The sequence below is a fragment of the Coregonus lavaretus genome (genome assembly GCF_964263955.1).
Source record: "Coregonus lavaretus genome assembly, contig: HAP1_SCAFFOLD_1513, whole genome shotgun sequence".
NCBI lineage: Eukaryota > Metazoa > Chordata > Actinopteri > Salmoniformes > Salmonidae > Coregonus > Coregonus lavaretus.
This window is the reverse complement of record NW_028160511.1, coordinates 8,973-81,061: the sequence shown is the minus strand read 5'-3', so window position 1 is coordinate 81,061 and position 72,089 is coordinate 8,973. Positions and strand designations below refer to the sequence as shown.

General features: G+C 40.3%; 1 protein-coding gene across 1 annotated transcript; it reads right to left on the bottom strand.

Annotated features, from left to right (window-relative positions):
* Positions 1-37,298: 37,298 nt before the first annotated feature.
* On the bottom strand, positions 37,299-42,041 carry LOC311121715 (protein LRATD1-like; the record flags this gene model as incomplete). The annotated part of the gene is made up of 2 exons (XM_084196177.1): positions 41,877-42,041; positions 37,299-37,949 (listed from the first exon to the last, which is right to left on the bottom strand). The coding sequence occupies exons 1-2, from the start codon at positions 42,003-42,005 to the stop codon at positions 37,299-37,301; spliced, it is 780 nt and encodes a 259-aa protein (XP_084052303.1). The 5' UTR covers positions 42,006-42,041.
* Positions 42,042-72,089: the final 30,048 nt, after the last annotated feature.

Here is a 72,089-nt window from a genome sequence, read left to right as displayed (position 1 = left end):
ACTACAGTACTGTCTAATATATATGAACTCCAGTACTGTCTAATATATATAAACTCCAGTACTGTCTATTATATATAAACTCCAGTACTGTCTAATATATATAAACCCCAGTACTGTCTAATATATATATATATATATATATATATATATATATATATATATATATATATATATATATATATATAACTCTAGTACTGTTTAATATATATAAACCCCAGTACTGTCTAATATATATAAACCCCAGTACTGTAAAACATATATAAACCCCAGTACTGTCTGTTACGGATACAGGTATCTTGTGAGACTATTACACAGCTTTCCATGTCTTTTTAATGATGTTCCTACATGCACAAATGTGTTAGAACATGACATTAATGTTGGAAACGCTGCACCTATCAAGCAACATGCTTATCGTGTCAACGTCTCTAAAAGAAAGATAATGAGGGATGAGGTCGGTTATTTGCTGGAGAATAACCTGGCTATGCCAAGTTCAAGTCCTTGGAGTTCTCCGTGCATTCTGTTCCTAAACCTGATGGGACATCCAGATTATGTACGGACTATCGGAAGGTCAATGCTGTCACAGTGCCCGACTCGTTCCCGTTACCCAGACTGGATGACTGTATTGATACTGTTGGTGCTGCTACTTATGTAACCAAACTAGATCTTCTAAAAGGTTACTGGCAGGTGCCGTTAACCTCACGTGCCTCCGACATCTCTGCCTTTGTGACCCCAGATCACTTCCTACAATATGCTGTCATGGCATTTGGGATGCGGAACGCACCAGCCACTTTCCAACGCCTGGTTAACACAGTATTGGCTGGAGTTCCTAATTGTAGTGCTTACCTTGATGATCTGGTAATTTATTCAACTGAGTGGTCTGATCATGTTAACACTCTAAGGGTAGTGTGTGAACGTCTAGCAGCTGCTTCTCTAACCCTGAACTTAGCAAAGTGCGAGTTTGGGAAGGCCACTGTTACTTATCTTGGTAAACAGGTCGGCCATGGTCAGGTGCGCCCTCTAGATGCCAAGGTCTCAGCTATAAATGCATTTCCCGCACCTACCACCAGAAGAGAGCTACGCCGCTTTTTAGGGATGGTTGGCTACTACCGTAGTTTCTGTAAAAATGTCTCTGCGATAGTTGCTCCATTAACGGATTTGCTCAGTCCGGCGAGAAAATGTGTATGGTCTGAAGATTGTCGTACTGCTTTCAACACTGCTAAAGCACTCTTATGTAGTACTCCTGTTCTTGCTGCGCCAGATTTTGAACGACCGTTTAAACTGGAGGTAGATGCAAGTGCCAGAGGTGCTGGTGCTGTTCTACTGCAGCAGGACCAGAGTGGAGTGGACCATCCTGTCTGTTATTTTTCACGGAAATTTAACAAATGTCAGACAAACTATTCCACCATTGAACAAGAAGCTCTAGCTTTGTTGTTAGCTCTGCAGTACTTTGAAGTTTATGTTGGTTCCAGTACATTACCAGTGATAGTATATACTGACCATAACCCCTTAGTTTTTCTCCACCGGATGTACAACCAGAACCAACGCCTTATGCGTTGGGCACTTGTAGTGCAAAATTATAATTTGGAGATCCGCCACAAAAAGGGGTCGGATAATGTGTTGGCAGATGCTTTGTCTTGTGTTTAAAGATCTAGTTTTTTTTTGTTGTTATCCCGTCAGGATGCTGTTGATCTTTGAATTTTGGGTGTTGTGATGGTACGTGTGTCGCAAACCATTGTGGTTTGCTCTTTTAAGGGTGGGAGTGTTACGGATACAGGTATCCTGTGTCTTTTTGTGTTTTTCCTCTCCTTCTGCCCTAATCACAGGTGTCCTGTATGTTCCTGATTGGTGGTCGTTGGGGTGTCTGCTGATTGCTGAGGTGGACCAATCAGTGGATATTCCTCTGCATTGCACCACTTGTTTCTGGTTTTTCAATCACACATCCCATTGTTTAAAAGCCGGTCAGTTGTGTTTGTTGTTAGAGACTATTTCCGTATGTGAGTATGGATACTGTGGTGTCCTGTGTTTTGTGTACTCACTCATTTGCTGGTTACTCTGTTTGGTAACTTTGTGTGTTTCTGGGAAAAGGGGAATTTAAGAAAGTTGCCCTTGGGCGTACATTACCCGTAGGAAGAAAACTGTCTAGAAACACTAGTAAGACCTGAGCGGAACACCCACTGTACTTTTGTATGATTAGCAGTAGCTTAGCGGTTCTTGAGGCAGGCAAGATCAGTTTAGTTTTTTTTTACACTATTGTTTCATTTCTTGGTGTCACGGTTTACTAAGCCAGAACCCAGAAGCAGACCAGGACAAGGTGAGTTGAAACGAAGGTGAGTATTTATTTAACAGATTCAAAAAAACGATGTAGAATAATCCAGGGGACAGAGCGGACGGCGGAGATGAGTTGGTGGAGGTGCAGTGGTAGATCCAAGAATGGCTCGGCAGCCGCCGACAACCAGGCAGGGGTTGGGTGAAGGTTCCGGGAGATTGACTGCAGATAGAAACAAAACGGAGGTAAGTACACGGCAAGCCAACAAGGTGCAAAGCAACAAAACTATCGCTAGAAACTCCAAGGCTGATACACTGACAAACATACTGTTCATGGCTAACGATCCGGCAGGGAATGGATGTCAGGTCAGGGCTTAAGAAGGGTGATGATCAGGACCAGGTGTGCAGACCGCTGATGAGATGCAGGTGCGGTTAATCGGGAGATCTCCCGCCTAGCAACGTCGCCCGGCAACCAGGCCGGGAGCGTTCACGAACCCTCAGGAAACTGGAGATTCCGAGCAGAAAAATGGCAACACAGGTAGGAACCGACTCAGGATGCAGGGTTCATGACACTTGGGTCCTGCTCAGCCCTTTTTCCCAAACCTTTACCGTGTGTTCAAAAATAAACTTCATGTTTGACGGTAGTTTATGGTTGTCGTGTAGTTTTTGTTCTCACTGTTCCATGTCACGCTTCTAATTCACATGAATTATGTTACGGGTCTCTTGTCCATCCACCCTAGACGTTTAAAGCCACGGGGTTCGTAACACTGTCTAATATATATCAACCCCAGTACTGTCTAATATATATAAACTCCAGTACTGTATAATATATAAATACTACAGTACTGAATAATATATAAACTCCAGTGCTGTCTAATATATAAACCCCAGTACTGTCTAATATATAAAAACCCCAGTACTTTCAAGTATGTATAAACCCCAGTACTGTCTAATATATATAAACTCCAGTACTGTCTAATATATATATATATATAAACTCCAGTACTGTCTAATATATATAAACTCCAGTAATGTCTAATATATATAAACTACAGTACTGTCTAATATATATATATAAACTCCAGTACTGTCTAATATATATAAACTACATTACTGTCTAATATATAAAATGCAGTACTGTCTAATATATATAAATCCCAATAATGTCTAATATATATAAACTCCAGTACTGTCTAATATATATAAACTCCAGTAATGTCTAATATATATAAACTACAGTACTGTCTAATATATATATATAAACTCCAGTACTGTCTAATATATATAAACTACATTACTGTCTAATATATAAACTACAGTACTGTCAAATATATATAAACCCCAGTACTGTCTAGTATATATAAACTCCAGTACTGTCTAATATATATAAACTACAGTACTGTCTAATATATATAAACCCCAATAATGTCTAATATATATCAACTCCAGTACTGTCTAATATATATAAACTACAGTACTGTCTAATATATATAAACTCCAGTACTGTCTAATATATATAAACTCCAGTACTGTCTAATATATATATATATATATATATATATATAAACTACAGTACTCTCTAATATATATAAACTCCCATACTGTCTAATATATATAAACTACAGTACTGTCTAATATATATAAACTACAGTACTGTCTAATATATATAAACTCCCGTACTGTCTAATATATTTAAACCCCAGTACTGTCTATTATATATAAACTACAGAAATGTCTAATATATATATAAACTCCAGTACTGTCTAATATATATAAACTACAGTACTGTCTAATATATATAAACCCCAATACTGTCTAATATATATAAACCCCAGTACTGTCTAATATATATATATATAAACTCCAGTACTGTTTAATATATATAAACTCCAGTACTGTCTAATATATATAAATTCCAGTACTGTCTAATATATATATATAAACTACAGTACTGTCTAATATATATAAACCCCAGTACTGTCTAATATATATAAACTCCAGTACTGTCTAATATATATATATAAACTACAGTACTGTCTAATATATATATAAACCCCAGTACTGTCTAATATATATATATAAACTCCAGTACTGTCTAATATATATAAACTACAGTACTGTCTAATATATATAAACTACAGTACTGTCTAATATATATAAACTCCCGTACTGTCTAATATATATAAACTACAGTACTGTCTAATATATATAAACTCCCGTACTGTCTAATATATTTAAACCCCAGTACTGTCTATTATATATAAACTACAGAAATGTCTAATATATATATAAACCCCAGTACTGTCTAATATATAAACTCCAGTACTGTCTAATATATATAAACCCCAGTACTGTCTATTATATATAAACTACAGTAATGTCTAATATATATATAAACTCCAGTACTGTCTAATATATATAAACCCCAGTACTGTCTAATATATATAAACTACAGTACTGTCTAATATATATAAACTACAGTACTGTCTAATATATATAAAAACTCCAGTACTGTCTAATATATATAAACTACAGTACTGTCTAATATATAAAATGCAGTACTGTCTAATATATATAAACCCCAGTACTGTCTAATATATATATCAACTCCAGTACTGTCTAATATATATAAACCCCAGTACTGTCTAATATATAGATATCAACTCCAGTACTGTCTAATATATATGAACTCCAGTACTGTCTAATATATATAAACTCCAGTACTGTCTATTATATATAAACTCCAGTACTGTCTAATATATATAAACTCCAGTACTGTCTAATATATATAAACCCCAGTACTGTTTAATATATAAAAACCCCAGTACTTTCAAATATGTATAAACCCCAGTACTGTAAAACATATATAAACCCCAGTACTGTCTAATATATATCAACCCCAGTACTGTCTAATATATATGAACTCCAGTACAGTCTAATATATATATAAACTCCAGTACTGTCTAATAAATATAAACTCCAGTACTGTCTAATATATATAATCTCCAGTACTGTCTAATATATATAAACTACAGTACTGTCTAATATATATAAACTCCAGTAATGTCTAATATATATATAAACTACAGTACTGTCTAATATATATAAACTCCCGTACTGTCTAATATATATAAACCCCAATACTGTCTAATATATATATAAACTACAGTACTGTCTAATATATTTAAACCCCAGTACTGTCTATTATATATAAACTACAGTAATGTCTAACATATATATAAACTCCAGTACTGTCTAATATATATAAACTACAGTACTGTCTAATATATATAAACCCCAATACTGTCTAATATATATATAAACTCCAGTACTGTCTAATATATATAAACTCCAGTACTGTCTAATATATATAAACCCCAATACTGTCTAATATATATATAAACTACAGTACTGTCTAATATATATATAAACTCCAGTACTGTCTAATATATATATAAACCCCAGTACTGTCTATTATATATAAACCCCAGTACTGTCTATTATATATAAACTACAGTAATTACTAATATATATATAAACTCCAGTACTGTCTAATATATATAAACTACAGTACTGTCTAATATATATAAAAACTCCAGTACTGTCTAATATATATAAACTACAGTACTGTCTAATATATATAAACCCCAATACTGTCTAATATATATATAAACTACAGTACTGTCTAATATATATATAAACTCCAGTACTGTCTAATATATATATAAACCCCAGTACTGTCTATTATATATAAACCCCAGTACTGTCTATTATATATAAACTACAGTAATTACTAATATATATATAAACTCCAGTACTGTCTAATATATATAAACTACAGTACTGTCTAATATATATAAAAACTCCAGTACTGTCTAATATATATAAACTACAGTACTGTCTAATATATAAAATGCAGTACTGTCTAATATATATAAACCCCAATACTGTCTAATATATATCAACTCCAGTACTGTCTAATATATATATATAAACTCCAGTACTGTCTAATATATATAAACTCCAGTACTGTCTAATATATAAACTCCAGTACTGTCTAATATATATAAACTACAGTACTGTCTAATATATAAAATGCAGTCCTGTCTAATATATATAAACCCCAATACTGTCTAATATATATAAACTCCAGTACTGTCTAATATATATATATAAACTCCAGTACTGTCTAATATATATAAACTCCAGTACTGTCTAATATATATATATAAACTCCAGTACTGTCTAATATATATAAACTCCAGTACTGTCTAATATATATAAACCCCAGTACTGTCTAATATATATAAACTCCAGTACTGTCTAATATATATAAACTCCAGTACTGTCTAATATATATAAACCCCAGTACTGTCTAATATATATAAACTCCAGTACTGTCTAATATATATAAACTCCAGTACTGTCTAATATATATAAACCCCAATACTGTCTAAAATATATAAACTCCAGTACTGTCTAATAATATATAAACTCCAGTACTGTCTAATATATATAAACTCCAGTACTGTCTAATATATATAAACTCCAGTACTGTCTAATATATATAAACCCCAGTACTGTCTAATATATATAAACTCCAGTACTGTCTAATATATATAAACTACAGTACTGTCTAATATATATATAAACTCCAGTACTGTCTAATATATATAAACTCCAGTACTGTCTAATATATATATATATATATATATATAAACTACAGTACTCTCTAATATATATAAACTCCCATACTGTCTAATATATATAAACTACAGTACTGTCTAATATATATAAACTACAGTACTGTCTAATATATATAAACTACAGTAATGTCTAATATATATAAACCCCAGTACTGTCTAATATATATATATCAACTCCAGTACTGTCTAATATATATAAACTACAGTACTGTCTAATATATATAAACTCCAGTACTGTCTAATATATATAAACTCCAGTACTGTCTAATATATATAAACCCCAATACTGTCTAAAATATATAAACTCCAGTACTGTCTAATAATATATAAACTCCAGTACTGTCTAATATATATAAACTCCAGTACTGTCTAATATATATAAACTCCAGTACTGTCTAATATATATAAACCCCAGTACTGTCTAATATATATATAAACTCCAGTACTGTCTAATATATATAAACTACAGTACTGTCTAATATATATATAAACTCCAGTACTGTCTAATATATATAAACTCCAGTACTGTCTAATATATATATATATATATATATATAAACTACAGTACTCTCTAATATATATAAACTCCCATACTGTCTAATATATATAAACTACAGTACTGTCTAATATATATAAACTCCAGTACTGTCTAATATATATATATATATATATATATAAACTACAGTACTCTCTAATATATATAAACTCCAGTACTGTCTAATATATATAAACTCCAGTACTGTCTAATATATATAAACTCCAGTACTGTCTAATATATATAAACCCCAGTACTGTCTAATATATATATATATATATATATATATATATATATATATATATATATATATATATATATATATATATATATATATATATATATATAACTCTAGTACTGTTTAATATATATAAACCCCAGTACTGTCTAATATATATAAACCCCAGTACTGTAAAACATATATAAACCCCAGTACTGTCTGTTACGGATACAGGTATCTTGTGAGACTATTACACAGCTTTCCATGTCTTTTTAATGATGTTCCTACATGCACAAATGTGTTAGAACATGACATTAATCTTGGAAACGCTGCACCTATCAAGCAACATGCTTATCGTGTCAACGTCTCTAAAAGAAAGATAATGAGGGATGAGGTCGGTTATTTGCTGGAGAATAACCTGGCTATGCCAAGTTCAAGTCCTTGGAGTTCTCCGTGCATTCTGTTCCTAAACCTGATGGGACATCCAGATTATGTACGGACTATCGGAAGGTCAATGCTGTCACAGTGCCCGACTCGTTCCCGTTACCCAGACTGGATGACTGTATTGATACTGTTGGTGCTGCTACTTATGTAACCAAACTAGATCTTCTAAAAGGTTACTGGCAGGTGCCGTTAACCTCACGTGCCTCCGACATCTCTGCCTTTGTGACCCCAGATCACTTCCTACAATATGCTGTCATGGCATTTGGGATGCGGAACGCACCAGCCACTTTCCAACGCCTGGTTAACACAGTATTGGCTGGAGTTCCTAATTGTAGTGCTTACCTTGATGATCTGGTAATTTATTCAACTGAGTGGTCTGATCATGTTAACACTCTAAGGGTAGTGTGTGAACGTCTAGCAGCTGCTTCTCTAACCCTGAACTTAGCAAAGTGCGAGTTTGGGAAGGCCACTGTTACTTATCTTGGTAAACAGGTCGGCCATGGTCAGGTGCGCCCTCTAGATGCCAAGGTCTCAGCTATAAATGCATTTCCCGCACCTACCACCAGAAGAGAGCTACGCCGCTTTTTAGGGATGGTTGGCTACTACCGTAGTTTCTGTAAAAATGTCTCTGCGATAGTTGCTCCATTAACGGATTTGCTCAGTCCGGCGAGAAAATGTGTATGGTCTGAAGATTGTCGTACTGCTTTCAACACTGCTAAAGCACTCTTATGTAGTACTCCTGTTCTTGCTGCGCCAGATTTTGAACGACCGTTTAAACTGGAGGTAGATGCAAGTGCCAGAGGTGCTGGTGCTGTTCTACTGCAGCAGGACCAGAGTGGAGTGGACCATCCTGTCTGTTATTTTTCACGGAAATTTAACAAATGTCAGACAAACTATTCCACCATTGAACAAGAAGCTCTAGCTTTGTTGTTAGCTCTGCAGTACTTTGAAGTTTATGTTGGTTCCAGTACATTACCAGTGATAGTATATACTGACCATAACCCCTTAGTTTTTCTCCACCGGATGTACAACCAGAACCAACGCCTTATGCGTTGGGCACTTGTAGTGCAAAATTATAATTTGGAGATCCGCCACAAAAAGGGGTCGGATAATGTGTTGGCAGATGCTTTGTCTTGTGTTTAAAGATCTAGTTTTTTTTTGTTGTTATCCCGTCAGGATGCTGTTGATCTTTGAATTTTGGGTGTTGTGATGGTACGTGTGTCGCAAACCATTGTGGTTTGCTCTTTTAAGGGTGGGAGTGTTACGGATACAGGTATCCTGTGTCTTTTTGTGTTTTTCCTCTCCTTCTGCCCTAATCACAGGTGTCCTGTATGTTCCTGATTGGTGGTCGTTGGGGTGTCTGCTGATTGCTGAGGTGGACCAATCAGTGGATATTCCTCTGCATTGCACCACTTGTTTCTGGTTTTTCAATCACACATCCCATTGTTTAAAAGCCGGTCAGTTGTGTTTGTTGTTAGAGACTATTTCCGTATGTGAGTATGGATACTGTGGTGTCCTGTGTTTTGTGTACTCACTCATTTGCTGGTTACTCTGTTTGGTAACTTTGTGTGTTTCTGGGAAAAGGGGAATTTAAGAAAGTTGCCCTTGGGCGTACATTACCCGTAGGAAGAAAACTGTCTAGAAACACTAGTAAGACCTGAGCGGAACACCCACTGTACTTTTGTATGATTAGCAGTAGCTTAGCGGTTCTTGAGGCAGGCAAGATCAGTTTAGTTTTTTTTTACACTATTGTTTCATTTCTTGGTGTCACGGTTTACTAAGCCAGAACCCAGAAGCAGACCAGGACAAGGTGAGTTGAAACGAAGGTGAGTATTTATTTAACAGATTCAAAAAAACGATGTAGAATAATCCAGGGGACAGAGCGGACGGCGGAGATGAGTTGGTGGAGGTGCAGTGGTAGATCCAAGAATGGCTCGGCAGCCGCCGACAACCAGGCAGGGGTTGGGTGAAGGTTCCGGGAGATTGACTGCAGATAGAAACAAAACGGAGGTAAGTACACGGCAAGCCAACAAGGTGCAAAGCAACAAAACTATCGCTAGAAACTCCAAGGCTGATACACTGACAAACATACTGTTCATGGCTAACGATCCGGCAGGGAATGGATGTCAGGTCAGGGCTTAAGAAGGGTGATGATCAGGACCAGGTGTGCAGACCGCTGATGAGATGCAGGTGCGGTTAATCGGGAGATCTCCCGCCTAGCAACGTCGCCCGGCAACCAGGCCGGGAGCGTTCACGAACCCTCAGGAAACTGGAGATTCCGAGCAGAAAAATGGCAACACAGGTAGGAACCGACTCAGGATGCAGGGTTCATGACACTTGGGTCCTGCTCAGCCCTTTTTCCCAAACCTTTACCGTGTGTTCAAAAATAAACTTCATGTTTGATGGTAGTTTATGGTTGTCGTGTAGTTTTTGTTCTCACTGTTCCATGTCACGCTTCTAATTCACATGAATTATGTTACGGGTCTCTTGTCCATCCACCCTAGACGTTTAAAGCCACGGGGTTCGTAACACTGTCTAATATATATCAACCCCAGTACTGTCTAATATATATAAACTCCAGTACTGTATAATATATAAATACTACAGTACTGAATAATATATAAACTCCAGTGCTGTCTAATATATAAACCCCAGTACTGTCTAATATATAAAAACCCCAGTACTTTCAAGTATGTATAAACCCCAGTACTGTCTAATATATATAAACTCCAGTACTGTCTAATATATATATATATAAACTCCAGTACTGTCTAATATATATAAACTCCAGTAATGTCTAATATATATAAACTACAGTACTGTCTAATATATATATATAAACTCCAGTACTGTCTAATATATATAAACTACATTACTGTCTAATATATAAAATGCAGTACTGTCTAATATATATAAATCCCAATAATGTCTAATATATATCAACTCCAGTACTGTATAATATATAAAATGCAGTACTGTCAAATATATATAAACCCCAGTACTGTCTAGTATATATAAACTCCAGTACTGTCTAATATATATAAACTACAGTACTGTCTAATATATATAAACCCCAATAATGTCTAATATATATCAACTCCAGTACTGTCTAATATATATAAACTACAGTACTGTCTAATATATATAAACCCCAGTACTGTCTAATATATATAAACTCCAGTACTGTCTAATATATATATATATAAACTCCAGTACTGTCTAATATATATAAACTCGAGTAATGTCTAATATATATAAACTACAGTACTGTCTAATATATATATATAAACTCCAGTACTGTCTAATATATATAAACTACATTACTGTCTAATATATAAAATGCAGTACTGTCTAATATATATAAATCCCAATAATGTCTAATATATATCAACTCCAGTACTGTCTAATATCTATAAACTACAGTACTGTCTAATATATATAAACCCCAATAATGTCTAATATATATCAACTCCAGTACTGTCTAATATATATAAACTACAGTACTGTCTAATATATACAAACTACAGTACTGTCTAATATATGTAAACTACAGTACTGTCTAATATATATAAACTCCAGTACTGTCTAATATATATAAACTCCAGTAATGTCTAATATATATAAACCCCAGGACTGTCTAATATATATATATATAAACTACAGTACTGTCTAATATATATAAACTACAGTACTGTCTAATATATATAAACTCCAGTTCTGTCTAATATATATATAACCACAGTACTGTCTTATATATATTAAACTACAATACTGTCTAATATATTAAATGCAGTACTGTCTAATATATATAAACCCCAATACTGTCTAATATATATCAACTCCAATACTGTCTAATACATAAAATGCAGAACTGTCTAATATATATAAACCCCAATACTGTCTAATATATATCAACTCCAGTACTGTCTAATATATATAAAATACAATACTGTCTAATATATAAAATTCAGTACTGTCTAATATATATAAACCTCAATAATGTCTATTATATATTACCTCCAGTACTGTCTAATATATATAAACTACAGTACTGTCTAATATATATAAACTACAGTACTGTCTAATATATATATAAACTCCAGTACTGTCTAATATATATAAACTCCAGTACTGTCTAATATATATAAACTCCAGTACTGTCTAATATATATATATATATATATATATATAAACTCCAGTACTGTCTTATATATATATATATATATATATATATATATATATATATATATATATATATATATAAACCCCAGTACTGTCTAATATATATAAACTCCAGTACTGTCTAATATATATATATATCAACTCCAGTACTGTCTAATATATATCAACTCCAGTACTGTCTAATATATATAAACCCCAGTACTGTCTAATATATATAAACTCCAGTACTGTCTAATATATATAAACTCCAGTAATGTCTAATATATATAAACTACAGTACTGTCTAATATATATAAACTCCAGTACTGTCTAATATATATATATAACCACAGTACTGTCTAATATATATATAACTACAGTACTGTCTAATATATATAAACCCCAGTACTGTCTAATATATATATAAACTACAGTACTGTCTAATATGTATAAACCCCAGTACTGTCTAATATATATAAACTCCAGTACTGTCTAATATATATAAACTACAGTACTGTCTAATATATATAAACTCCAGTACTGTCTAATATATATAAACTACAGTACTGTCTAATATATATAAACTCCAGTACTGTCTAATATATATATATCAACTCCAGTACTGTCTAATATATATCAACTCCAGTACTGTCTAATATATATATAAACCCCAGTACTGTCTAATATATATAAACTCCAGTACTGTCTAATATAAATAAACTCCAGTAATGTCTAATATATATAAACTACAGTACTGTCTAATATATATAAACTCCAGTAATGCATAATATATATAAAATACAGGACTATCTAATATATATATAACCACAGTACTGTCTAATATATATATATATATATATATATATATATATATATATATATATATATATATATATATATATATATATATATATATAAAAACTACAGTACTGTCTAATATATATATAAACTCCAGTACTGTCTAATATATATATAACCACAGTACTGTCTAATATATATATAAACTACAGTACTGTCTAATATGTATAAACCGCAGTACTGTCTAATATATATAAACTCCAGTACTGTCTAATATATATAAACTACAGTACTGTCTAATATATATAAACTCCAGTACTGTCTAATATATATAAACTACAGTACTGTCTAATATATATATATAAACTCCAGTACTGTATAATATATATAAACTACAGTACTGTCTAATATATATATATGAACTCCAGTACTGTCTAATATATATATATATATATATAAACCCCAGTACTGTCTAATATATATAAACTCCAGTACTGTCTAATATATATATATCAACTCCAGTACTGTCTAATATATATCAACTCCAGTACTGTCTAATATATATATAAACCCCAGTACTGTCTAATATATATAAACTCCAGTACTGTCTAATATATATAAACTCCAGTAATGTCTAATATATATAAACTACAGTACTGCCTAATATATATAAACTCCAGTAATGCATAATATAAATAAAATACAGGACTATCTAATATATATATAACCACAGTACTGTCTAATATATATATATATATATATATATATATATATATATATATATAAAAACTACAGTACTGTCTAATATATATATAAACTCCAGTACTGTCTAATATATATATAACCACAGTATTGTCTAATATATATATAAACTACAGTACTGTCTAATATGTATAAACCCCAGTACTGTCTAATATATATAAACTCCAGTACTGTCTAATATATATAAACTACAGTACTGTCTAATATATATAAACTCCAGTACTGTCTAATATATATAAACTACAGTACTGTCTAATATATATATATAAACTCCAGTACTGTCTAATATATATAAACTACAGTACTGTCTAATATATATATATGAACTCCAGTACTGTCTAATATATATATAAACTACAGTACTGTCTAATATATATAAACTACAGTACTGTCTAATATATATATATATATGAACTCCAGTACTGTCTAATATATATAAACCCCAATACTGTCTAATATATATCAACTCCAGTACTGTCTAATATATATAAACTCCAGTACTGTCTAATATATATATATATATAACCACAGTAGTGTCTAATATATATATAAACTCCAGTACTGTCTAATATATATAAACTCCAGTACTGTCTAATATATATTAACTCCAGTACTGTCTAATATATATAAACTACAGTACTGTCTAATATATATAAACTCCAGTACTGTCTAATATATATAAACTACAGTACTGTCTAATATATATATATAAACTCCAGTACTGTCTAATATATATAAACTACAGTACTGTCTAATATATATAAACTACAGTACTGTCTAATATATATATATGAACTCCAGTACTGTCTAATATATTTAAACTACAATACTGTCTAATATATAAAATGCAGTACTCTCTAATATATATAAACCCCAATACTGTCTAATATATATCAACTCCAGTACTGTCTAATATATAAAATGCAGTACTGTCTAATATATATAAACCCCAATACTGTCTAATATATATCAACTCCAGTACTGTCTAATATATATAAACTCCAGTAATGTCTAATATATATAAACCCCAGTACTGTCTAAAATATATAAACTCCAGTACTGTCTAATATATATAAACTCCAGTACTGTCTAATATATATAAACTACAGTACTGTCTAATATATATAAACTCCAGTAATGTCTAATATATATATAAACTACAGTACAGTCTAATATATATATATAACCACAGTACTGTCTAATATATATAAACTCCAGTAATGTCTAATATGTATATAAACTCCAGTACTATCTAATATATATAAACTACAATACTGTCTAATATATTAAATGCAGTACTGTCTAATATATATAAACCCCAATACTGTCTAATATATATCAACTCCAATACTTTCTAATATATAAAATGCAGTACTGTCTAATATATATAAACCCCAATACTGTCTAATATATATAAACTCCAGTAATGTCTAATGTATATATAAACCCCAGTACTGTCTAATATATATAAACTCCAGTACTGTCTAATATATATATATATATAAACTCCAGTACTGTCTAATATATATAAACTACAGTACTGTCTAATATATATAAACTACAGTACTGTCTAATATATATATATGAACTCCAGTACTGTCTAATATATATAAACTACAATACTGTCTAATATATAAAATGCAGTACTCTCTAATATATATAAACCCCAATACTGTCTAATATATATCAACTCCAGTACTGTCTAATATATAAAATGCAGTACTGTCTAATATATATAAACCCCAATACTGTCTAATATATATCAACTCCAGTACTGTCTAATATATATATAACCACAGTACTGTCTAATATATATATAAACTACAGTACTGTCTAATATATATAAACTCCAGTACTGTCTAATATATATAAACCCCAGTAATGTCTAATATATATAAACCCCAGTACTGTCTAATATATATATAAACTCCAGTACTGTCTAATATATATATATAACCACAGTACTGTCTAATATATATATAAACTACAGTACTGTCTAATATATATAAACCACAGTACTGTCTAATATATATAAACCCCAGTAATGTCTAATATATATAAACCCCAGTACTGTCTAATATATATAAACTCCAGTACTGTCTAATATATATATAAACCCCAGTAATGTCTAATATATATAAACCCCAGTACTGTCTAATATATATAAACTCCAGTACTGTCTAATATATATATAAACTCCAGTACTGTCTAATATATAGATATAAACTACAGTACTGTCTAATATATATAAACCCCAGTACTGTCTAATATATATAAACTCCAGTACTGTCTAATATATATATAAACTCCAGTACTGTCTAATATATAGATATAAACTACAGTACTGTCTAATATATATATAAACTACAGTACTGTCTAATATATATAAACTACAGTACTGTCTAATATATAAAATGCAGTACTGTCTAATATATATAAACCCCAATACTGTCTAATATATATAAACTCCAGTACTGTCTAATATATATAAACTACAGTACTGTCTAATATATAAAATGCAGTACATTCTAATATATGAACCTCAGTAATGTCTAATATATATATAACTCTAGTACTGTTTAATATATATAAACCCCAGTACTGTCTAATATATCAAATCCCCAGTACTGTAAAACATATATAAACCCCAGTACTGTCTAATATATATCAACCCCAGTACTGTCTTATATATATAAATTGCAGTACTGTCTAATATATATATAAACTCCAGTACTGTCTAATATATATAAACCCCAATACTGTCTAATATATATAAACTCCAGTACTGTATAATATATATATATAAACTCCAGTACTGTCTAATATATATAAACTCCAGTACTGTCTAATATATATAAACTCCAGTACTGTCTAATATATATATAAACTCCAGTACTGTCTAATATATATATATATAAACTACAGTACTGTCTAATATATATATAAACTACAGTACTGTCTAATATATATAAACTACAGTACTGTCTAATATATAAAATGCAGTACTCTCTAATATATATAAACCCCAATACTGTCTAATATATATAAACTCCAGTACTGTCTAATATATATAAACTACAGTACTGTCTAATATATAAAATGCAGTACATTCTAATATATGAACCCCAGTAATGTCTAATATATATATAACTCTAGTACTGTTTAATATATATAAACCTCAGTACTGTCTAATATATCAAATCCCCAGTACTGTAAAACATATATAAACCCCAGTACTGTCTAATATATATCAACCCCAGTACTGTCTCATATATATAAACTCCAGTAATGTCTAATATATATGTAATGAATACTCGGACAGAGTGGTAAGATCCAATCGCAGAATTGCGATGCTTTATTAGAGTACAGACAAGGGAATAGCTTAATCGTGGTCGGGCGGGCTGTGGTCAAAACCGGGCCAGGCATAGACAGGCAGAGGTACCAAGGGAGCGGGCTTAGTCGTAGTCGAGGGCACAGGCACAGGATCAGAGGACGGTAATCACTGGTGTAGACAATTAGAGGATTAAGCAATTCGGGGAGTCAAACAACAAGGCACAGGTCAGATACACGGGTAATCAAAAACAACAAACTCTCTCTCTCTCTCGGAACAAAACGCTTAGCAAGTCACAAAGGAACAATACCTCGCACCGACTGAACTTCTGAGCACACCTTATATCCTGCCCTAATTACGGACAGGTGTGCTCAGAACTCAGGTGAACCAGATCGAGTCTGATGACTCCCCCTCTCTGTAGATCGGGGAAGTGTCAGACTCTGTCTAGACCCAGCCAACCCCCGATCCCTTACAGTATCCCCCTCCCCAGGGCCGGCTCCTGACGGCCTTCTACCTCTACCGGGTGGTCTTCCTCTGGGTCGGGGTCCGGGATGATCTGGGTGTTCAGCGTGGAAAGTGGCCTTGAGAGCGGGGTCTAGTATGTCCTTAGCAGGGACCCAGGACCGTTCCTCAGGTCCATATCCCTCCCAGTCCACGAGATATTCGATGCCCCCTCGTCTCCGTCTTGACTCCAGTATCTCGTGGACTGTATAGGTGGTGTCCTGTTCATCTTCCAAAGGTGGTGTAGTAGGTTGTTGAGCGATTGGTGGGTACATCGGGCTATAATGGACAGGTTTCAACAGGGAGACGTGGAACGTAGGATTTATCCTGTAGTGTCGAGGGAGTAACAGACGGTAGGTGACAGGGTTAATACGTCTCTGTACCTTGAAAGGACCAATGTACCTGGGTTGGAGCTTCTTGCAGCTCCGTCGGAACCGCAGGTCTCGGGTAGACAGCCACACTCGTTGCCCGGGTTGATAAGTGGGAGTAGGTCTCCGGCGTCGGTCGGCGTAGGTCTTTTGCTGTTGTGAGGCTTGACTGAGATGTTGATGGGCCGTCTCCCAGACCTGCGCACTCCGACGGAACCACTCGTCCACCGCCGGTACCATCCCTGATGCGGTATCCCACGGGAACAGGGGTGGTTGATACCCTAGAACACACTGGAAGGGCGTTAGGCGTAGGGAGGTGTGAATGAGTGAGTTCTGAGCATACTCTACCCAAGGAAGGAATCGACTCCACTCTTGCGGCTGCCGCGAACATTGTTGCCGTAGATATTTCCCAATTTCCTGGTTGAGCCGTTCTGTCTGCCCATTGGCCTGGGGATGATATCCGGAGGTCAGGCTAACCGAGATGCCCAAGCGTTCGCAGAAGGCCTTCCATACCCGGGATACAAACTGGGGTCCCCGGTCGGAAACAATATCCTCCGGGACACCAAACTGCCGGAACACCTGGGTAAACATAGTCTCAGCCATCTGAGTGGCGTTAGGCAAACGGGTCATGGGTACTAACCGGCACATCTTGGAGAAACGATCGATGACCACGAGAATTACAGTATGGTCCTCTGATTCTGGTAGGTCGGTAACAAAGTCCATAGCAATGTGCGACCAGGGTCGTTGAGGAGTTGGCAATGGCATCAGCTTACCCTCCGGTAGTGCACGAGGTACCTTGGACTGAGCACATACTGGACAGGATAAGACATAGTCTCTGACGTCATTTGTGAGGGAATCCCACCAGTATTTTCGGCTGATGAGTCGTGCAGTTCGAGTGATTCCGGGATGACCAGATCCCAGCGACGTGTGGCACCATTCCATCAGTTGAGGTCGAAGCGGAGCTGGTACAAACACCTTGGACTCCGGGGTTTCTGGAGGGGCTGGTTCCGATTGTAGGCTCTCCTGAATAGTGTCATCGATAGCCCACCTCACAGGACCAGCACGGCAACTCCTGGGGAGGATAGGTTCTGGTTCCACGGGTCTTTCCGCGCGCTCGAACCGTCGGGAAAGCGCGTCCGCCTTACCATTCTTGGACCCGGGGATATAAGAGACAGTGAATCGGAAACGGTTGAAGAATAAAGACCACCTTGCCTGTCGGGAGTTCAGTCGTTTAGCACTGTGAAGATACTCCAGGTTGCGGTGGTCCGTGAGCACTTGGAACGGATGCTCTGCTCCCTCCAACCAATGTCTCCACTCCTCCAGTGCTAACTTCACCGCCAGTAGTTCACGATTACCCACGTCGTAGTTCTGCTCGGCCGAATTCAGTTTCTTTGAAAAGAAAGCACAGGGTCGTGATTTAGGCGGCTCACCTTGGCGTTGGGATAACACGGCTCCCACTCCAACCTCCGAGGCGTCCACTTCCACGATAAACGGCAAGGTAGGGTCCGGCTGACATAAAATAGGAGCAGTGGTAAAGCGTTGCTTCAACATTTCAAACGCACGCACTGCCCCCTCCGTCCAGTTCAGACCGCGACCCTTGTAGCTGGTCATCGCCGACAGGGGAGCTGCGGTGGTGCTGAAATTACGCACGAACCGTCTATAGTAATTGGCAAACCCCAAGAATCTCTGGAGCTCTTTCACCGTCTGGGGTTGAGGCCAATATTGTACCGCTTGTACCTTGGATGCATCCAGTTTAACCCCGTCGGGAGTGACTATGGCCCCAAGGAAGGAAATCGTGGTGACATGGAATTCACTCTTCTCTGCCTTCACGAACAGAGAGTGGTGTAGGAGCCGATCCAGAACCTGTCGTACATGGGACACATGTTCACTCAGAGAGTTAGAATAGATTAGGATGTCATCAATGTACACTATCACAAAGCGATCAATCATGTCCCTGAAAATGTCATTCATGAACGCCTGGAATACTGAGGGCGCGTTGGTAAGTCCATAGGGCATGACACAATATTCATAGTGTCCTCGATGTGTGATGAAGGCGGTCTTCCATTCGTCCCCTTCTCTAATGCGCACCAGATTGTACGCACTCCTGAGGTCCAGTTTACTGTAGATAGAGGCCTGCCCCACCTGCTCGAGGGCTGCTGGGATCAAAGGAAGAGGGTAACGATTTTTTATGGTAATATCGTTCAAACCTCGATAGTCTATACAAGGACGCAGTCTGCCATCCTTTTTCTTCACGAAGAAAAAACTGGATGCGGCGGGAGACGTAGATGGGCGAATGGCCCCTTGCTGTAGCGCCTCATCAACATACTTGCTCATCGATTCTCGTTCCGGCTGTGACAACGGGTAGATTCTTCCACGAGGAGGTGTAGCCCCGGATAGCAGATCAATCGCACAGTCCCAGGCCCGATGAGGTGGTAATACGGTAGCCCTCTCCTTGGAGAACACCTGCGCGTAATCCTGGTATTCTGTTGGCACAACAGTAGACCCCGCACCCTGCGCATCCTCCACAGTAGACGTTTTGCAAGGTAACTTGAGGCACTCGGCCCTGCTGAAGTTCGCATAGTTGGTCTCCCACACTACGCCCAGATACTGGGTGGTCGAACACCTCTTGGAACAGTCTTTTGAACTGAACTTCCGCATTCAACTCGGGGACCTCAGCTGCCCAAAGCGCAGTAGCCCAATCCAGTGCTCTTCCCGTTAGCAGAGAAATCATGAAATCCACCCTGCTACGGTCATCGGGAAACATAGTACGATTATACGACATATACAGGGACGTCTGGAGTAGAAACCCCTGACATTTGCCAGGTTCCCCGTCGTACCTTGTCGGTAGAGAAATCGGAGGTGCATGACGAGGACTGACCGTGCTTGGGGTGGTGCCTTCAGCAGCACCAGCGTTGAGTAGTTGCAGGAGTTCATCCATCCGTCTCTCCTGTATCTCCCATCGCCTCTGTAATTCCGCTGGATCCATGGTATTGGCGAGGTATTCTGTAATGAATACTCGGACAGAGTGGTAAGATCCAATCGCAGAATTGCGATGCTTTATTAGAGTACAGACAAGGGAATAGCTTAATCGTGGTCGGGCGGGCTGTGGTCAAAACCGGGCCAGGCATAGACAGGCAGAGGTACCAAGGGAGCGGGCTTAGTCGTAGTCGAGGGCACAGGCACAGGATCAGAGGACGGTAATCACTGGTGTAGACAAGCAGAGGATTAAGCAATTCGGGGAGTCAAACAACAAGGCACAGGTCGGATACACGGGTAATCAAAAACAACAAACTCTCTCTCTCTCTCTCGGAACAAAACGCTTAGCAAGTCACAAAGGAACAATACCTCGCACCGACTGAACTTCTGAGCACACCTTATATCCTGCCCTAATTACGGACAGGTGTGCTCAGAACTCAGGTGAACCAGATCGAGTCTGATGACTCCCCCTCTCTGTAGATCGGGGAAGTGTCAGACTCTGTCTAGACCCAGCCAACCCCCGATCCCTTACAATATATATAAACTCCAGTACTGTCTAATATATATAAACTACAGTACTGTCTAATATATATATAAACTCCAGTACTGTCTAATATATATAAACTCCAGTAATGTCTAATATATGTAAACCCCAGTACTGTCTAATATATATAAACTCCAGTACTGTCTAATATATATAAACTCCAGTACTGTCTAATATATATAAACTACAGTACTGTCTAATATATATATAACCACAGTAGTGTCTAATATATATATAAACTCCAGTACTGTTTAATATATATAAACTCCAGTACTGTCTAATATATATAAACCCCAGTAATGTCTAATATCTATAAACCCCAGTACTGTCTAATATATATAAACTCCAGTACTGTCTAATATATATATAACCACAGTACTGTCTAATATATATATAAACTACAGTACTGTCTAATATATATAAAACACAGTACTGTCTAATATATATAAACCCCAGTAATGTCTAATATATATAAACTCCAGTACTGTCTAATATATATAAACTCCAGTACTGTCTAATATATATATATAAACTCCAGTACTGTCTAATATATATATATATAAACTACAGTACTGTCTAATATATATATAAACTACAGTACTGTCTAATATATATAAACCCCAGTAATGTCTAATATATATAAACTCCAGTACTGTCTAATATATATAAACTCCAGTACTGTCTAATATATATATATAAACTCCAGTACTGTCTAATATATATATATATATATAAACTACAGTACTGTCTAATATATATATAAACTACAGTACTGTAAAATATATATAACCTACAGTACTGTCTAATATATAAAATGCAGTACTGTCTAATATATATAAACCCCAATACTGTCTAATATATATAAACTCCAGTACTGTCTAATATATATAAACTACAGTACTGTCTAATATATAAAATGCAGTACATTCTAATATATGAACCCCAGTAATGTCTAATATATATATAACTCTAGTACTGTTTAATATGTATAAACCCCAGTACTGTCTAATATATCAAATGCCCAGTACTGTAAAACATATATAAACCCCAGTACTGTTTAATATATATCAACCCCAGTACTGTCTCATATATATAAACTGCAGTATTGTCTGATATATATATAAACTCCAGTACTGTCTAATATATATAAACCCCAATACTGTCTAATATATATATAAACTCCAGTACTGTCTAATATATATAAACTCCAGTACTGTCTAATATATATAAACTCCAGTACTGTCTAATATATATATATAAACTCCAGTACTGTCTAATATATAAACTACAGTACTGTCTAATATATATATAAACTACAGTACTGTCTAATATATAAAATGCAGTACTGTCTAATATATATAAACCCCAATACTGTCTAATATGTATAAACTCCAGTACTGTCTAATATATATAAACTACAGTACTGTCTAATACATAAAATGCAGTACATTCTAATATATGAACACCAGTAATGTCTAATATATATATAACTCTAGTACTGTTTAATATATATAAACCCCAGTACTGTCTAATATATCAAATCCCCAGTACTGTAAAACATATATAAACCCCAGTACTGTCTAATATATATCAACCCCAGTACTGTCTCATATATATAAACTACAGTACTGTCTAATATATTTATAAACTCCAGTACTGTCTAATATATATATAAACTCCAGTACTGTCTAATATATATAAACTACAGTACTGTCTAATATATTTATAAACTCCAGTACTGTCTAATATATATATAAACTCCAGTACTGTCTAATATATATAAACCCCAATACTGTCTAATATATATATATATATATATATATATATATATATATATATATATATATATATAAACCCCAGTACTGTCTAATATATATAAACTACAGTACTGTCTAATATATATATATATAAACTCCAGTACTGTCTAATATATATAAACCCCAATACTGTCTAATATATATAAACTCCAGTACTGTATAATATATATATAAACTCCAGTACTGTCTAATATATATAAACTCCAGTACTGTCTAATATATATAAACTCCAGTACTGTCTAATATATATAAACTACAGTACTGTCTAATATATATATAAACTCCAGTACTGTCTAATATATATAAACCCCAATACTGTCTAATATATATAAACTCCAGTACTGTCTAATATATATAAACTACAGTACTGTCTAATATATATATATATATATATATATATATATATATATATATATATATATATATATAACTCCAGTACTGTCTAATATATATAAACCCCAATACTGTCTAATATATATAAACTCCAGTACTGTCTAATATATATAAACTCCAGTACTGTCTAATATATATCAACTACAGTAATGTCTAATATATATATATAAACTCCAGCACTGTCTAATATATATAAACTCCAGTACTGTCTAATATATATATAAACTCCAGCACTGTCTAATATATATAAACTCCAGTACTGTCTAATATATATAAACTCCAGCACTGTCTAATATATATAAACTCCAGCACTGTCTAATATATATATAAACTCCAGTACTGTCTAATATATATATATAAACTCCAGCACTGTCTAATATATATAAACTACAGTACTGTCTAATATATATATAAACTCCAGTACTGTCTAATATATATAAACTACAGTACTGTCTAATATATATAAACTCCAATACTGTCTAATATATATATAAACTACAGTACTGTCTAATATATATATATAAACTCCAGTACTGTCTAATATATATAAACTCCAGTACTGTCTAATATATATAAACTCCAGTACTGTCTGATATATATAAACTCCAGTACTGTCTAATATATATAAACTCCAGTACTGTCTAATATATATATAAACTACAGTACTGTCTAATATATATAAACTCCAGTACTGTCTGATATATATAAACTCCAGTACTGTCTAATATATATAAACCCCAGTACTGTCTAATATATCTAAACCCCAGTACTGTCTAATATATATAAACTCCAGTAATGTCTAATATATATAAACTCCAGTACTGTCTGATATATATAAACTACAGTACTGTCTAATATATATAAACCCCAGTACTGTCTAATATATATAAACCCCAGTACTGTCTAATATATCTAAACCCCAGTAATGTCAAATATATATAAACCCCAGTGCTGTCTAATATTTATAAACTACAGTAATGTCTAATATATATAAACTCCAGTACTGTCTAATATATATAAACCCCAATACTGTCTAATATATATACAGTGAGGGAAAAAAGTATTTGATCCCCTGCTGATTTTGTAAGTTTGCCCACTGACAAAGAAATGATCAGTCTATAATTTTAATGGTAGGTTTATTTGAACAGTGAGAGACAGAATAACAACAAAAAAATCCAGAAAAACGCATGTTAAAAATGTTATAAATTGATTTGCATTTTAATGAGGGAAATAAGTATTTGACCCCCTCTCAATCAGAAACATTTCTGGCTCCCAGGTGTCTTTTATACAGGTAACGAGCTGAGATTAGGAGCACACTCTTAAAGGGAGTGCTCCTAATCTCAGCTTGTTACCTGTATAAAAGACACCTGTCCACAGAAGCAATCAATCAATCAGATTCCAAACTCTCCACCATGGCCAAGACCAAAGAGCTCTCCAAGGATGTCAGGGACAAGATTGTAGACCTACACAAGGCTGGAATGGGCTACAAGACCATCGCCAAGCAGCTTGGTGAGAAGATGACAACAGTTGGTGCGATTATTCGCAAATGGAAGAAACACAAAAGAACTGTCAATCTCCCTCGGCCTGGGGCTCCATGCAAGATCTCACCTCGTGGAGTTGCAATGATCATGAGAACGGTGAGGAATCAGCCCAGAACTACACGGGAGGATCTTGTCAATGATCTCAAGGCAGCTGGGTCCATAGTCACCAAGAAAACAATTGGAAACACACTACGCCGTGAAGGACTGAAATCCTGCAGCGCCCGCAAGGTCCCACTGCTCAACAAAGCACATATACATGCCCGTCTGAAGTTTGCCAATGAACATCTGAATGATTCAGAGGAGAACTGGGTGAAAGTGTTGTGGTCAGATGAGACCAAAATGGAGCTCTTTGGCATCAACTCAACTCGCCGTGTTTGGAGGAGGAGGAATGCTGCATGTGACCCCAAGAACACCACCCCCACCGTCAAACATGGAGGTGGAAACATTATGCTTTGGGGGTGTTTTTCTGCTAAGGGGACAGGACAACTTCACCGCATCAAAGGGACGATGGACGGGGCCATGTACCGTCAAATCTTGGGTGAGAACCTCCTTCCCTCAGCCAGGGCATTTAAAATGGGTCGTGGATGGGTATTCCAGCATGACAATGACCCAATACACACGGCCAAGGCAACAAAGGAGTGGCTCAAGAAGAAGCACATTAAGGTCCTAGAGTGGCCTAGCCAGTCTCCAGACCTTAATCCCATAGAAAATCTGTGGAGGGAGCTGAAGGTTCGAGTTGCCAAACGTCAGCCTCGAAACCTTAATGACTTGGAGAAGATCTGCAAAGAGGAGTGGGACAAAATTCCTCCTGAGATGTGTGCAAACCTGGTGGCCAACTACAAGAAACATCTGACCTCTGTGATTGCCAACAAGGGTTTTGCCACCAAGTACTAAGTCATGTTTTGCAGAGGGGTCAAATACTTATTTCCTTCATTAAAATGCAAATCAATCTATAACATTTTTGACATTCGTTTTTCTGGATTTTTTTTGTTGTTATTCTGTCTCTCACTGTTCAAATAAACCTACCATTAAAATTATAGACTGATCATTTATTTGTCTGTGGGCAAACGTACAAAATCAGCAGGGGATCAAATACTTTTTTCCCTCACTGTAAACTCCAGTACTTTCTAATATATATAAACTACAGTACTGTCTAATATATATAAACTCCAGTACTGTCTAATATATATAAACTCCAGTACTGTCTAATATATATAAACTCCAGTACTGTCTAATATATATAAACTACAGTACTGTCTAATATATATAAACTCCAGTACTGTCTAATATATATAAACTACAGTACTGTCTAATATATATAAACTCCAGTACTGTCTAATATATATAAACTACAGTACTGTCTAATATATATAAACTCCAGTACTGTCTAATATATATAAACTACAGTACTGTCTAATATATATAAACTCCAGTACTGTCTAATATATATAAACTACAGTACTGTCTAATATATATAAACTCCAGTACTGTCTAATATATATAAACTACAGTACTGTCTAATATATATAAACTCCAGTACTGTCTAATATATATAAACTCCCGTACTGTCTAATATATTTAAACCCCAGTAATGTCTAATATATATAAACTCCAGTAATGTCTAATATATATATATAAACCCCAGTGCTGTCTAATATATAAAATGCAGTACTGTCTAATATACAGTGGGGAGAACAAGTATTTGATACACTGCCGATTTTGCAGGTTTTCCTACTTACAAAGCATGTAGAGGTCTGTAATTTTTATCATAGGTACACTTCAACTGTGAGAGACGGAATCTAAAACAGAAATCCAGAAAATCACATTCTATGATTTTAAAGTAATTTATTTGCATTTTATTGCATGAGATAAGTATTTGATACATCAGAAAAGCAGAACTTAATATTTGGTACAGAAACCTTTGTTTGCAATTACAGAGATCATACGTTTCCTTTAGGTCTTGACCAGGTTTGCACACACTGCAGCAGGGATTTTGGCCCACTCCTCCATACAGACCTTCTCCAGATCCTTCAAGTTTCGGGGCTGTCGCTGGGCAATACGGACTTTCAGCTCCCTCCAAAGATGTTCTATTGGGTTCAGGTCTGGAGACTGGCTAGGCCACTCCAGGACCTTGAGATGCCTCTCACGGAGCCACTCCTTAGTTGCCCTGGCTGTGTGTTTCGGGTCGTTGTCATGCTGGAAGACCCAGCCACGACCCATCTTCAATGCTCTTACTGAGGGAAGGAAGTTGTTGGCCAAGATCTCGCGATACATGGCCCCATCCATCCTCCCCTCAATACGGTGCAGTGGTCCTGTCCCCTTTGCAGAAAAGCATCCCCAAAGAATGATGTTTCCACCTCCATGCTTCACGGTTGGGATGGTGTTCTTGGGGTTGTACTCATCCTCCTTCTTCCTCCAAACACGGCGAGTGGAGTTTAGACCAAAAAGCTATATTTTTGTCTCATCAGACCACATGACCTTCTCCCATTCCTCCTCTGGATCATCCAGATGGTCATTGGCAAACTTCAGACAGGCCTGGACATGCGCTGGCTTGAGCAGGGGGACCTTGCGTGCGCTGCAGGATTTTAATCCATGACGGCGTAGTGTGTTAGTAATGGTTTTCTTTGAGACTGTGGTCCCAGCTCTCTTCAGGTCATTGACCAGGTCCTGCCGTGTAGTTCTGGGCTGATCCCTCACCTTCCTCATGATCATTGATGCCCCACGAGGTGAGATCTTGCATGGAGCCCCAGACCGAGGGTGATTGACGGTCATCTTGAACTTCTTCCATTTTCTAATAATTGCGCCAACAGTTGTTACCTTCTCACCAAGCTGCTTGCCTATTGTCCTGTAGCCCATCCCAGCCTTGTGCAGGTATACAATGTTATCCCTGATGTCCTTACACAGCTCTCTGGTCTTGGCCATTGTGGAGAGGTTGGAGTCTGTTTGATTGAGTGTGTGGACAGGTGTCTTTTATACAGGTAACGAGTTCAAACAGGTGCAGTTAATACAGGTAATGAGTGGAGAACAGGAGGGCTTCTTAAAGAAAAACTAACAGGTCTGTGAGAGCTGGAATTCTTACTGGTTGGTAGGTGATCAAATACTTATGCCATGCAATAAAATGCAAATTAATTACTTAAAAATCATACAATGTGATTTTCTGGATTTTTGTTTTAGATTCCGTCTCTCACAGTTGAAGTGTACCTATGATAAAAATTACAGACCTCTACATGCTTTGTAAGTAGGAAAACCTGCAAAATCGGCAGTGTATCAAATACTTGTTCTCCCCACTGTATATATATATATAAACCTCAGTATTGTCTAATATATATAAACCCCAGTACTGTCTAATATATATAAACTACAGTACTGTCTAACCTGCTTTGTATACCTGCTTTGTATACACTGAGGAGCTTTCAATAATAAATTATTTTAGATCTCTCTATCCATCTTCCCTCTTCTCTCTCCTCATCCTCTTATCTCTCTCCCGCTCTTCTCTCTCTCTTCACATCCTAATCCACATGGGAGGGAAAATGGCTAATTGGGCCCAATTTGGACATTTCCACTTAGGGGTGTACTCACTTTTGTTGCCAGCGGTTTAGACATTAATGGCTGTGTGTTGTGTTATTTTGAGGGGACAGCACATTTACACTGTTATACAAGCTGTACACTCACTACTTTACATTGTAGCAAAGTGTCATTTCTTCAGTGTTGTCACATGAAAATATATACTAAAATATTTACAAAAATGTGAGGGGTGTACTCACTTTTGTGAGATACTGTACATATTTGGCTGCAAGAGGAGCCATTGCTCCTTCGCCCATGAGTATTTTTAGTTTTTCCTCTGGCTTTAATAAGTTAAAATTTGGAATAAATCTAGTCATTTCTGTAAATAATGAATCTCTTGGTGAGGAATATTTATCACAGTAAAGGAGAAAGTGCATCTCTGTCTCTACCTCCCCTGTCGTGCAGTGACCACATACACACTCCTCTTTGGGTAGCCATGTCTTTTTATGTCTGTCAGTTTCTATTGCCAATTGATGGTCACTCAGCCTGTACTTGGTAAGGATCTGTCTCTGCTTCGTATCTCTGACAGAGTAGAGATAATCAGCCAATTCATATTCTCTGTTTAGGGCCAGATAGCAATTTAGTCGGCTTTGGGATTTTGTTTCATTTTTCCAAAGTTGTAAATATGAGTCCTTTGATTGGTTCATGATTTTGTTTATTTGAATTATTTCTTTTGAAGCAGTGCTGGTGTCAGCTTGGTTGGTTAGGTCCAATACCAGCTGACTGAGAGGGCTCGTTTCTGGGCTCAGCTCTTGGGTTTGAAGTGCTTTAAATTGGAGACTTGAATTTAGATGTAGACAAAATGTTAATGATATTTTCTGTATTTTTATTACCACTAGAAAGCGGCCCAATTCTGCCCTACATGCATTAGTTGGTGTATTTCTTTGGACTTGTAGAATATTCCGAAATAATTCTGCATGTAGGGCTTCAATTGGATGTTTGTCCCACATTTTAACGTCCAGTTTATTGAGTGGCCCCCAAACCTCACTTCCGTAAAGAGCTATTGGTAGGATTACCCTGTCAAATACCTTGGTCCAAATTCTAATTGTTGAATTTGTATCTTTTCATTTTTATTGCATACAATGCTCTGCGGGCTTTTTCTTTGAGTGCATTCACTGCCATATTAAAGTTTCCCGATGCAGATATGGTCAGACCAAGGTATGAGTAACTTTTTAGTGTGTTCAATTATGGTGTTGTTCAAGGTGAATTTATGTTTGGGTTTTTTCTGGAAAATCATGATTTTAGTTTTTTCAAATGTATGCCAGGGCCCAATTATGGCAATATTGCTCTAGAAAATTAAGGTTATGTTGAAGACCTTCATTGGTTGGTGATAGAAGAACCAAATCATCAGTATATAGCAGATATTTTACCTCTGTGTCAAATAGTGTGAGTCCTGGGGCTGCAGAATGGTCCAACATGTCTGCTAATTCATTGATATGAATGTTTAAAAGGTTTGGACTCAAACTGCAGCCTTGTCTCACACCTCAACGTTAAGAAAATAATTATGTTCTTTTATTTTATTTTTTTATTGCACACTTGTTTTCTGTGTACATACATTTTATTAAGTCATACACCTTACCACCAAGCCCACTTTGGAGAATTTTGAAGAATAGACCTTCGTGCCAAATTGAATCAAATGCTTTTTTTTTTAAGTCAACAAAGCAAGCAAAGATTTTGCCCTCTTTTTTTTGGTGGACTTGTTTATTAATTAGTGTGTGTAAGGTGGATATATGGTCAGTAGTACGATGGTTGGGGAGAAAGCCAATTTGACATTTACTTATTACAGAAAACCTTTCCCAAGTTGCTGTTTACGCAAATTCCCCTGTAATTATTGGGGTCTGATTTGTCTCCACTTTTGTGGATAGGGGAGATGAGCCCCTGGTTCCAGACATCAGGAAAGCAGCCAGAAGTTACTACCATGTTGAACAATTTAACCACAGCATTTTGTAACTCAGGTGTGCTGTTTTTCAGCATTTCATTTCTGATGTTATCTAGACCGCAATCCTTCTTTGATTTTATAGATTTTAGATTTTTATTTAGTTCTTGTTAGGTTATTGAGTAATCTAATGAATTTTGGTTGATTTTAATGACTGATTCAAGGATGTTCCATTTTCCTTGAATTTCTAATTGGTTATGTTGTAAGTATTTTTGTGGGATGTTTTTGTATAGATTATCAAAATAAATTTTCCAAATTCCTTCACCTTGTATGGCTAATTCTTGTGGCTTTGTCATTGCTTAAATTGTTCCACATGTCCCAGAACTGATTTTGGTCAATTGCGTTTTCAATTTCATCAAGTGTCTTGTTGGTATAATTCAATTTCTTCGTAGCTCCGGGTTGTTTTGTTGCTTATGTTTATCTTTTGACATTTGTCTTAGGTGTTTTCTAATTGTTTTACATCCGTTATCAAACCATTTTTCAGAAACATTTAGTTTTTTCTTTCTGATGTTTCTGAAATTTCTTTGGTTTTCCCAAATTTGCTTTTGATGCAGCTTTTTGGAGTATGCAATTGATGTTTTGAGTAGCCGAATTGACACCTTCTTGTTTTGGTATTGTGAGTTATTGAAGACCTGTATAGAGTTCATCATTTCATTTGAGTTCAATGTTTCAATGAATTTCTCTGCACTGTTTGGAGCCCATCTGTACGATTGGTTCATGCTGTAGAGTTTATTGGGCTGTTTTTTTGAATGAGTATTGCTGGTTAATTTCTTCAGAAACACGTTGATCTGACTGTGATCTGACAATGGTGTCTGTGGTCTGACAGTGAATACACTAATGGAGGAGGGGTCCATGTCAGTGATGGCATAATCGACTACATTTGTCCCAAGAGCTGAGCAGTAAGTAAACTGACCTAAAGAGTCCCCTCTGATTCTACCATTAAGCATGTACAGGCCTAAGGCTCGACAGAGATGCACTAACTCCTTCCCGTTTTTGTTCAGTATTTGGTCAGGACTGTTTCTATTATTTATAATTGGGCTACTGTACACGGAGGGGTGTCCCAATTTGTGGTGGTTACCTCCCGCATCAGTGTAGTCAGGCTCAGAACCTGTTCTCGCATTAATCTCCAAAAATAAGCACTTTACACTCTACCTGAAATTGAATGATTTCTGTATGGATATTGTCGAAAAACTGATTATCATAATATGATGAATCTGAAAGAGGAGCATAAGCTGCACACACAGTTGAAGTCGGAAGTTTTACATACACCTTAGCCAAATACATTTAAACTCAGTTTTTCACAATTCCTGACATTTAATCCTAGTAAAAATTCCCTGTCTTAGGTCAGTTAGGATCACCACTTTATTTTAAGAATGTGAAATGTCAGAATAATAGTAGAGAGAATGATTTTTTTCAGCTTTTATTTCTTTCATCACATTCCCAGTGGGTCAGAAGTTTATATATACTCAATTAGTATTTGGTAGCATTGCCTTTAAATTGTTTAACTTGGGTCAAACGTTTAGGGTAGTTGGGTGAATTTTGGCCCATTCCTCCTGACAGAGCTGGTGTAACTGAGTCAGGTTTGTAGGCCTCCTTGCTCGCACACGCTTTTTCAGTTCTGCCCACAAGTTTTCTATAGGATTGAAGTCAGGGCTTTGTGATGGCCACTCCAATACCTTGACTTTGTTGTCCTTAAGCCATTTTGCCACAACTTCGGAAGTATGCTTGGGGTCATTGTCCATTTGGAAGACCCATTTGCGACCAAGCTTTAACTTCCTGACTGATGTCTTGAGATGTTGCTTCAATATATCCACATAATTTTCTTTCCTCATGATGCCATCTATTTTGTGAAGTGCACCAGTCCCTCCTGCAGAAAAGCACCCCTACAGCATGATGCTGCCACCCCCGTGCATCCCGGTTGGAATGGTGTTCTTCAGCTTGCAAGCATTCCCCTTTTTCCTCCAAACATAACGATGGTCATTATGGCCAAACAGTTCTATTTCTGTTTCATCAGACCAGAGGACATTTCTCCAAAAAGTACGAGATTTGTCCCCATTAGCAGTTGCAAACTGTAGTCTGGCTTTTTTATGGCGGTTTTGGAGCAGTGGCTTCTTCCTTGCTGAGCGGCCTTTCAGGTTGTCGATATAGGACTTGTTTTTACTGTGGATATAGATACTTTTGTACCTGTTTCCTCCAGCATCTTCACAAGGTCCTTCTTTGCTGTTCTGGGATTGATTTGCAATTTTTGCACCAAAGTACGTTAATCTCTAGGAGACAGAACTTGTCTCCTTCCTGAGCGGTATGACGGCTGCGTGGTCCCATGGTGTTTATACTTGCATACTATTGTTTGTACAGATGAACGTGGTACCTTCAGGTGTTTGGAAATTGCTCCCAAGGATGAACCAGACTTGTGGAGGTCTACAATTCTTTTTCTGAGGTTTTGGCTGATTTATTTTGATTTTCTCTTGATGTCAAGCAAAGAGCTAATGAGTTTGAAGGTAGGCCTTGAAATACATCCACAGGTACACCTCCAATTGACTCAAATGATGTCAATTAGCCTATCAGAAGCTTCTAAACCATGGCATTTTCTGGAATTTTTCAAGCTGTTTAAAGGCACAGCCAACTTAGTGTATGTAAACTTACCCACTGGAATTGTGATAGAGTGAATTATAAGTGAAATAATCTGTCTGTAAACAATTGTTGGACAAATTAATTGGGTCATGCACAAAGTAGATGTCCTAACCGACTTGCCAAAACTATAGTTTATTTACAAGAAATGTGTGGAGTTGTTGAAAAAATTAGTTTTAATGGGCCTGGTCTAGTAGAGCTGTGTTGTGATGGGTATGGTCTAGTAGAGCTGTGTTGTGATGGGTCTGGTCTAGTAGAGCTGTGTTGTGATGGGGTCTAGTAGAGCTGTGTTGTGATGGGGTCTAGTAGAGCTGTGTTGTGATGGGGTCTAGTAGAGCTGTGTTGTGATGGGGTCTAGTAGAGCTGTGTTGTGATGGGGTCTAGTAGAGCTGTGTTGTGATGGGGTCTAGTAGAGCTGTGTTGTGATGGGGTCTAGTAGAGCTGTGTTGTGATGGGGTCTAGTAGAGCTGTGTTATGATGGGGTCTAGTAGAGCTGTGTTGTGATGGGGTCTAGTAGAGCTGTGTTGTGATGGGCCGGGTCTAGTAGAGCTGTGTTGTGATGGGGTCTAGTAGAGCTGTGTTGTGATGGGGTCTAGTAGAGCTGTGTTGTGATGGGGTCTAGTAGAGCTGTGTTGTGATGGGGTCTAGTAGAGCTGTGTTGTGATGGGTCTGGTCTAGTAGAGCTGTGTTGTGATGGGGTCTAGTAGAGCTGTGTTGTGATGGGGTCTAGTAGAGCTGTGTTGTGATGGGGTCTAGTAGAGCTGTGTTGTGATGGGGTCTAGTAGAGCTGTGTTGTGATGGGGTCTAGTAGAGCTGTGTTGTGATGGGGTCTGGTCTAGTAGAGCTGTGTTGTGATGGGCCGGGTCTAGTAGAGCTGTGTTGTGATGGGGTCTAGTAGAGCTGTGTTGTGATGGGGTCTAGTAGAGCTGTGTTGTGATGGGGTCTAGTAGAGCTGTGTTGTGATGGGCCGGGTCTAGTAGAGCTGTGTTGTGATGGGGTCTAGTAGAGCTGTGTTGTGATGGGGTCTAGTAGAGCTGTGTTGTGATGGGGTCTAGTAGAGCTGTGTTGTGATGGGGTCTAGTAGAGCTGTGTTGTGATGGGTCTGGTCTAGTAGAGCTGTGTTGTGATGGGGTCTAGTAGAGCTGTGTTGTGATGGGGTCTAGTAGAGCTGTGTTGTGATGGGGTCTAGTAGAGCTGTGTTGTGATGGGCCTGGTCTAGTAGAGCTGTGTTGTGATGGGGTCTAGTAGAGCTGTGTTGTGATGGGTCTGGTCTAGTAGAGCTGTGTTGTGATGGGGTCTAGTAGAGCTGTGTTGTGATGGGGTCTAGTAGAGCTGTGTTGTGATGGGGTCTAGTAGAGCTGTGTTGTGATGGGGTCTAGTAGAGCTGTGTTGTGATGGGGTCTAGTAGAGCTGTGTTGTGATGGGGTCTAGTAGAGCTGTGTTGTGATGGGTCTGGTCTAGTAGAGCTGTGTTGTGATGGGCCGGGTCTAGTAGAGTTGTGTTGTGATGGGGTCTAGTAGAGCTGTGTTGTGATGGGGTCTAGTAGAGCTGTGTTGTGATGGGGTCTAGTAGAGCTGTGTTGTGATGGGGTCTAGTAGAGCTGTGTTGTGATGGGGTCTAGTAGAGCTGTGTTGTGATGGGGTCTAGTAGAGCTGTGTTGTGATGGGGTCTAGTAGTGCTGTGTTGTGATGGGGTCTAGTAGAGCTGTGTTGTGATGGGGTCTAGTAGAGCTGTGTTGTGATGGGGTCTAGTAGTGCTGTGTTGTGATGGGGTCTAGTAGAGCTGTGTTGTGATGGGTCTGGTCTAGTAGAGCTGTGTTGTGATGGGGTCTAGTAGAGCTGTGTTGTGATGGGGTCTAGTAGAGCTGTGTTGTGATGGGCCGGGTCTAGTAGAGCTGTGTTGTGATGTGCTGGGTCTCTCTCTCTCTCTCTCTCTCTCTCTCTCTCTCTCTCTCTCTCTCTCTCTCTCTCTCTCTCTCTCTCTCTCTCTCTCTCTCTCTCTCTCGTTGCGCTCTCTTCTCTCCTCTCCTCTCTCTCCCCCTTTCTCTCTCACTCTCCCTCTTCTCTCTCTCCCCCTGTCTATTTCTCTGTCTCTCTCTCTCTCATATCTCTCTCCATCCACTCCCACTTCTCTCAGTAGTGCTATATTCTCACCAGCACCACAGGGAACAGAAATAACACACTCTCTCTACTCCTCCCGTCCCACACTCCAATAGTCGCCTGAGGCAACAGTCATGAACTGATTGGAGCCATCAAGCCTTTATCCAGATCCCAAAACGCTGTTCCCGCTGGTCGCTACGTTACGACTGGGGGGAAACCATATCCAAATCCAGAATTGTAAAGATAGGACAGGGCTGCCCCCCCTGGCCGCACGAGGCAGGGTCACCAGCTATACGTGCGCTATGATCAATGTTTTATGTCTCGTTGTGTGTGTGTGTGTGTGTGTGTGTGTGCTTAAGAGCAATATCTCTCAGACCAGAAAAGCATTTCATGTTGCAACCTCCTGTTTATTAGAACAGAAAATCAACCAATCAGGGAGAAAGAAGTCACCGACTCAAATACAAAAATATGGGACTCAAATCCAAACCAATCAATGTATGAATGTAGCTCTCCGAACAAACACCAGGGAGCAGAAAACAGAACAACATGGTGTCTTGCCTGTCCATCTGTCTGTCTGTCTGTCCGTCTATCTGTCTGTCTGGTAGGCTACATTACAACATGAATAGGTGGTTAAGGTTGGATTCCTGTGTTCGTTCAGTCCCAGGTTTTTAATGTCAAGCAGAGTAAAAAAATAGAACAGAGTCTCTCCGGGGAAATCCAACAGACATCTCACCTTTTCTCTCTCTTTCTCTCTCTCTTTCTCTCTCTCTCTCTTGCCATAGTCTGCTGCAGCAGCAGCACCACCGGCACCAGCAGCACCACCGGCACCAGCAGCACCAGAACCATAAGCACCAGAACCAGCAGCAGCAGCAGAACCACCAGAACCAGCAGAACCAGCAGCAGGTGCAGAGAAAGAGAATGCAGCGGGAGAATAAAAAAGCAAGCGAGTCGAGTCGTGGCTTTTAAAGGTACAGGGTCAGAGCAGAAAGACAAGAGCAGTTGTCAATGTTTACATGAACGTTTGTCTGTGTCGTCCTTGTAGGCTATTTTCTTCTTTGCTGCAATATGATCACAATATCTCTCCCACAGTGTTACAGACACAGTCAGCCTGCAAACAACACCTCTCTCTCCCCATCCTCTCCTCTCCCCCATCCTCTCCTCTCTCTCTCCCCCATCCTCTCCTCTCTCTCTCCCCATCCTCTCCTCTCTCTCTCCCCCATCCTCTCCTCTCTCTCTCCCCATCCTCTCCTCTCTCTCTCTCCCCATCCTCTCCTCTCTCTCTCTCCCCATCCTCTCCTCTCTCTCTCCCCATCCTCTCCTCTCTCTCTCTCCCCATCCTCTCCTCTCTCTCTCTCCCCATCCTCTCCTCTCTCTCTCTCCCCATCCTCTCCTCTCTCTCTCTCTCCCCCCATCCTCTCCTCTCTCTCTCTCCCCATCCTCTCCTCTCTCTCTCCCCATCCTCTCCTCTCTCTCTCTCTCCCCATCCTCTCCCCCCCCCCCTTCTCCTCTCTCTCTCTCCCCCATCCTCTCCTCTCCCCCCCCCTCCCCTTCTCCTCTCTCTCTCCCCCTCTCCTCTCTCTCTCTCCCCCCCCCTTTCTCCCCCCCCCCCCTTCTCCTCTCTCTCTCTCTCCCCCTCTTCTCTCTCTCTCAGAGAGGACCAGAGAGCAGGACCAGAGAGTATAGCCCATCATATCAAACAGAATTCCAAATCAATCATCACTCCTTTCCGCCGTTGACCCACTAGCGTCAACCCTCCTCCTCTCCCGGATCATATCCTCGAGGCTACGGAACACCAGCGTGTGTCCATTCCGAGTCCCGGCACCGAGATGCACTTTGAGAAAGTACTGTTGCTCTGCCGAGTGTGCCTCGCCTCCCGCCTTGAACTCCCGCTTCCCGAAGCGGCACCAGGCGGCGAAGCTCTCAGAGCTGGTCCAGCAGATGTCCCCGCTGCGTAGGCCCAGGTGGCCAGTGGCGTTCTGCAGCACCAGGTCGGATGGCAGCGGCCGGAAGCGGTAGCGGCTGTTCACTATCCGTCCGTGCCGGCCCTGTCCTATCTCAGTCAGGCTGTCCTTCCGTATCTCCCCCTCATGCAGGTGTATCACCTGGTCATTGAGCTCGTACACAGCCCAGTGAGGTGCCTGGGAGGTGGATACTAGCTCCACAAGGTCCCCTGGCTTGCACATGGAGAGCAAAGTTTTGGTGGAGTACACGTTCAAATCCTGGTTCGCGCGCAGTTTGGAGAAGATGCATTCCTGGGAGCAGAAGGCGGAGTACTCCAGCTCGCTGACCGCCCCGGGGCCCTCCTGGCTGGGGTAAGGGTCCTTGGTGTAACCTCCTCCGCCACCTCCTGCGTCGTCCACCTGAAATCAAATTATATTTGATGTCTTCACTATTATTCTACAATGTAGAGTATAGTGAAAATAAAGAAAAACCCTTGAATGAGTAAAACTTTTGACCGGTAGTGTGTGTGTGTATATATATATATATATACACACACACACACAGCTGAAGTCGAAAGTTTACATACACCTTAGCCAAATACATTTCAACTCAGTTTTTCACAATTCCTGACATTTAATCCTAGTAAGAATTCCCTGTCTTAGGTCAGTTAGGATCACCACTTGATTTTAAGAATGTGAAATGTCAGAATAATAGTAGAGAGAATGATTTATTTCAGCTTTTATTTATTTTATCACATTCCCAATGGGTCAGATATTTACATACACTCAATTAGTATTTGGTATAATTGCCTTTAAATTGTTTAACTTGGGTCAAACGTTTCGGGTAGCCTTCCACAAGCTTCCCACAATAAGTTGGGTGAATTTTGGCCCATTCCTCCTGACAGAGCTGGTGTAACTGAGTCAGGTTTGTAGGCCTCCTTGCTCGCACACGCTTTTTCAGTTCTGCCCACAAATGTTCTATAGGATTGAGGTCAGGGCTTTGTGATGGCCACTCCAATACCTTGACTTTGTTGTCCTTAAGCCATTTTGCCACAACTTTGGAAGTATGCTTGGGGTCATTGTCCATTTGGAAGACCCATTTGCGACCAAGCTTTAACTTCCTGACTGATGACTTGAGATGTTGCTTCAATATATCCACATAATTTTCCTTCCTCATGATGCCATCTATTTTGTGAAGTGCACCAGTCCCTCCTGCAGCAAAGCACCCCCACAGCATGATGCTGCCACCCTAGTGCTTCACGGTTGGGATGGTGTTCTTTGGCTTGCAAGCATCCCCCTTTTTCCTCCAAACATAACGATGGTCATTATGGCCAAACAATTCTATTTTTGTTTCATCAGACCAGAGGACATTTCTCCAAAAAGTACGAGATTTGTCCCCATTAGCAGTTGCAAACCGTAGTCTGGCTTTTTTAATGGCGGTTTTGGAGCAGTGGCTTCTTCCTTGCTGAGCAGCCTTTCAGGTTATGTCGATATAGGACTCGTTTTACTGTGGATATAGATACTTTTGTACCTGTTTCCTTCAGCTTCTTCACAAGGTCCTTTGCTGTTGTTCTGGGATTGATTTGCACTTTTTGCACCAAAGTACGTTCGTCTCTAGGAGACAGAACGCATCTCCTTCCTGAGCAGTATGACGGCTGCGTGGTCCCTTGGTGTTTATACTTGCATACTATTGTTTGTACAGATGAGCGTGGTACCTTCAGGCGTTTGGAAATTGCTCCCAAGGATGAACCAGACTTGTGGAGGTCTACTATTCTTTTTCTGAGGTCTTGGCTGATTTATTTTGATTTTCCCTTGATTTCTAGCAAAGAGGCACTGAGTTTGAAGGTAGGCCTTGAAATACATCCACAGGTACACCTCCAATTAACTCAAATGATGTCAATTAGCCTATCAGAAGCTTCCATTACATAATTTTCTGGAATTTTCCAAGCTGTTTAAAGGCACAGTCTGTAAATAATTGTTGGAAAAATTACTTGTGTCGTGCACAAAGTAGATGTCCTAACCGACTTGCCAAAACTATAGTTTGTTAACAAGAAATGTGTGGAGTGGTTGAAAAATGAGTTTTAATGATTCCAACCTAAGTGTATATACAGCTGTGGAAAAGAAATTAAGAGACCAAATGTTTCTTAAATCAGCATCTCTACATGTATGACAGCCATTCCATTCCAGTGTCTGTTGAATTCCAACACAGGCACACCTCATTCTACTGAATTAGGTACTGATTAGGTGATCACATGAACCACTTATTCACTTATTTAACGAGGAAAAGTATAAAAACCACTGCTGTGGTCATCACTATCCTCTTGCAATAGGACCAGCTGGATGGCAAAAACAGTGCTAATAGTACCTCAAAAGTAATATTAATCAATAAATAACTATCAACCATGCCAAAAGAGTTGAAAAGGAGAGTTTTGAGTGAGGAAAAGAAGGGTTCAATTCTGGCTTTACTGGCAGAGGGATACAGTGAGCGTCAGGTTGCTTCCATCCTTAACATTTCAAAGACGGCGGTTCATAAGAACAAGGTCAAGCAGCAGACATTGGGGACAACAAAGCTACAGACCGGCTGAGGGCGAAAACGATTCTCTACTGACCGGGATGACCGCCAACTCATTCGAATGTCACTCAACAACCATAGGATGACATCAAGGGACCTACAAAAAGAATGGCAAACGGCAGCTGGGGTGAAGTGCACGGCGAGGACGGTTCGAAACAGGCACCTAGGGGCAGGGCTGAAGTCGTGCAAAGCTAGAAAAAAGCCCTTCATCAATGAGAAGCAAAGAAGAGCCAGGCTGAGGTTTGCCAAAGACCATAAGGGTTGGACCGTACAGGACTGGAGTAAGGTAATCTTCTCTGATGAGTCCAATTTTCAGCTTTGCCCAACACCTGGTCGTCTAATGGTTAGACGGAGACCTGGAGAGGCCTACAAGCCACAGTGTCTCGCACCCACTGTGAAATTTGGTGGAGGATCTGTGATGATCTGGGGGTGCTTCAGCAAGGCTGGAATCTGGCAGATTTGTCTTTGTGTAGGATGCATGAATCAAGCCACGTACAAGGTTGTCCTGGAAGAAAACTTGTTTCCTTTTGCTCTGACAACTCTGAGGATTGGTTTTTCCAGCAGGACAATGCGCCATGTCACACAGCCAGGTCAATCAAGGTGTGGATGGAGGACCACCAGATCAAGACCCTGTCATGGCCAGCCCAATCTCTAGACCTGAACCCCATTGAAAACTTCTGGAATGTGATCAAGAGGAAGATGGATGGTGACAAGCCATCAAACAAAGCCGAGCTGCTTGTATTTTTGCGCCAGGAGTGGCATAAAGTCACCCAACATCAATGTGAAAGACTGGTGGAGAGCATGCCAAGACGCATGAAAGCTGTGATTGAAAATCAGGGATATTCCACCAAATATTGATTTCTGAACTCTTCCTTAGTTAAAACACTAGTATTGTGTTGTTTAAAAATGAACATGAACTTCTTTCTTTGCATTATTCGAGGTCTGACAACACTGCATATTTTTTGTTATTTTGAACAGTTGTCATTTTCTGCAAATAACTGCTCTAAATGACAATATTTTTATTTGGAATTTGGGAGAAATGTTGTCAGTAGTTTATAGAATAAAACAAAAATGTAATTTTTTCCCAAACACATACCTATAAATCGTCAAACCAGAGAAACTGATAATTTTGCAGTGGTCTCTATTTTTTTCCGCAGCTGTATATACACACACACACACACACACGAAAGATATTATAGAAGTATATATATAGTAGAAATATATATTATAGAACCAAAATGAGAAGAATACAGGCCCTGGATTTTCCAAGAGCTGATAGTTAATGACCTTATTTATAATAAGTGATTTTCACTGGTTTGAGTAAAGTACATTAAAAAAAAAGTATACATATAACATATACATGCAATAAGTAGCCTAGGGAAAAAAAACAAGGCACAAATATTTTCACACTTCAATAAAAACACCAATAAAGCACAAAGATATATTATATAAAATATAGGCCTACAGAAAAAATATATATTGAAAGAAAAGATGTAACAAAATCCAAGTTAATTTGTCATATGCACATGAAACATGTGTAACTGGTGTGAAATGACTAGCTAGTAAGCGGTGTGCGATAGTAGCGTTTAAAATCGGTGACGACGCTCGCTCTGAGACCTTGAAGTAGTTGTTACCGCTTTGGTGGAGCAACGGGTAACGGTGCTTGGTAGGAGGCAGTTGTTGATGTGTTCAGAGGATCCCTGGTTGCACTGATACACACAGTACAATTAACAAAGTTGCAACATATTGAAAAAATATACAAAAATAATATCCACCTCCTCTTCTTCGTCTGAGAAGAAGTATGCCACTCCAACTCTGAGCTCCTCTTTCTCCAGTCCGGACGGATCTCCGGTGGGCAGCTCGCTGTAGCTGAGGTGGGTTATCCGGTCCAGGTGGTTTCCCATCAATGACAAAGCCCCGGCAGAGGAGAGGCATGGAATAAGGTGTCTGGGGGAGGGGGGAGGTTAGGAGGTGAGGGGAAGGTTAGGGGGTGAGGAGCGGGGAAGAGAGAAGGGGACAGAGACGTGAATGTTGGGAAAGAACAAAAAAAGAATCCCACAATAGGATCCCTACACTAAATCACGAAGTGGAGAAATATAAAATACTTTCACTAGAGCGATGTAGTTAGAGGTTTATGTCTGCGCGCACTGCCCGGTAGACTGCACTGGTCGGCTATTAGCTAGACTCAAACACTTCAGCATCAAGTGAAAACAGTCCACAGTCACGTAGTGAGGTACATCATCAACTCTCCAGTTACTGAACCGCGATCCTTTGAAAGACCACAACACAAACAATGATTTAGTCCATCACTCTCAATCCATCCCGTGCCAGTAATTTACTGTGGTGGACTAAATAAGAAAACAGCTGGGCTGGAGAGAGAAAGAGAGCAGGCCAGAAAAGCGACAGTTAAAAAGGGAACAGAGAGAGAGAGAGAGCGCTCGGTGCCTCCCCTCGTCTATGTAGAAAGAAAAGAGTCACCCTGACAAAAAGCTACAGATGATCTCTGTCCCGCCAGACAGACGCACCATGGGAGAATAACGGATGATTGAACCTTTCACGCACCGTGTGTGGAAGACGGATAAATAGTAATGGTTACCTGCACGAGACCAGGGCAAACGGTTATATATCCTGCCGTTCCATCGGTGGTTTTCTGTCTCTCTCTCTTCCACTTGTCTTCTTTCCCCCAATCCTCCCGCAGCCCTGTGTGTGTTCTCCGCACCTCTCGTGTTTAAGTAGCCCTAACACTGGGAGCTCCGCCTTCACTAGCAACACCCTGCCCTCGGCGCAGCCCATTGGTCCAGGGACCCTTTCCTATTCTGCCTTGGCCCATCAGCAAGGCTGATCCCCACGTCAATCAAGCCAGCCTCCAATAGCGTGGGCGAGAAGCAGCGCGTGGTGGGGGGTTGTTACTGTGGCGTAACCTACAGTAGACAGACAGAGGCTTCAAAACATGCTGTTATAAGACATAGACAACACTTAGCTGGATAAGACATGGACAAACACTTAGCTGGAGAAGAGTGTCTACTAAATTACTATAATGTCATTGATTATTATTTTATATATATATATATATTCCCCTTTATTACTTTCCAACCCGGCCACGCTTTCCCTACTTGGAGTAAACTAGTGAACAACAATGCCCAGGCCTCTACTTCCAGCTTATACTTACTATCTACATTTTATGGACACAGTCAATTTTACAGTAATTACATTTTGTTTGTTCTTTCTCCTGAACTTCTTCTACTCTCAACCTCTCCAATCATTTTCATGATGTCCATCCGGTTTGCTTCTATATGCCATATCTTTCAAACTGTGCTCCTTCACAAAAGCTCCCAACCTACAACCCATACACTTATTATGGACACAGCATGCCTACATTATTAGTTATCTTGTTATGTGCCATGGAATCGGTACATCGAAACTCTCTTCTCAACTATTTTGCAATCTGTATGGCACAGCGGTACATTTTTTGTGTTGTTGTCCAGTGAAACTGGTATACTTTTTTATTTATCACAATTTTCTTTAGTCAATTTTGGTTTTTGGCCGACAGACACGTTCCTTATGTTTTCCCATCTCCACTTGTCTCTTCCATTTCTGCGGTAATACTACCATTAGTTGGTTGTAATTTTGGATAGAGCAGACATTTCCATATATTTTTGTTAGCTGACATAACTCCACCAGTCCTATTTATGATATAATTTACAAATATTATACCGTATTTTTCTTTCTACAAAAATAATGTTTTTTAGTTTATTTGAGTTTAACCATAATATTTGTTGTAATATTTGTTTTGTCTTTTCTATTGGATTAAACTGAAATTGCAACCAATGTTCTATGGCTTGTTTTAAAAATAGCGATATTTTGGAGATTATTTCATTTTTAAAATAACCGAAAGTGAGAGGTTGTAATCTGAATAAAGGCAAAAAGGCCATTCTTGAACACTGGGTGAGCAATTCTTACTAGTCTGCTAGAGAACCAGTTCGGATTTAAGTATAGCTTTTGTATGACTGAAGCCTTTAGTGATAGGTCTAATGCTTTAATATTTAATAATTTCTGCCTCTGAATTCATATACATTATATAAATAGGTCCATTTCATTTTGTCTGAATATTTTTTGCTCATATAATTTCAAAAAACAGGTTGGTAAGTGTAGGCAAGACCATAAGCAAGTACATAAACTGGAATATGACTAAAGAGTTAATCAGGGTGATTTTTCCACAAATAGACAGGTATTTTCCATGGTAGCAATATCTTCTTGCTAACTTTCTATTAAAATGTATTGTAGTGAGATCATTTCCTTCTTTCGGGATATGAATACCGAATATATCCACATCACCGTCAGACCATTTTATTGGTAAACTGCACAGTAATGTAAAAGTTGTATTTTTTGGTAATATAGTACACATCATAATTTGGTTGTAATCCAGAGCGGTTAGATACATTATCTAGATCCTCAATGAGGCAATGGAGGGATCCAAATTGTGGATTTAAAAGAAAACATGAATCATCAGCATACAATGACACCTTTGTTTTTAAGCCCTGGATTTCTAGCCCCTTGATATTATTGTTGGATCTGATTTTAACAGCTATAATAAATAGATAGGCTGATAGTGGACAACCTTGTTGTTAACTATGTTGTTCCTCTTGACAGTTTAAGACCATTTTCCAATCATGCATCTCTGTGCAGTCAGACATTTGATGATTTTGTGCCACCAGGGCCACAATAATTTGCCCCCTCTCTGATTGTCCGAGTGTTACCCCGTCCCCATGGGTTACTGCAGCTAGTGTTGCCAGCACTGCCACTACCACCGGAATTCCCACCGGCTAGGTCGTCAAGGTTCTCATTAGCAGCTTTGAGAAATTAGTTTCATTTACATTTACGTCATTTAGCAGACGTTCTTATCCAGAGCGACTTACAAATTGGTGCATTCACCTTATAGCCAGTGGGATAACCACTTTACAATATTTTTTTTCTTTTTTTTTGGGGGGGGGGGGGGGGGGGGGGTAGAAGGATTACTTTATCCTATCCCAGGTATTCCTTAAAGAGGTGGGGTTTCAAGTGTCTCCGGAAGGTGGTGAGTGACTCCGCTGTCCTGGCGTCGTGAGGGAGCTTGTTCCACCATTGGGGTGCCAGAGCAGCGAACAGTTTTGACTGGGCTGAGCGGGAACTGTGCTTCCGCAGAGGTAGGGGGGCCAGCAGGCCAGAGGTGGATGAACGCAATGCCCTCGTTTGGGTGTAGGGACTGATCAGTTGTACTGTATATTATGCTCACCCACCCGGGGCTTTGGATTTGTTGGCCCAACCCTGCTCAGACTTGAGGGGGCGGTGCTGCTTTAGTGTGTCTCTGACCGTGTTTATCTTTCTGTCTTGGCTGCGTATAGGCTACTTGCAGGAGGACTTCTCCTTCATGTGTGGGTCGCTCAGGTGAGATTAAATAGATTATATTTGTAATTTATTTTAAAATGTATATCCCATGTCTGCACAAAATGGGAAGCTCTCTCTGTCACAACTCCTGCTCGCAGACACACATGGGATCTGGCATTAGGACACACATGGGCTCTGGCATTAGGACACCCATGGGCTCTGGCATTAGGACACACATGGGCTCTGGCATTAGGACACACATGGGCTCTGGCATTAGGACACCCATGGGCTCTGGCATTAGGACACCCATGGGCTCTGGCATTAGGACACCCATGGGCTCTGGCATTAGGACACACATGGGCTCTGGCATTAGGACACACATGGGCTCTGGCATTAGGACACCCATGGGCTCTGGCATTAGGACACCCATGGGCTCTGGCATTAGGACACACATGGGCTCTGGCATTAGGACACACATGGGCTCTGGCATTAGGACACACATGGGCTCTGGCATTAGGACACACATGGGCTCTGGCATTAGGACACACATGGGCTCTGGCATTAGGACACACATGGGCTCTGGCATTAGGACACACATGGGCTCTGGCATTAGGACACACATGGGCTCTGGCATTAGGACACACATGGGCTCTGGCATTAGGACACACATGGGCTCTGGCATTAGGACACACATGGGCTCTGGCATTAGGACACACATGGGCTCTGGCATTTGCAACCATTTTCCTTTTTTCACTCACTTAACTCACCACACTTTTCCAATCACAAAAAACACTCACCCCACATATACACCCTCACGTACCCACATACTGTGCTGTTCCATCTCAACCACACTCCCCCCACATATTTACCCTCACGTACCCACATGCTGTGCTGTTCCATCTCAACCACACTCCCCCCACATATTTACCCTCACGTACCCACATGCTGTGCTGTTCCATCTCAACCACACTCCCCCCACATATTTACCCTCACGTACCCACATACTGTGCTGTTCCATCACAACCACACTCCCCCCACATATTCACTATAAATACTATAAATAGACAACATTCCCTGTATTGAATGTTATAGTGTATTTGTAGTTTATTTCATTATCAATTGTTGTGTTTGATTATTTTCCTATTTAGTTTGTTGTTACAATCCCTTCCATGGATAGTATTGGGTGTTCCATTATTCCACTCCTCTATGGAAACACGTTTCCCTTTTAATCTATTCTCCTTGAAGAGTGGGTACAGAACTTTGCGCCGTTCTGCAATTTATTTCGGTGAACTGATCATTCATTCCTATTTTAAAGCCGGCGAGTCTTTTGCCCAGGTTTTTAACCATTATTTTATCCTTAAAGAATGCAAATTTGGTAACGATTGGGCGCTCATATCGCTATCCTCTCTGTCTGAAACAATGTGTAACACGTTCAGGTTGATTTTGTCTACAGTGTCGCCTGGGATATGCAGCGCTTTAACCAGGAATTCTTTTCACCACACTCTCTGGCTCTTCACCGTCATTGTCTTTAATACCAGTATATAAGCACCAGATTTTCTCGCATAGATCTAGTCTGTATTTCAAGTAAGGCTTCTCTCAGAAACATGTTATCTTTTTTAAAGTTATTTAACGTCCGTTGTATTGACTAACTTTTAGCTTGTTTCTTTATTTCTCCGTTGTCGAGGCTTTTTCATCTCGAGGCCTTCATCTCCTTTATGTCTTTACTGACTAGTTCAAGTTCGCCAAATTTGATCATTTATTGACTTTAGCAAGTCGGTTTCTACACTTACTGTTCCAGGTGGTGAAAAGCATAAATCGTCTGTGTCAGTCGAGGAGTCTCGTTTTCTTTTGGGAATTGGATCTCCATGCTTACTCTCCGACATGTTTTGGTGTTGACTGTGTAGGTGATATTGGTCACAAAACTTCTCTAGCCTTAGAATTTGTTTGTGGTGTTGTCCAGATTGAAGATTATTGCCCATCAGTACACGGGTATGTGGAGTGAAGTGCTAATATTTAGTCAGATTTACAGGTAATTAATATTACGTTTTCATCTTGAGTCATTCTGCTTCGCTGTCTTCAGTCCGCCATTGTTCCACTGCACTGTTTCAGGTGCAACGTTTATGGTCATGTCGCAGCAGTTTGTAGGAGGGAGAATCCAAGATGTGGTAAGTGTGCAGGAGGGCATGGGATAGAGGATTGTGTAGTTTTGGTGGATAAAGTTGTGTGTGTTAACTGTAGGGGTGCCCATGTTGCTGGGGATCGGAGGTGTCCGGTGTGAGAGAGGAAGGTTGAGGTGGCCAGAGTCAGAGTAGTGCAGAAGGGGTCGTATGCTGAGGCAGTGAAGAAAGTGGAGGAGGATGGGTCAAGGGTGAGGGATCCTGAGAGGATAAAGAGAGTGAATAGTAGATCTGTGGCAGCACAGAGGGATCGGCCAATGAGTGACATACAGTACCAGTCAAAAGTTTGGACACACCTACTCGTTCAAGGGTTTTTCTTTATTTGTACTATTTTCTACATTGTAGAATAATAGTGAAGACATCAAAACTATGAAATAACACATATGGAATCATGTAGGGGTTCCCCTTTCCCATTTTGTATCACAAAGTGTAATAGATCTATACTATAGTTCAGTTGGAGGCAGTAATGCAACATATTGGAAAAAGAAGAAGAAGAAGAAGAAGAAGAAGAAGAAGAAGAAGAAGAAGAAGAAGAAGAAGAAGAAGAAGAAGAAGAAGAAGAAGAAGAAGAAGAAGAAGAAGAAGAGTTTTTCCACCTGGGAAAGGAAGACACCGGGTAAACAGAGCAGAGGCGCCTGCTACAAATTGCAAGAAGAGAACTGCAGCCTGCTAAATATAGTCTGTCCCTTCCTTTGTTTGGGATGTATTGTTTGGCACTGTGTTCCTGACATGTCTGATTATTTTCTTGTTTTGGATTAACAGATAGCAGAGAAAGTTTAATGATACACGCCTTCCAAAGAGGTGAGCTCCGTCCTTTTGTCCCTCAATGTTTTTGAGATCATCTATCTTTTTGGCTTTCTGGAAATATGATTTAAAAGCTATTAACTGAACTGAATGAACTAAAGGGGATCAAAATGGGAAAATATAGAAGGGAAAATAAATTATAAATTATAAATTAATCATTTCCTGGTTGGGCGAGAGCCAACATGCTTTTATAGCCGAAACTGAACTTGAACTTAACCAAAGCAAAACATTTAAATAAGGTTATTGGGTCATTGTGATGGTTATTGAATATTTCAAATCAAATCAAATTAAATTTGTCACACGCTCCGAATACAACAGGTGTAGACCTTATCGTGAAATGCTTACTTACAGGCCCTTAACCAACAATGCAGTTCAAAAAGTGATAATGCATAGATAATATGGGAGGTGGAGATGTCTGGGATGATGGTGTTGATGTGCCATGACCAGCCTTTCAAAGCACTTCATGGCTACAGATGATGTGAGTGCTACGGGGCGGTAGTCATTTAAGCAGGTTACCTTCACTTTCTTGGGCACAGGGACTATGGTGGGCTACTTGAAACATGTAGGTATTACAGACTCGGTCAGGTAGAGGTTGAAAATGTCAGTGAAGACACTTGCCAGTTGGTCCGCGCATGCTCTGAGTACACGTCCTGGTAATCCATCTGGCCACGCGGCCTTGTGAATGTTGACCTGTTTAATGGTCTTTCTCACATCGGTTATGGAGAGCTTGATCACACAGTCATCCGGAACAGCTGGTGCTCTCATGCATGCTTCAGTGTTGCTTGCCTCGAAGCGAGCATAAAAGGCATTTAGCCCATCTGGTAGGCTCGCGGCACTGGGCAGCTCGCGGCTGGGTTTCCCTTTGTAGTCCGTAATAGTTTGCATGCCACATTGACGGTTCGTCTGAGGATTTCTTATAAGCATCCAGATTAGTGTCCCTCTCCTTGAAAGCGGCAGCTCTACCCTTTAGCTCGGTGCGGACGTTGCCTGTAATCCATGGCTTCTGGTTGGGATTTGTATGTACGGTCACTGTGGGGACGATGTTGTCGATGCACTTATTGATGAAGCGGTGACTGAGGTGGTATACTCCTCAATGCCATTGGATGAATCCCGGAACATATTCCAGTCTGTGCTAGCAAAACAGTCCCAATCAAAAGGATATAATTATGGTCAGATTTGCCAAATGGAGGGTGAGGGAGAGCTTTGTATGTGTCTCTGTGTGTGGAGTAAAGGTGGTCTAGAGTTTTTTTTCCTCTGGTTGCACATTTAACATGCTGGTAGAAATTAGGTAAAATGGATTTAAGTTTGCCTGCATGAATGTCCCCGGCCACTTGGAGCGCCACTTATGGATGAGCATTTTCTTGTGTTCTTATGGCCTTATACAGCTCGTTAAGTGTGGTCTTATTGCCAGCATCGGTTTGTGGTGGTAAATAGACGGCTACGAAAAATATAGATTTAAACTCTCTTGGTAGATAGTGTGGTCTACAGTTTATCATGAGATACTCTTCCTCAGGCGAGCAATACCTCGAGACTTCTTTAATATTAGACATCGCGCACCAGCTGTTATTGACAAATAGACACACCCCCACCCCTCGTCTTACCAGAAGTAGCTGCTCTGTCCTGCCAATGCACGGAAAACCCAGCCAACTGTATATTATCTGTGTTGTCGTTCAGCCACGACTCAGTGGAACACAAGATATTACAGTTTGTAATGTCCCGTTGGTAGGATAGTCTCCAACGGAGCTCATCCAGTTTATTCTCCAGTGATTGCACGTTGGCCAATAGAACGGATGGTAGAGGCGGGTTACCCACTCGCCGACTAATTCTCACAAGGCACCCGGATCTCCGCCCCCTTTTCTTCACACAAATGACGGAGATTTGTGCCTGGTCTCTGAGAAACAGTATATCCTTCGCGTCGGACTCATTAAAGAAAAAATCTTCATCCAGTTCGAGGTGAGTAATCGCTGTTCTGATATCCAGAAGCTCTTTTCGGTAATGAGAGATGGTAGCAGCAGCATTATTTACAAAATAAGTTACAAACAACGTGAAAAAACACACAAAATAGCACAGTTGGTTAGGAGCCCGTAAACGGCAGCCATCCCCTCCGGGGCCATTGTTTGGGTGTGTTTGTTATAATGATGCATTGAAATTATATTTAAAAAAAAATATATATATATATATATATATATATATTTTGTTATCCTTTTATTTCTGAAGCATATTATTTGTGTTGAAGATAGTGTTTATGAAATATATATTATTTAATTGACAAATCACTACGTTCCAGTTGTTATGTTTGCTGTCCTCTTAAAAAGTCTATAAAGTGTTATAGTTGTGTAGTAAATATTATTATTTTTTTTTTTTTTTTTTTTGTATTGTTAGTAAAAAAAAATCCTGTGAAGCGATTTGCATTCCATCCATGTCTGAAATGTGCTATATAAATATAGCTTGATTTGATTTGACCATATAATACTAATAAATTAATAACTGCTTTTAATTTCAATGTACATGTTACAATATATGTCAAAATAAAACACAAAACATCATTTGTTTGTTGGTGAGAAACTGTAAAGAATAATGTTACCTCGGGTCATACTAGCTAGGCCTAGAATAGACCAGCACAGAAAATGCCTTCCATTTACAGTGATCCATGCAATCACTTTCTTTCACATTTTGCAGTGGCATGAGTTGCATTTAATTTTTCTTTTGAGTAATTTTTTCATCTACAGCCATTTTATCAGTTTCTGATGTTTTCGTTTGGATTTCCTCCCTTCAATTAGATTCCCAAATTTTGGTTGATAAACCTGACATTTTATCATGCCCATAGCACGATGAATGGATGAATGTATCAAAGACAGTATGAAAAAAGGCTAAAACTGTCTCTCCAATAGAAATCCCTGATCACACTTGCATGCAATGTCATGGCGATAGCAAAAGTTCATGCACAGAAACACGTCATCAGGTCTAACGGTCGTGTCGTGCCAAACTGTGCATGTGCAGGCTGTCAAATCAAAGACACTCCTTCGATATAAAGTTGTTTTTGATGAAAAAAAAACAGTTCGTCACAAGGAGTAATAACATGTTCAATTACTTAAGACGTTGCCTCGAATCTTTGTCTTTAGATTTTGAGAAAATGAATAACTAAGGAAGAATTTACAGTTCCCTCATTGACTTCTCAAACCCCAAACCCCAACCTGGTCTGTTTGGTCTGTTTCGCAAACGTTCCTGGAAGTTTTGCGATGTTGCGCCTCAGGGTTTAGAAACTCTCTGAATGTTACAAGTAAACAGACGCATATTTACCCTGCCAGAATTTAGGCTAATGCCAAAACGGAAGTTGTTCAGATCCGATCTTATGCAACCCATTTGGGAGCCATATTGATTTCTGATCAGCGATTTTATTCAATATCATAAAAAAATAATACCAATACATATTTTTATTTTTGGCCAGTTTTGTATCTTCCCTTAAGTGCATTAAATAATACATCTATAAAAACATATCCAACAAATAACAATTTTTATAAAAACAATTGGCCAATGACAGTGGAACTGTGATGACTTGAGTGGAACTTCATAGCCGAGATCGAATGTACATTCTCCATTCATCGTCTCTCGCTACAGCTGATATATGCTACTGGATCAGGTACAAGCTTCTTCTAAAAGGGGGAGGATCAGGTACAAGCGAGTAATAAACTCAGCAAAAAAAGAAATTGAACCTTTGCAGGTGTTACACGTGGTCTGCCACTGCGAGGACGATCAGCTGTCTGTCCTGTCTCCCTGTAGCGCTGTCTTAGGCGTCTCACAGTATGGACATTGCAATTTATTGCCCTGGCCACATCTGCAGTCCTCATGCCTTCTTGCAGCATGCCTAAGGCACATTCACGCAGATGAGCAGGGACCCTGGGCATCTTTCTTTTGGTGTTTTTCAGAGTCAGTAGAAAGGCCTAGTTAGTGTCAGAAGTTTTCATAACTGTGACCTTAATTGCCTACCGTCTGTAAGCTGTTTTGTACCGGTACTTTTGTTTTGCTTTGTTTTACATTGAATGTGATTGTATAGCATACTATTCTTGATTAGTATCATTAAGGTGATATTTTCTCTACTATAGTATACAAGTTTAATGGGGTTTATCAACATTAACAAGGTATTTAAAGGGAGGTTCTTGCCATTCTTACAGTTTTGGTTATCGGTTGAGTGAATATTGTTTCCCCACCCGACGCCTCAAATCCAGGATGGAACGGACAGAGTACGCCGGGGCCCCCTCAATGTCCAGAGGAGGTGGAGGAACCTCCCGCACCTCAGACTCCTGGAGCGGACCAACCACCACCGGCCTGAGGAGAGACACATGAAACGAGGGGTTAATACGGTAATCAGGGTGAAGTAATAACCTATAAGTGACCTTATTGATTCTCCTCAAGACTTTGGACAGCCCCACAAACCGCGGGCTCAGCTTCCAGCAGGGCAGGCGGAGGGGCAGATTCCCGGTTCCTTGGACGTGAACTGGGGACCTCGGTCGGACACTATATCCTCTGGTAACCCGTAGTGCCAGAAGACGTGAGTAAACAGGGCCTCCGCAGTGTGCAGGGCCGTAGGGAGACCGGGCAGAGGAAGGAGGCGGCAGGACTTGGAAAAGCGGTCCACAATGACCAGGATGGTGGTGTTACCTTGGGAGAGGGGAAGTTCAGTCAAAAAATCTATACTTAGGTGAGACCATGGCCGTTGTGGAACTGGTAAAGGTTGTAATTTACCCGCTGGGAGGTGCCTAGGTGCCTTACTCTGGGCGCACACCGAGCAGGAGGAGACGTACACCCTCACGTCCTTAGCCAAGGTAGGCCACCAGTACTTTCGGGTCAGGCAGCGCACTGTACGACCGATACCTGGGTGACCAGAGGAGGGGGACATGTGTGCCCAGTAGATCAGACGATCACGGATAAGAGCATGTCCCGAAACACCTTGTTCACAAAGGACTGGAAGACGAATGGAGCATTCATCAAACTGTAGGGCATCACCAGGTTGTATGCACTCCTGAGATCTATTTTGGTGAAGAAGCACGCCCCATGCATTGACTCAATCACTGAAGGAATTAGGGGGAGAGGATAATGAAATCTTATAGTCTCCTTGTTCAGTGATCGATAATCAAAAAACGGGCGCAGTCCGCCATCTTTCTTCTTCACAAAGAATCTGGGAAATGAGGCCTGCTATTCATAGCAGACTTCGAAAAGGCATTTGACAAAGTACGACTGGGGTTTATATATAAATGCCTGGAGCATTTCAATTTTGGAGAATCTCTTATAAAATCGGTCAAAATCATGTATAGTAACCCTAGGTGTAAAATAGTAAATAATGGCTATTTCTCAGAAAGTTTTAAACTGTCAAGAGGAGTGAAACAAGGTTGTCCACTATCGGCATATCTATTTATTGTGGCCATCGAGATGTTAGCTATTAAAATCAAATCCAACAATATCAGAGGATTAGAAATCCAAGGTGTCATTGTACGCTGATGATTTATGTTTTCTTTTAAATCCACAACTAGTGTCCCTCCACAGCCTCATAGAGGATCTAGATACATTTTCTAACATCTCTGGATTACAACCAAATTATGACAAATGTACTGTATTACGTATTGGATCACTAAAAAATAAAAATGTTACATTACAATGTAGTTTACCAATAAAATGGTCTGATGGTGATGTGGATATACTCGGAATACATATCTCAAAGGAAATAAATGATCTCACTTCAATAAATTATAATAGAAAGTTAGCAAAAATAGATAAGATCTTGCTACCATGGAAAGGTAAATACCTGTCAATTTGTGGAAAAATCACCCTGATTAACTCTGTTGTATTATCCCAGTTTACCTATTTGCTTATGGTCTTGCCTACGCCTAGCGAACAGTTTTTTAAATTATATGAGAAAAAAATATTCCATTTTATTTGGAAAGGCAAGCCAGACAAAATTAAACCGGCCTATTTATACAATGAATATGAATTCGGAGCACAGAAATTATTAAATATTAAAGCATTAGACCTATCACTAAAAGCTTCAGTCATACAAAAGTTATACTTAAATCCGAACTGGTTCTCAAGCAAATTATTAAGATTGTCTCACCCAATGTCACGGTTTCGGCCGAGGCTGCTCCTCCTCCTTGTTCGGGCAGGCTTCGGCGGTCGTCGTCTCCGGAGTACTAGCTGCCACCGTTCTATGTTTCATGTTTGTTTGGTTTGGTCTGTTTGTAACACCTGTCCCTTGTTAGTGTTTGATTGTGTTCCCTATTTAGTTTCGTTTATTTGGGTCAGGTGTTATGTGTGATTATTATTGTCAGCTGTTGCCTTCAAGGAGTTTCCTCTCTCGTTTGTTTGTTTCGAGAGTTCGCACTGCGTGCGCTTTTTCTTGTTTTTTCGCACTGTGTGTTGTGCGTAATTTGTTCGTGCCGCCCGGTTGGGTTGGCGACTCATTCCTGTTTTGGAATTACTAAAGTCTGTTGAAGAACACCCTTGTTCCTGCGCTTGATTCCCTTCACTACATCCACACGCAGCACTCTGACAGAATCACACATCCCCCATGGAATCAGCAGGAGCGACCGCGCCAACAGCAAGTATGGAGGAACGTCTTCGTGGGCAGGAGGACCGGATTAACCAGGTCTGTCATGCCCTGGAGGGGGTGATGAACACTCTCCACCGATGGGAAACCAGCGGGGTACCCACGACCCCACCTACCGAACCATCCCCATCGGTCAGTCCTCCTGTCCCATCTCCGGAACCCAGTGGGATTCGGCTCTCGCTCCCGAGGGCGTACGACGGCTCCGCTGCCGGGTGTCAAGGGTTCCTGCTGCAAGTGGAGCTCTACCTCGCCACCGTACACCCGGCGCCCTCGGGACACGAGAGCGTCTCAGCCCTCATCTCCTGTCTCACCGGCAAGGCGTTGGAGTGGGCCAACGCCGAATGGAGGAGAATGGACGCCGCTACCACTACCTATGCAGAGTTCTCCCGCCGCTTCCGTGCTGTGTTTGACCATCCACCGGAAGGGAAGGCGGCGGGGGAGCGTCTGTTCTACCTCCGACAGGGGATGAGGAGCGCCCAGGACTTTGCTTTGGAATTCCGGACTCTAGCGGCCGATGCAGGGTGGAATGAGCGGGCCCTTATAGACCACTTCCGTTGCAGCCTCCGGGAGGACGTCCAGAGAGAGTTGGCGTGCAGGGACACCTCGTTGACGTTTGACCAACTTGTCGACATGGCCATTCGGCTGGATACCCTGCTCGCCACCCGTGGACGTCCCGGGTGGGGTTCGCCCATTTCACCCTCCAGCACCTCCGAGCCGAGCCCTATGGAGCTCGGGGGTGCTGGCGCTAGAGAACGGAGGAGTAGGAACCCGAGGGGGGCCGTTCCCTGCACTAACTGTGGCCGTGGAGGGCACACCGCGGCTAGGTGTTGGGGAGGGTCCCCCGGTGGAGGAGAAGGCAGGTCACGCATTGGGGGGTCCCCCCAGGTGAGTAGGCGCCCTACTTACCCAGAGCTTTCTGTCGTTCACCTAACCTTGCCTGTTTGTTTTCCACAGGTTGCACCTCGTTCCCAGCATAAGGCGCTGGTAGATTCAGGCGCAGCTGGGAATTTTGTAGATCGCCAGTTTTGTATAGAGTTAGGGATTCCCCTCCTTCCCGTTGATAAGCCTTTCCCTGTTCATGCCCTAGATAGCCGTCCGTTAGGTTCTGGGTTAATTAGGGAGGTCACAGCACCCCTTAAGATGATGGCGCAGGAGGGTCATGAGGAGACGATTCAGCTCTATCTGATTGACTCTCCTGCGTATCCGGTAGTGCTGGGCCTTCCCTGGTTGATGACCCATGACCCTACTATTTTGTGGCGAGAGAAAGCTCTTAAAGGGTGGTCTGCCCAGTGTGAGGGGCGGTGTCTGGGTGTTTCCATAGGGGCGACCTCGGTGGAAAGTCCGAATCTAATGCCAGCACTGCATATTCCCCCCGAGTATGAGGATTTGAAACTGGTGTTTAGTAAAACTAGGGCGGCGCAGCTGCCGCCTCATAGACGGGGGGATTGTGCGATAGATCTCCAGTCAAGAGCAGCTCTCCCGCGGAGCCATGTGTATCCCTTGTCTCAAGAGGAGAGAAAGGCTATGGAGACATACATCTCTGAGTCTCTTAGACAGGGATACATACGGGCCTCCACTTCACCCGCTTCCTCAAGTTTCTTTTTTGTGAAGAAAAAGGATGGAGGTCTGCGCCCGTGTATTGATTACCGCGGTCTCAATCAGATTACGGTGAAGTACAGCTATCCACTTCCTCTGATTGCGACTATGACGGAGTCATTGCACGGTGCGCAGTTCTTTACAAAATTGGATCTCAGGAGCGCATACAACTTGGTGCGCATTAGAGAGGGCGATGAATGGAAGACAGCGTTTAGCACGACTTCCGGACACTACGAGTATCTAGTCATGCCATATGGGTTAATGAATGCTCCCTCAGTCTTCCAATCCTTCGTCGATGAGATTTTCCGGGACATGCAGGGACAGGGAGTAGTCGTGTACATCGACGATATTCTGGTGTACAGTCCTACCCGAGCAGAGCATGTAGCCCTGGTAAGCCGAGTATTGAGGAGGCTGTTGGAGCATGACCTATATGTCAAGGCAGAGAAATGTCTGTTCTTTCAGAAGTCGGTCTCCTTTCTGGGTTATCAGTTGTCTGCGTCAGGGGTGAAGATGGAGGTAGACCGGGTGTCAGCTGTGCGTAATTGGCAGACCCCAACCACTGTGAAGGAGGTGCAACAGTTCTTGGGTTTTGCAAATTATTACCGGAGGTTTATCCGTGGTTTTGGACAGGTGGCAGCTCCCATAACGTCTCTGTTGAAGGGGGGTCCGGTGCGCTTGCGGTGGTCAGCTGAGGCGGACAGGGCTTTTGGGAAACTGAAGGACCTGTTTACCTCGGCGCCGGTGTTGGCGCATCCGGATCCCTCTTTACCTTTCCAGGTAGAGGTGGACGCGTCAGAGGCCGGTATAGGGGCCGTTCTTTCCCAACGTTCTGGCACACCACCTAAACTCCGTCCCTGTGCGTTTTATTCTAAAAAGCTCAGTCCGGCGGAGCGGAATTATGACGTAGGAGACAGGGAGCTGTTAGCCGTGGTACAGGCCCTAAAGGTGTGGCGGCATTGGCTCGAGGGGGCTCAACACCCTTTCCTCATTCTAACTGACCATCGTAACCTGGAATACATCCGGGCAGCTAGGAGACTGAATCCTCGCCAGGCCCGCTGGACTATGTTTCTAGCCCGGTTTGTGTTTAAAATCAATTACATCCCTGGGTCCCAGAACGGGAAGGCAGATGCTCTGTCTCGGCGGTATGACGCGGAGGAGAGGTCCGTTGAGCCCACGCCCATACTACCAGAGTCTTGTCTGGTTGCACCGGTGGTGTGGGAGGTTGATGCCGAGATCGAGCGGGCGTTACGCACCGACCCAAGTCCTCCACAGTGTCCAGTGGGTCGGACGTACGTTCCGCTCGAGGTACGCGATCGCCTCATTTGTTGGGCTCATACGTCCCCCTCCTCTGGACATCCGGGTATCGGCCGGACAGTTCACTGCCTTAGCACGAAGTACTGGTGGCCAACGTTAGCTAGGGATGTGAGGATTTATGTCTCCTCCTGTTCGGTGTGTGCCCAGTGTAAGGCGCCCAGACATTTGCCCAGGGGTAAGCTACAACCCCTGCCCATTCCACAACGACCCTGGTCCCACCTCTCGGTGGATTTTGTTACCGACCTTCCCCCCTCACAGGGGAATACTACCATCCTGGTCGTTGTGGATCGGTTCTCGAAGGCCTGTCGTCTCCTTCCCATGCCGGGTCTACCCACTGCCCTACAGACCGCTGAGGCTCTGTTTACCCATGTCTTCCGGCATTACGGGGTACCCGAGGATATAGTGTCTGACCGAGGCCCCCAGTTCACCTCCAGAGTGTGGAGAGCGTTTATGGAACGGTTGGGGGTTTCGGTAAGCCTTACCTCGGGTTACCATCCGGAGAGTAATGGGCAGGTTGAACGTGTTAACCAGGAGGTGGGTAGGTTTCTGAGGTCTTATTGCCAGGGCCGGCCGGAGGAGTGGGCGAGATACGTTCCTTGGGCCGAGATGGCACAGAACTCTCTCCGCCACTCCTCCACCCAACTAACCCCTTTCCAGTGTGTGTTAGGGTACCAGCCGGTTCTGGCACCTTGGCACGAGAGCCAGATCGAGGCCCCTGCGGTGGATGAATGGGTGCGGCGCTCGGAGGAAACATGGAACGCTGCCCACGTACATCTGCAGCGGGCCATCCGTCGGCAGAAAACGAGCGCCGATCTCCACCGCAGTGAGGGGCCTGTGTACGCACCTGGAGATCGAGTCTGGCTCTCGACCAGAAACCTGCCCCTCCGCCTGCCCTGCCGGAAGCTGGGTCGGCGGTTTGTGGGGCCATTCAAAGTCCTGAGGAGGTTGAACGAGGTGTGTTACAGGTTAGAACTGCCTATTGACTATAGGAATATTAACCCCTCGTTCCATGTGTCTCTCCTCAGGCCGGTGGTAGCTGGTCCACTCCAGGAGTATGAGATAGAGGAGACTCCTCCGCCCCCGTTGGACATCGAGGGGGCTCCGGCGTACACTGTGAGGTCCATCCTTGATTCGAGACGCCGGATGGGGGGTCTTCAATATCTCGTGGAGTGGGAGGGGTACGGCCCGGAGGAGCGGTGCTGGGTGCCAAGGAGGGACATATTGGACCAGTCCCTGCTGACCGAGTTCCATCGGGGTCATCCTGCGCGCCCTGCTCCGCGTCGTCCGGGTCGTCCCCGAGCCCGGGGTCGGCGCACGGCTGGAGCCGCGCGTCAAGGGGGGGGTACTGTCACGGTTTCGGCCGAGGCTGCTCCTCCTCCTTGTTCGGGCAGGCTTCGGCGGTCGTCGTCTCCGGAGTACTAGCTGCCACCGTTCTATGTTTCATGTTTGTTTGGTTTGGTCTGTTTGTAACACCTGTCCCTTGTTAGTGTTTGATTGTGTTCCCTATTTAGTTTCGTTTATTTGGGTCAGGTGTTATGTGTGATTATTATTGTCAGCTGTTGCCTTCAAGGAGTTTCCTCTCTCGTTTGTTTGTTTCGAGGGTTCGCACTGCGTGCGCTTTTTCTTGTTTTTTCGCACTGTGTGTTGTGCGTAATTTGTTCGTGCCGCCCGGTTGGGTTGGCGACTCATTCCTGTTTTGGAATTACTAAAGTCTGTTGAAGAACACCCTTGTTCCTGCGCTTGATTCCCTTCACTACATCCACACGCAGCACTCTGACACCCAATGTTCAAGAATGGCCTTTTTCCCTTTATTCAGATTACAACAACTCATTTGCAGTTATTTGAAAAGGAAATAATCTCCCAAATATCACTATTTCTAAAACAAGCCATAGAAAGTTGGTTGCAATTTCAATTTAATTCTCCAGAAACGACAGAACAAATAATGCAACAAATATTGTGGTTAAACTCAAATATACTAATTGACAAAAAACCTTTTATTTTTTTACAAAATGTTTAAAAAAGGTATAATCTTCGTAAATGATATCATCGGTAGGACTGGTGGAGTTATGCAGCTAACAAAAACATATATAAATGTCTGCTCCACCCAAAATTACAACCAAATTATTGCAGCATTACCGCAAAAATGGAAGAGGAAAGTGGAAGGGGTAGAAAGTAAGGAACTTGTCTGTCGGCCTTGCATTAAATAAGGAAAACTGTGATAAATAAAAAAGTATATCAGTTTCATTTAAGGACCAAAGGATTGACAGCCGTCCCATATAGATTGCAAAATAGTTGGGAAGAGATTTTTGACGTACCGATCCCATGGCATAGTGTTTATGAACTGATACGCAAAACGACACCGGATTCAAAAATTAGAATCTTTCAATTTAAATTATTATATAAAATTCTTGCTACCAATAGAATGTTATTTATATAGGGGATACAATCTTCCCAGCTCTGCAGATTTTGCTGCGTAGAGACAAAATCATTAGATCATTTGTTTTAGTACTGTCCATTTGTAGCTTGTTTTTGGACACAGGTCCAGGAATGGCTAAAGGATTGCAATATTTATCTGGAGCTAACCTTGCAGATAGGATTACTGGGCGATCTGAAAAGTCATAGTCAATCGATCAATAATATAATAATACTTTTAGCAAAAATGTTTATTTTTAATTCACAATCTGTAGAAACAATGAGAATAGAAAGTTTCAGAATTTTTGTAAAACATCACAGTACAGTTGAAATATATATGGCATATAGAAATCCTATATGGATGGTGTTAAGAGATAGATGGGTGGTGTTGAATGGAGTTGAAGGACGGGACTAATAACAAATAACAACAACTAATAACAAAGATAGCCAATAATGTAAGCATACTGTGTCCATAATAAGTATATAGGTTGTATGTTGGGAGCTTTTGGGAAAGAACACAGTTAGAAAGATATGGCATATAGAAGCAAACCGGATGGACATCATGAAAATCATCGGAGAGGTTGAGAGTAGAAGTTCAGGAGAAAAAAAACAAACAAAATATAATTATTGTAAAATTGACTGTGTCCATAAAATGTAGATAGTAAGTATAAGCTGGAAGTAGAGGCCTAAGCATTGTTGTTCACTAGTTTACTCCAAGTAGGGAAAGGGTGGCGGGGTTGGAAAGTAATAAAGGGGAGTATATATATAAAAAACATGGGGGATTGGAAATTATGCAGACAATTACATTGATGGAAGTTACAATCTATCTGCAATATTAAGCTGATCTACCACCCCCCCCCCCCCCCCCCCCCCCCCAAAAAAAAGAAGAAACTCAAGGAGGCGGGTGGAGGGACGTATGTTTTCATAGCCTCCGTTTCAGCCTGCGACAGGGGGAACGCATCCCGCACCAGACTCCTTGGAGGTACAGTGTCTACCCAAAGGTTTATCGCCCGATGAGGAGGTAATTTTGTCGCCTGTGTCTTAGAAAACGCGTGCGCCAGATCATGGTATTCGGGAGGAATGCGGACGGTTGAGGTACCGTCTGGACTTTCCACCGGTAAGTGATTAAATAAATATAAGCTGAAATAAATCATTCTCTCTACTGTTATTCTGACATTTCACATTCTTAAAATAACGTGGTGATCCTAACTGACCTAAGACAGGGAATTGTTACTTGGATTATATGTCAGGAATTGTGAAAAACTGAGTTTAAATGTATGTATGTAAACTTCCGACTTCAACTGTATGTAAAAAAATAAAAATAATAATCTGCTACATACACATCTTTGCCACAACAATACGTTACCTGGTGATTTAATTGATTATCTTCATACTTCAGATAGACCTAGTTTGGTTATAATTATAGACCTCAGTGGTGGCACTGGATATACACTAAAGGTCAAACGTTTGGACACACCTACTCATTCCAGGGTTTTTCTTTATTTTTACTATTTTCTACATTGTAGAATAATAGTGAAGACATCAAAACTATGAAATAACACATATGGAATCATGTAGTAACCAAAACAGTGTTAAACAAATCAAAATATATTTTATATGTGAGATTCTTCAAATAGCCACCCTTTGCCTTGATGACAGCTTTGGACACTCTTGGCATTCTCTCAACCAGCTTCATGAGGTAGTCACTTGGAAATTCATTTCAATTAACAGGTGTGCTTTCTTAAAAGTTAATTTGTGGAATTTCTTTCCTTCTTAATGCGTTTGAGCCAATCAATTGTGTTGTGACATGGTAGGGAGGGTATACAGAAGATATCCCTATTTGGTAAAAAACCTAGTCCATAGTTTGGCAAGAACAGCTCAAATAAGCAAAGAGACAGTCCATCATTACTTTAAGACATGAAAGTCGGTCAATACGAACATTTTTCTTCAAGTGCAGTCGCCAAAACCATCAAGCGCTTTGATGAAACTGGCTCTCATGAGGACCGCCACAGGAATGGAAGACCCAGAGTTAGCTCTGCTGCAGAGGATAAGTTCATTAGAGTTACCAGCCTCAGAAATTGCAGCCCAAATAAATGCTTCACAGAGTTCAAGTAACAGACACATCTCAGCATCAACTGTTCAGAGGAGACTGCGTGAATTAGGCCTTCAAGGTCGATTTGCTGCAAAGAAACCACTACTAAAGGACACCAATAATAAGAAGAGACTTGCTTGGGCCAAGAAACATGAGCAATGGACATTAGACAGCTGGAAATGTGTCCTTTGGTCTGGGGTCCAAATTGGAGATTTTTTCTTTCAACTTCCGTGGATTTGTGAGACGCTGTGTGGGTGAATAGATGATCTCGCATGTGTTTTTCCCACCGTAAAGCATGGCGGAGGAGGTGTTATGGTGTGGGGGTGCTTTGCAGGTGACACTGTCTGTGATTTATTTAGATTTCAAGGCACACTTAACCAGCATGGCTACCACAGCATTCTGCAGTGATACGCCATCCCATCTGGTTTGCGCTTAGTGGGATTATCATTTGTTTTTCAACAGGACAATGACCCAACACACCTCCAGTCTGTGTAAGGGCTATTTTATCAAGAAGGAGAGTGATGGAGTGCTGCATCAGATGACCTGGCCTCCACAATCCCTCGACCTCAACCCAATTGAGATGGTTTGGGATGAGTTGGACCGCAGAGTGAAGGAAAAGCAGCCAACAAGTGCTCAGCATATGTGGGAACTCCTTCAAGACGGTTGGAAAAGCATTCCAGGTGAAGCTGGTTGAGAGAATGCCATGAGTGTGAAAAACTGTCATCAAGGCAAAGGGTGGCTATTTGAAGAATCTCAAATATAATATATATATGTTGATTTGTTTAATACTTTTTTGGTTACTACATGATTCCATATGTGTTATTTCATAGTTTTGATGTCTTCACTATTATTCTACAATGTAGAAAATAGTAAAAATAAAGAAAAACCCTTGAATGAGTAGGTGTGTCCAAACTGTTGACTGCTACTGTATATGCTAGTAGAGTGGAGAACATACTTAAAGTGTTGTGAAATTTTTACATTTTAGTCATTTAGCAGACGCTCTTATCCAGAGCGACTTACAGTTAGTGCATACATTTTTTTTATTTCATACTGGCCCCCCATGGGAATCGAACCCACAACCCTGGCGTTGCAAACGCCATGCTCTACCAACTGAGCTACATCCCTGCCAGCCATTCCCTCCCCTACCCTGGACGACGCTGGGCCAATTGTGCACCGCACCATGGGTCTCCCGGTCGCGGCCGGCTACGACAGAGCCTGGATTCGAACCAGGATCTCTAGTGGCACAGCTAGCACTGCGATGCAGTGCCTTAGACCACTGCGCCACTCGGGAGACGTGAAATCTGTTGTGAATTTATTGTGATGTTTTTAAAATGGTATAAACTGCCTTAATTTTGCTGTAACATCGCACTACATTCAATACTTATGGGAGGAAGATGTAACAAATTCTGGTGAATTAATTATGATATTTTGTGAGGAAGAAAAAGGTTACAGACAGATCCTGCTTTCCATCTGATCCTGCATCCTCCCCTGCATAAATGTAGGCCTATGATCCAGCTTGCTCTGGACTCCAGAGAAGTGACAATGTGACATGATATCCCTAGTTGATATTGACTGCTAACATGATATCCCTAGTTGATATTGACTGCTAACATGATATCCCTAGTTGATATTGACTGCTAACATGATATCCCTAGTTGATATTGACTGCTAACATGATATCCCTAGTTGATATTGACTGCTAACATGATATCCCTAGTTGATATTGACTGCTAACATGTTATCCCTAGTTGATATTGACTGCTAACATGATATCCCTAGTTGATATTGACTGCTAACATGATTTCCCTAGTTGATATTTACTGCTAACATGATATCCCTAGTTGATATTGACTGCTAACATGATATCCATAGTTGATATTGACTGCTAACATGATATCCCTAGTTGATATTGACTGCTAACATGATATCCCTAGTTGATATTGACTGCTAACATAATATCCCTAGTTGATATTGACTGCTAACATGATATCCCTAGTTGATATTGACTGCTAACATGATATCCCTAGTTGATATTGACTGCTAACATGTTATCCCTAGTTGATATTGACTGCTAACATGATATCCCTAGTTGATATCGACTGCTAACATGATTTCCCTAGTTGATATTTACTGCTAACATGATATCCCTAGTTGATATTGACTGCTAACATGATATCCATAGTTGATATTGACTGCTAACATGATATCCCTAGTTGATATTGACTGCTAACATGATTTTCCTAGTTGATATTGACTGCTAACATGATATCCCTAGTTGATATTGACTGCTAACATGATTTCCCTAGTTGATATTGACTGCTAACATGATATCCCTAGTTGATATTGACTGCTAACATGATATCCCTAGTTGATATTGACTGCTAACATGATTTCCCTAGTTGATATTGACTGCTAAAATGATTTCCCTAGTTGATATTGACTGCTAACATGATATCCCTAGTTGATATTGACTGCTAACATGATATCCCTTGTTGATATTGACTGCTAACATGATATCCCTAGTTGATATTGACTGCTAACATGTTATCCCTAGTTGATATTGACTGCTAACATGATATCCCTAGTTGATATTGACTGCTAACATGATTTCCCTAGTTGATATTTACTGCTAACATGATATCCCTAGTTGATATTGACTGCTAACATGATATCCATAGTTGATATTGACTGCTAACATGATATCCCTAGTTGATATTGACTGCTAACATGATATCCCTAGTTGATATTGACTGCTAACATAATATCCCTAGTTGATATTGACTGCTAACATGATATCCCTAGTTGATATTGACTGCTAACATGATATCCCTAGTTGATATTGACTGCTAACATGTTATCCCTAGTTGATATTGACTGCTAACATGATATCCCTAGTTGATATCGACTGCTAACATGATTTCCCTAGTTGATATTTACTGCTAACATGATATCCCTAGTTGATATTGACTGCTAACATGATATCCATAGTTGATATTGACTGCTAACATGATATCCCTAGTTGATATTGACTGCTAACATGATTTTCCTAGTTGATATTGACTGCTAACATGATATCCCTAGTTGATATTGACTGCTAACATGATTTCCCTAGTTGATATTGACTGCTAACATGATATCCCTAGTTGATATTGACTGCTAACATGATATCCCTAGTTGATATTGACTGCTAACATGATTTCCCTAGTTGATATTGACTGCTAAAATGATTTCCCTAGTTGATATTGACTGCTAACATGATATCCCTAGTTGATATTGACTGCTAACATGATATCCCTTGTTGATATTGACTGCTAACATGATATCCCTAGTTGATATTGACTGCTAACATGATATCCCTAGTTGATATTGACTGCTAACATGATTTCCCTAGTTGATATTGACTGCTAACATGAATGACTTTCAGCTCAAAATGCAGGTGTAAAACAGTTTATTTCTGTATCTTGCGTTTTGAAAATGCTTCACTGTTGATGGTTGTAATGACAGGCTATTACATTTGCCCAGCGACAGATACCTGCACAGGCCTACTGGTCTTTTAAAATGAATTATTACATCATCAAAATGTGTTGTAGACTAGATAATGAAAAGGGCTGTCTGGTAGCCTCAATAAATAGACAAAGATTTGTACTTGAACAAGTTATAGATTTTTTTTTTTTACTTGATTAAAGAAAACTTGTGACTCGACTTGACTTACTCTTAGAATGCACGACTTGGACTTGACTCGAGACTCGACCTGTTCTACTTGGGACTCGACTTGAGACTTGGACCTTGTGACTTGAGACAAGCTTGTGACTCAAATAATAGTGATTTGGTCCCACCTTTGCTACATTAACCTTTGACATACATTATTTACACACACACAGAAGTCAGCTCAGACAGATCCAGCTCAGAGAGGCCCAGCTCAGACAGATCCAGCTCAGAGAGGCCCAGGTCAGACAGATCCAGCTCAGAGAGGCCCAGCTCAGACAGATCCAGCTCAGAGAGGCCCAGCTCAGACAGATCCAGCTCAGAGAGGCCCAGATCAGACAGATCCAGCTCAGAGAGGCCCAGGTCAGACAGATCCAGCTCAGAGAGGCCCAGCTCAGACAGATCCAGCTCAGAGAGGCCCAGCTCAGACAGATCCAGCTCAGAGAGGCCCAGCTCAGAGAGGCCCAGGTCAGAGAGGCCCAGCTCAGAGAGGCCCAGGTCAGAGAGGCCCAGCTCAGACAGATCCAGCTCAGAGAGGCCCAGCTCAGAGAGGCCCAGCTCAGAGAGGCCCAGGTCAGAGAGGCCCAGCTCATGAGCTCCATCAGCAGAAAGGAAAATGTATGTTTATGCTACAAATGTCAATACATCGAATCGTACCGCATGGAACTGATGTGGAGGGTTAAATCCTTTAGTTGTCTCGAGAGATGTGGAGGGTTAACACCTTTAATTGTCTTGGTAGATGTGGAGGGTTAACACCTTTAGTTGTCTTGATAGATATAGAGGGTTATCACATTTTAGTCATTTAGCAGACGCTTTTATCCAGAGCGACTTACAGTTAGTGAGTGCATACATTATTTTTCATACTGGCGTACCCACAACCCTGGCGTTGCAAACACCATGCTCTACCAACTGAGCTACATCCCTGCCGGCCATTCCCTCCCCTACCCTGGACGACGCTGGGACGATTGTGTGCCGCCCCATGGGTCTCCCGGTCGCAGCCGGCTACAACAGAGCCTGGATTCGAACCAGGATCTCTAGTGGTACAGGTAGCCCTGCGATGCAGTGCCTTAGACCACTGCGCCACTCGGGAGGGAGTGAAGTCAAAGTCAGAATATGAATATCTGTGATCTGAACAAATAGCTGAAACATGCATTACCTCATGCCTAAATTCAAGGTCAGAATACACAAAGAGAGAATGAAGTGCCATAACCCGGGTCTGAATCGGGCCCTTGGCATTTAGCTGTGTCCTGTATATATACACACAGATGAAGATACAGTCACTCGCATCAAAGAGGATCAATGGCTACCAGGTCATCTAGGAGAACAGATACTATATGTATATCTGTATATATGTATATATGTATACCTATATAGCTGTATGTATAGGATGCAGTATGTATAGGATGCTGTATGTATAGGATGCAGTATGTATAGGATGCTGTATGTATAGGATGATGTATGTATAGGATGCTGTATGTATAGGATGCAGTATGTATAGGATGCTGTATGTATAGGATGCAGTATGTATCGGATGCAGTATGTCAAGGCCGCAGTATGTATAGGATGCTGTATGTATAGGATGCAGTATGTATAGGATGCTGTATGTATAGGATGCTGTATGTATAGGATGCAGTATGTATAGGATGCTGTATGTATAGGATGCAGTATGTATAGGATGCTGTATGTATAGGATGCTGTATGTATAGGATGCAGTATGTATAGGATGCAGTATGTATAGGATGCTGTATGTATAGGATGCAGTATGTATAGGATGCAGTATGTATAGGATGCTGTATGTATAGGATGCAGTATGTTTAGGATGCTGTATGTATAGGATGCTGTATGTATAGGATGCAGTATGTATAGGATGCAGTATGTGTGGATGCAGTATGTATAGGATGCAGTATGTATAGGATGCTGTATGTATAGGATGCAGTATGTATAGGATAGTGTATGTATAGGATGCAGTATGTATAGGATGCAGTATGTATAGGATGCAGTATGTATAGGATGCTGTATGTATAGGATGCAGTATGTATAGGATGCAGTATGTATAGGATGCTGTATGTATAGGATGCAGTATGTATAGGATGCTGTTTGTATAGGATGCAGTATGTATAGGATGCTGTATGTATAGGATGCAGTATGTATAGGATGCAGTATGTATAGGATGCAGTATGTATAGGATGCTGTATGTATAGGATGCAGTATGTATAGGATGCTGTATGTATAGGATGCTGTATGTATAGGATGCAGTATGTATAGGATGCTGTATGTATAGGATGCTGTATGTATAGGATGCTGTATGTATAGGATGCAATATGTATAGGATGCTGTATGTATAGGATGCTGTATGTATAGGATGAAGTATGTATAGGATGCTGTATGTATAGGATGCAGTATGTATCGGATGCTGTATGTATAGGATGCAGTATGTATAGGATGCAGTATGTGTGGATGCAGTATGTATAGGATGCAGTATGTATAGGATGCTGTATGTATAGGATGCAGTATGTATAGGATGCAGTATGTATAGGATGCTGTATGTATAGGATGCAGTATGTATAGGATGCAGTATGTATAGGATGCAGTATGTATAGGATGCTGTATGTATAGGATGCAGTATGTATAGGATGCAGTATGTATAGGATGCTGTATGTATAGGATGCAGTATGTATAGGATGCTGTATGTATAGGATGCAGTATGTATAGGATGCAGTATGTATAGGATGCAGTATGTATAGGATGCTGTATGTATAGGATGCAGTATGTATAGGATGCTGTATGTATAGGATGCAGTATGTATAGGATGCAGTATGTATAGGATGCTGTATGTATAGGATGCTGTATGTATAGGATGCAGTATGTATAGGATGCTGTATGTATAGGATGCAGTATGTATAGGATGCTGTATGTATAGGATGCTGTATGTATAGGATGCAGTATGTATAGGATGCAGTATGTATAGGATGCTGTATGTATAGGATGCAGTATGTATAGGATGCAGTATGTATAGGATGCTGTATGTATAGGATGCAGTATGTTTAGGATGCTGTATGTATAGGATGCTGTATGTATAGGATGCAGTATGTATAGGATGCAGTATGTGTGGATGCAGTATGTATAGGATGCAGTATGTATAGGATGCTGTATGTATAGGATGCAGTATGTATAGGATAGTGTATGTATAGGATGCAGTATGTATAGGATGCAGTATGTATAGGATGCAGTATGTATAGGATGCTGTATGTATAGGATGCAGTATGTATAGGATGCAGTATGTATAGGATGCTGTATGTATAGGATGCAGTATGTATAGGATGCTGTATGTATAGGATGCAGTATGTATAGGATGCTGTATGTATAGGATGCAGTATGTATAGGATGCAGTATGTATAGGATGCAGTATGTATAGGATGCAGTATGTATAGGATGCTGTATGTATAGGATGCAGTATGTATAGGATGCTGTATGTATATGATGCTGTATGTATAGGATGCAGTATGTATAGGATGCTGTATGTATAGGATGCTGTATGTATAGGATGCTGTATGTATAGGATGCAGTATGTATAGGATGCTGTATGTATAGGATGCTGTATGTATAGGATGAAGTATGTATAGGATGCTGTATGTATAGGATGCAGTATGTATCGGATGCTGTATGTATAGGATGCAGTATGTATAGGATGCAGTATGTGTGGATGCAGTATGTATAGGATGCAGTATGTATAGGATGCTGTATGTATAGGATGCAGTATGTATAGGATGCAGTATGTATAGGATGCTGTATGTATAGGATGCAGTATGTATAGGATGCAGTATGTATAGGATGCAGTATGTATAGGATGCTGTATGTATAGGATGCAGTATGTATAGGATGCAGTATGTATAGGATGCTGTATGTATAGGATGCAGTATGTATAGGATGCTGTATGTATAGGATGCAGTATGTATAGGATGCAGTATGTATAGGATGCAGTATGTATAGGATGCTGTATGTATAGGATGCAGTATGTATAGGATGCTGTATGTATAGGATGCAGTATGTATAGGATGCAGTATGTATAGGATGCTGTATGTATAGGATGCAGTATGTATAGGATGCTGTATGTATAGGATGCAGTATGTATAGGATGCAGTATGTATAGGATGCTGTATGTCAAGGCCGCAGTATGTATAGGATGCAGTATGTATAGGATGCTGTATGTATAGGATGCTGTATGTATAGGATGCAGTATGTATAGGATGCTGTATGTATAGGATGCAGTATGTGTGGATGCAGTATGTATAGGATGCTGTATGTATAGGATGCAGTATGTATAGGATGCAGTATGTATAGGATGCAGTATGTATAGGATGCTGTATGTATAGGATGCAGTATGTCAAGGCCGCAGTATGTATAGGATGCAGTATGTATAGGATGCTGTATCTATAGGATGCTGTATGTATAGGATGCTGTATGTATAGGATGCTGTATGTATAGGATGCAGTATGTATAGAATGCTGTATGTATAGGATGCAGTATGTATAGGATGCAGTATGTATAGGATGCTGTATGTATAGGATGCTGTATGTATAGGATGCTGTATGTATAGGATGCTGTATGTATAGGATGCAGTATGTATAGGATGCTGTATGTATAGGATGCAGTATGTCAAGGCCACAGTATGTATAGGATGCTGTATGTATAGGATGCTGTATGTATAGGATGCAGTATGTATAGGATGCAGTATGTATAGGATGCTGTATGTATAGGATGCAGTATGTTTAGGATGCTGTATGTTTAGGATGCAGTATGTATAGGATGCTGTATGTATAGGATGCAGTATGTATAGGATGCTGTATGTATAGGATGCAGTATGTATAGGATGCTGTATGTATAGGATGCAGTATGTATAGGATGCAGTATGTATAGGATGCTGTATGTATAGGATGCTGTATGTATAGGATGCAGTATGTATAGGATGCAGTATGTATAGGATGCAGTATGTATAGGATGCTGTATGTATAGGATGCAGTATGTATAGGATGCAGTATGTATAGGATGCTGTATGTATAGGATGCTGTATGTATAGGATGCTGTATGTATAGGATGCAGTATGTGTGGATGCAGTATGTATAGGATGCTGTATGTATAGGATGCAGTATGTATAGGATGCAGTATGTATAGGATGCAGTATGTTTAGGATGCTGTATGTATAGGATGCTGTATGTATAGGATGCTGTATGTATAGGATGCAGTATGTATAGGATGCAGTATGTATAGGATGCTGTATGTATAGGATGCAGTATGTATAGGATGCTGTATGTATAGGATGCTGTATGTATAGGATGCTGTATGTATAGGATGCAGTATGTGTGGATGCTGTATGTATAGGATGCTGTATGTATAGGATGCAGTATGTAAAGGCCGCAGTATGTAAAAGCCACAGTATGTAAAGGCCACAGTATGTAAAGGCTGCAGTAGTAAAGGCCGCAGTATGTAAAGGCTGCAGTATGTAAGGCCACAGTATGTCAAGGCTGCAGTTTGTCAAGGCCGCAGTATGTATAGGCTTTAGTCTTTGAGGCCATAATGTCCCCTGTAGCTCAGTTGGTAGAGAACGGTGTTTCCAACGCCAGGGTTGTGGGTTCGTTTCCCACGGGGAGCCAGTATGAAAATGTATGCACTCACTAACTGTAAGTCGCTCTGGATAAGAGCGTCTGCTAAATGACTAAAATGTAAATACATAAAGAGGAAACAGGTCATGAAGACTCTACATGCACCCTATTCCCTACAGAGCACCATTTGGCCCTGGTCAAAGGTAGTGTGCTATATAGGGAATAGGGGACTCATCTGAGTCAAGAAGGCTTTACTTTAAGCATTTGAATTCATGCCTACGCACTGTTGAAGTCGGAAGTTTTACATACAGTGGGGGAAAAAAGTA